This window comes from Cherax quadricarinatus, chromosome 46, assembly GCF_038502225.1.
Source record: "Cherax quadricarinatus isolate ZL_2023a chromosome 46, ASM3850222v1, whole genome shotgun sequence".
Classification (NCBI taxonomy): Eukaryota; Metazoa; Arthropoda; class Malacostraca; order Decapoda; family Parastacidae; genus Cherax; species Cherax quadricarinatus.
In genome coordinates this window covers 7174381-7246469 of record NC_091337.1, presented here as the reverse complement: position 1 = coordinate 7246469, position 72089 = coordinate 7174381, and the positions used below count along the sequence as shown (strand labels likewise).

Below are 72089 nucleotides of genomic sequence, written 5' to 3'. Positions count from 1 at the left end.
CATTATGGAATAGTTGTAAATGGCTGTCTTGAATGGGGAAAAAAAAATAGGCAAGTGGAAAAAGACCAGTTTTGAGAAGCACTTTCTAAGTACATTACTCTTAAGGTATGATTATGGCATGTAAAAACTCATAATATGCACAGTATTTTGGACAGAATTAAGGTAATACAGGAAAATGAAATCTTGCTAAATACTGTATAAAAATATCCTTATGTAAAGGCATAATGCCACTAGGTATGGGTATAAAAGCACATAATGCAGAACAGGCTTTTAAGACTTTCATTCAAGGCTGAGTTTGGTGAAGATCAACCCAGTGTGAAATATCCCAATTAAAGCTTGGGTCTGCATATTGTCTGTATACCCATAAAAATATCCACCACCTACACAGTCATCATAATACACGTATATACAAACTTAGACTGGGTTACACATGTGATGAGCTTAGCGAAAGCAGGATGCTGAGACCTCATCAGTTTTGGAAACCAAACTTGAATGGTAAGTTCTGATGAAATTTTCCCCAAAGGTTATTGAATATGGGAAAAAGTTATAGTAGCACTTAGCATTTGCAGAAATTAGATCATGCCTGCAACAAAAATTCTTTAGTTTAACAAGAATGAGAGATCTGTGTCTAGAGCTGTCATCCACAATTGCCATTAACCAGCCCTGACTGGAATATAAGTAAAAATGTGAACAAAGGAAATATAATTTACAGTTTGAGCGACTTGTTAATTTTTAAACTTGTAGTTAGGTAATTACGTTCTTTTAATATCTTTTTATTATGACATGCTTAAATTTTTTCCTATGTTCAAAACTCAGTTGTATTTTATAATTGCTGTACATGAACTTTTTTTTCTCCCTCTTCCCTCCAGGGTAAAGGCTGCTCTTCCGATTGGAAATAAGGAAAAGACCCAGTAAGAATGTTAGTCACGTGTGATATCCTGTGTGCATCTATGTTTGTGTGCTACATCGAACCACTGGTGCGTTGCAGCATCTGCACCAACTTCGACATCTGCGTATTCTCGTCAGTGTGCGAAGAGTGATCCCAGTGGAGAACCAACCTAGTGTTGTGGCCAACTGTGCACTACTCCCTTCCTTCACAATGTATTTTATGCTGGGAATATACCATACTGTAATTAATCTTGATAGTATGTGGACTTTGTTAAATTGCTAAAAGCTTTATCGTTTATAATCTGATATACAAGTTAATTAAAAAGACTGAAACCCAGCAAGCTGTTCTTGTGAGGTTTAGGGAGATTAGAGACTACTATTTTGTGAATAAAGAGGCACATAATGAATGAAATTGGCACTTCCAGCTGATACTACTAGTGCTATTGAGAAGATGCTCAGTTGATGCTATCGTGCCTCTTGTCACCCTATTTCTGATTCTCACCTTTGCTTGCTTGTCTTGGTCAGAAGATTGTGTAGCATTGAGAGCATACATAATATATTAGGTGTTCTGTATGTGTACTCGAAACATCGTGAATACTGAAATGCTGTCACTCCCCCCCCTCCCCCCCTCCCTATACAACACAATCAAGGGTGAGGAACAGTCCAAGATACACCACTCTACTGTATAGTCATTGCATAACTGTTTTCTGTAGAATAATTTTTCTTGATTTTTAACACTAGACTTGAAGGGCGTATCAATGCAATCACGTTAAGTTGGTTTAGTTCTAACATGCTTGAATATGACTCTCATGGTTAATGTAGAAAATTGCCATATAGTGCAAGAGATATGTTGTCATTTGTCACTCTTCCGAGATCTGTCCTCATAATTTATAATCTTAATGCTTTTTGATTTTTATATAGAAATTGATATCTGTTGTACCCACATGCATATACTTTTATAAATATGCAAATAGTTTTGATTTTTATATATAATCACTTCCATAATTATGTATGGGGAAACCTGCTTCCATTTTTGATGGGTGTTCTCTTGTGTCTGAAGTGGGAAATTTTCCTCCAAACTTTGATAGTGTTGTTGCTTGCCACAGTTGTTTAATTAAAGAGCTTCAGTATACATTTTCAGTGTCATCATAAATATGCAAGTAAGGATTCAGAGGCAATATAAATTTAAGGTTTCATTTATGCATTGAACAGTAGAGGAACATTCATGAATCCCTACTTTGTGAAATATTTAACCGAACACAATTGTGGAGATGCAAACAGGTGAAGATTTTATTTATATTTGGGTAATGGGTAGGAAAACAAATATAAAAAAAAAGGAAAAAATCTCTGAAAAGGTTTTCTAAATACCTGTAAGTGTTCTTTCATATTGCATATTACTGTCACAAACAGTAAACTTGCTGTACTACCAAATAAAACATCAGTGATATAGGACAGTTTTATTTATTCAATTAATACATCTGAATATTCTTAATATAAATATTTTTTCATTAAAAAAATATTTTCAATGTGAGAAGATATTAAGATGAAATGAAATAAAGTTGTCTTTTTAAAGTACAGTAATCATCACAAGCCAAACCTAGTAGGTTTAGTGCTTTGATCATAATACAAGCCAAAAATGTTTTATTAAAGACAGTCTTCCTGATCATAATTGGTTATTGGTATTAGAGAATGTTAACCCTCAAGGGAGGTTTCTTGGTGAGGGAACTTTTGGTCCAAGGCCTCTTCAAGGGGGGGGGGGGGGCTCCTTGTTTTGGTGAAGCTCTTGGTCTGAGGAATCAGACCTGTCAGTCTCCTTCCTCAGACCGAACCTAATTACCCCCCAATCCCCCCCTCCCTATCCCATCTTCCCCTTTTTCCTTTCCTCCTCCTCCTCCTCCCCACCCCTCCCTTTTGCCCTTCTTTTTGGCCTTCGGGATTTCTCCCACATGCACGCTAGTTCCTGGGTAGGGGAAAGGATACCGGGATCCATCTCATTCCGTTGAGGTTCTTGGCGGTGGCGTAGTTTGCCGTGGAATCTGGATCGCCTGGGGATGTCCCAATCCCCCTCCAGTATCCCGGAGTAGCTTTGGGTGTCTTTCGGGTGACGGGTGTATCTCTGGAAGCCACCTTTCGGATTCTGGGGGTGGTGGCCGAAGGAGGTATGCTTTGTGGCGGATATCTGGCCGCCCTCTCTTTTGTCCACCGAGGTAGCTCGGCAGATGTGAGGTTGCTATCCCGGATTGCTGGTTTACTGGCATGAAGGGTAGGGTATGGCACGGGTTCTATGCTGCTTCTGCGCTACTAGCGGTGCTGAGGTCCTCTTAGGCACTGAGGGAGATTTCCGGCCCTTTCATTCCTCCTGGGAACTATTCCTCCCCGCTCCCCCCTTTTTTTATTCTTCTTTTTTTATTTTTATTTTCTTGGAGAACCCACTACCCCCGGGCTCCTTGATACCGCACCCCATTATTCTGACCCTGCCTTCTTTTTAGACCACTCTTCGGACACTCCTGATGCCCCTGTACCTCTTGCTGGTGCTGTTTCCTCACCCGCTTCAGGTACTGGGGCTTCGACTGACTCCTTCGATTTGTCTGACCTCCACTCTCCTTCGACTATGCTTCCGGCCTCTCCCTCTACGGTACGGCAATTTTCGAATCGCCAGCCCATTTCACGCCGGACCAACTCCGGTCCTACTCCTAAATGCCAACGTCAATCTCCTGATGATGCTCCTTCGTTACCTTCCCATTCTACTCGGGAAAAGACCGACACGTCATGCACTCCCTCTCCACGCTCGGTTTTGGACCACACAATGGACTAAATTCTTTACTTTAAGACCGACTTCTGCCTATCTTTCTGACCATAGTATTGGCAAAGCGCTCCTGCATCATGTTGGTAGAGATATTTCATTTCATGCTCTCAAGAGCGGTACGCGCATCGTCACTGTCCAGAATGCTACCCAAGCTCATGATCTTTCTCTCCTTTCGAATATTGATACTACTCCTATCACTATTGAAAAACATCTTTCTCTCAATTCTTGTAGTGGTGCTGTCATTCTGCCCCATACCATAGTCCAACAGAATTTCCAGTCATGTGGCAATGCCATTCTTGAACAGCTGGAACTCCAGGATCTCCCAATCCTCAAAGTAGACACTTATGTCCTTCCTGCCCGTGGGCGGAGACGTTACCCTTGCAATGTGGTTGTTTAACTTTTGACAGCCGTGAACTCCCGTCCTCTGTATATGTCGCGGGACATTGGTTACAAGTTCGAAAGGTGATACCTACACCGCAACACTGTAGAAATTGCTGGCGTTTTGGTCACCCAGCGAAATATTGCAGATCTACAGCCGAATGCCCAGTCTGTGGTGCCGACGACCATTCTAATACATCTTGCAGTCAACCTCCATCTTGCCTTGATTGTAATGAAGCTCACCCTTCGTACTCCCGCCGTTGCCAGGTCTACTTAAATGAACGTGAAATCCATTGCCTCAGAGGCAGAAGGTCTCCCTTATGCTATGGCAGTTACTCATCTCCGCCTCCAAGGGAGACTACCCCGTGTTTCTTATTCTCGTGTTTCAACACATCCCCCCACTTCTGGGGTCCCATCTTCTGCAGCCTCCTCTGTTGTTATCCCTCCCATAGCCACTCCGGCATCTAATCCTTTTGCTGTCCTTGGCTCTGACGTCCCGACTACAACTCGGTCTGTTCTCACATCTTCGCGTCCTTCCTCACAAGCCCCAGTATCGACAAGACCTCGTACGACACCTTATACCAATCGCCCCTCTACTTCTCAGAAGTACAAAAAATTCACATTGCTCAAATCTTCTTTGCCCCCCTTCCTTCCCTTCTTCCACCTCCACACTTTACCTTTCCAGTCTGTGCCTAGTTCTTCCCCTCTCTCTGGCTCTGTTACAAGTGTGGAGATTCACCCTCCTCCTCGTACTATGCCTTCCACCCCCGTCCCCTCCCAAGTTTCTCCCTCTTCTGCCACCTCCCAGGTTTCTGCCTCTTCTGTCCCCCACCCCCCAAACTTCATCTCCAGTCCCTTACACTCTTTCGTCCCCCTCTACTTTGGTACAGTCCATTACTGTCCCAATTTTTACTCACCCTCCCCCTTCTACCTCCAATATGGTCTCCCATACATCTTTGAATTCAGAAACACTTGAAGCCATTTCAGAATATATTGCAGAGACTAAACCTTCAATGGACACTGATTCACTTCCTGTTCCTTCTCTTCCCTCTCCTCCATCTTCACAACCCCATTCTTCGCAACGCTCCGTTCCTTCGCTGCTTGAACGTCTTCCAATGCCACCACACGTTGACTTTTCTAACCCCTCTAGTCCTTAGGTGCCTTTGCCTACGGATTCCTGGTATTTTCTTCATCGCCAATCATGGCCTATTTACAGTGGAATATCCGCGGCCTCAGGGGTAATCGGGGTGAGCTTCAGATGTTGCTTTCCAGGTTTTCCCCTGTTGGTGCTTGCTTACAAGAACCAAAATTACACTCAGCTGTTTTCCAACCTATCTCAGGCTATGATTTATTGTATTCTTCGGATCCTTTCTCAGATGGGACCTTTAATGAAAGTGCCCTTCTTCTACGCAATGATATTCCGTACTGTCAACTATTTGTCCATACCTCGCTGCATTACACTGCAGCCCGTATCCACTTGAATAAGTGGTTTACAATATGTTCTTTATATCTCTCTCCTTCTCGAGCATTTTCTATCCCAGACTTTGCCTTTCTTGTTTCATCCTTACCACCACCACTTTTGTTACTTGGTGATTTTAATGCCCACCATTTCCTCTGGGGGGGGGTCTCATTGTGACTCACGTGGCATCCAGTTGGAGGCTTTTCTCGCCTCTCACCCCCTCCATGTTTTAAATACGGGTACTCCCACCCATTTTGATCCTTGTACTCATACTCTCTCTTGCATCGATCTATCAGTCTGCTCTTCCTCCACTGCACTAGACTTCACCTGGTCTGTTCTACCGGACTTACATGACAGCGATCGTTTTCCAATCATTCTTTCTTCTTCATATTCGCCACCTTTCCGTAGCCCTCGCTGGCAATTTGATCGGGCAAATTGGGATCTTTACTCACACCTCACTGCTTTTAGTGAGGTTCCTTCTTCATCCTCCATTGATGAGCTCCTACACCTCTTCTCGACGTCAGTTTATACCGCAGCTCATTCTATATCCCAAACCTCAGGCAAGCATTCTCAAAAGTGCGTGCCTTGGTGGTCTCCTGCTTGTGCTCATGCAGCATGTTTGAAACGCGCTGCATGGGGCAGGTACCGATACAATAGAACCAATGAGAGACTTCTTGATTTTAAGCAGAAGCGTGCGATCGCTCGCTGTGTCATCCGTGATGCTAAACGCACTTGCTGGCGAGACTGTTTCCACCATCGCCTCTGCTTCTTCTATGAGTGCAGTCTGGAAAAAAGTGAGGAAATTGAGTGGTAAATACTCTCCTGACCCGGCTCCTGTTCTACGGGTCGCCGGTATTGATGTACCAAACCCTCTTGACGTTGCCATTGAAATTGGCACTCATCTGGTCCCTATTTCCCGGGGGCTCCATCAATGCCCCTCGTTTCTTTCCTCAAAGTCTACCAGAGAGTTAGTACCCTAGGACTTTTCTTCTCTCAGAGAAGAACAGTATAATGTGCCTTTTACACTTCAGGAACTGGAGGCAACACACTCAGCTTGCCGATCATCGGCAGCTGGACCTGACGACATTCATATTCGTATGTTGCAACATTTACATCAGTCAGCCCTTGTAGTCCTCTTACACCTCTTCAATCTTATTTGGGCACAAGATGTTCTTCCCCAGCTGTGGAAATCTGCCATTGTTCTCCCTTTCCGCAAGCCGGGTACTACAGGACATGCCTCCCACTATCGTCCCATCGCTCTTACTAGTGCAGTTTGCAAAGTGATGGAACGTCTCGTAAATCGCCGTTTAATGTGGTATTTAGAGACTCGCAACAGTCTCTCCGCTAGTCAATATGGCTTTCGTAAGGGCCGTTCTACCATAGACCCCTTACTACGCTTGGATACGTATGTTCGTAATGCCTTTGCAAATAATCACTCAGTTATTGCCATATTTTTTGACCTTGAGAAGGCATATGACACAACTTGGAGGTATAATATTTTGGCCCAAGCCCACTCCTTAGGCCTCCGAGGCAATCTACCATCCTTCCTTAAGAACTTTTTAACCGACAGACACTTCCGTGTTCGAGTCAATAATGTGCTTTCCCCGGACTTTGTCCAAGCTGAAGGTGTCCCTCAGGGATGTGTTCTGAACACAACACTTTCTCCTTGCTATAAATGATTTGGCCTCTGTTCTTCCACCCAATATTTGGTCATCACTATGTTGATGACTTCACTATTGCTTGTGCAGGCACTGACTGTCATCTCATTGCAGTTTCTCTCCAGCATGCGGTCGACCGTGTTTCCACTTGGGCCACCACGCATGTGTTTAAATTTTCCAGTACCAAAACTCGCCAAATTACTTTCACTAGACGCTCTGTCATCTCCAATCATCCTTTGTATCTCTATGGCTCTCGTATCCCCGAACGTGATAGTCAGGTTTCTAGGCCTTCTCTTTGACCGTAGGTTATCCTGGAAACCTCACATTACCCCTCTGAAGGCAACTTGTCACAGCCGGCTAAACCTTCTTAAAACCCTTGCTCATCTTTCCTGGGGAGCTGATCGTCGAACTCTGCTTCGCCTACATTCAGCCCTCGTTTTATCGAAACTTGATTATGGTGACCAGATTTATTCCGCGGCCTCTCCTGCTACTCTCTCTAGCCTTAACTCTATCCATCACCAAGGATTACGTTTGTGCCTTGGTGCTTTTCGCTCTTTCCCTTTTGAGAGCCTCTATACAGAAGCGAATGTTCCATCCTTGTCTGATCGCCGTGATGCCCATTGCCTTCGCTACTATGTACGCTCTCACGATCTACACAATCCTTCCATTTATAGAATGGTCACCGATATTAGTAGACATTCTTTATTCGTTCGCCGCCCCTGTTTGCTCCATCCCTTTTCTCTTCGCCTACATTCACTCTTGTCTTCCCTTCAGTTACCACCTTTATATGTTCATGTAGCATCTCACTTTTCCCTACCCCCCTGGGAAGTTCCAGCTGTTCGGGTCTGTTCTTTCTCACTCCCTTGCTCGAAAGCTCAACTGCCTACGGTGGCTTCCCGCTCTCTTTTTCTTGATCACTTCCACTCCCATTCTCATGCCACCGCTGTGTACACAAATGGCTCTAAGTCTTCAGGCGGTGTCGGATTCGCAGCAGTGTTTCTGGACAGCGTCGTGCGAGGGCATTTACTATCTTCGGCTAGCATTTTTACTGCTGAATTGTATGCCATTCTTGCAGCACTTATTCGTATCGCATCTATGCCTGTGTCATTTGTGGTAGTCTCAGACTCCCTTAGTGCTCTACAGGCTGTACGAAAATTTGATACATCTCACCCCCTAGTTCTCCATATCCAACTTTGGCTATGCCGTATCTCTACCAAGCATAAAGATATTGTTTTTTGTTGGGTCCCTGGTCATGTCGACGTACAGGGCAATGAACAGGCAGACACTGCTGTGCGGTCAGCAGTACATGACCTACCAATTTCCTATAGAGGTGTTCCATTTCTGGACTATTTTGCTGCAATAGCTACCCACCTTCACACCCGTTGGCAACAACGTTGGTCAACTCTGCTCGGTAACAAACTTCATTCTATTAAACCGAGCATAGGTTACTGGCCGTCTTGTCATCAGTGCCAAGGTTGGGAGACCACTCTCTCCCGCCTTTGGCCACACTCGTCTTACTCATGGGTATCTCGTGGAGAGGCACCCTGTTCCTCTCTGTGAGCAGTGTCAAGTTCCAGTATCGATTAGCCATATTCTGTTAGACTGCCCTCTCTATCAACGAGCACACAGAATTTACCTCCAATGCCGTCTTCGTTCTTCTACTCTCTCTTTACCTTCCCTTCTTGCTAATGGACCCTCCTTTAATCCTGACTCTCTCATTGACTTCTTGACAACGACTGATTTACTCCACAAACTCTGATGATGATACCTTTCGCACTCCCCTCAGCCCTTTCTAGTTCAGTCTCTTGCTGCCCTTTACCCTTTCACCATCCACTGCCCCGCTGTTATCCGTAACCTATTGCCCTTTTGCCACCTGATGCCCTCGCTTTCTTCCTGCCCTGCAGCGCTGTATAGCCCTTGTGGCTTAGCGCTTCTTTTTGATTATAATAATAATTTGGTCCAAGGAATGTGATCTGATCTCCCTGTCCTTAAGACTGAACCTGATTACTTCCTATTCCCTCGAGTGCTGCATTACCCTTAAAAGTATTTCTCTCCTTTCCTATCTTCTCTCCCTTCCTCCCCATGCTACTATGGTTGTTCCCAAACCTCTTAGTAACTTGCATATACAGCCATCCCTAGAAATTCACTATCTTTACCCCACAGATATGGGTATCTTCATTGAAGACCTTCATGCTTTCGGAAATGAGACTTGTCAGTAGGGTAGTAGGTAAATTTGGGGTGCCAGGGGTAAATGATAATGGGGGGGGGGGGCTTTAATTGAACTTTGCATAGAAAAAGGTTTGGTAATAGGCAATTTATGTTTTAAGAAAAAGGATAAACAAGTTCACGAGATATAGGGCATAATGACAGCAGTTTGTTGGTCTATGTATTAATGGATAAAAGGTTGATACATTGACTTCTGGATGTGCATGCTTTTTTTGGAGCAACAGGTATATTGGATCAATATCTAGTTGTTACTGAAAGAATTAAGGGCAAGATAGAGGAGTCACATATGAAACCGAGGTTTTAGGAAGGTAGGGAATGTGTAGACCAAATGTATACATGGAGTATAATAGTGAACAATATTTATATAAGGGTAAGGCAACTTTTCATTGCATTTATGGATTTAGAAAACGCATACGATGGGTGGTTAGAGAAGCAATGAGGTAATAATGCGAGTGTATGGAATAGGTGGTAGGTTACTCAGTCTTTTTTTTTTTTTTTTTTTTTTTCTCTCTCTCTCCGTGTTGAGGCTCAGGTTAGGGTTTGTAGGAGAATTTCTAGTAAAAGTAGGTCTTTAACAGGGATGTGTGATGTCACCATGGTTGTTTTAACATATTTATAGATTGGGGTTGTAAAAAAAAAAAGTGTTTGGGAGAGGTGTGGAATTAAAATGTATAGAATCTAATAAAGTGGTGATGTCACAGTTGCTTTTTAGTGATAACACTGCTTTTGGGCAACAAAGTTTAGGTAATGAAAGATAGGGTATCAGATTGGAAGGAGGAAGTGAACATGTTCAGGTATTTGGGTGTGGACTTGTTGGCAGGTGGGTCTATAAAAGAGGTGAACCATAGAATTGATGATAGAAAAAATCATCCTCTACCTACATTCAGCCCCAGCCTTATCTAGCAAAACTATGGAGGCCAACCACATTTTTTATCTATGGGCTTTTTGATCAACCCCAGCTGAGAGCCTGTACATGGAGGAAAATATCCCCTTGCAAGTCTTTATACTAATAGTCTATTCTGTTAAGTTTCCATGACCTTCAATTCCTTCCATGTACAGGAGGGCCCCGTGTTTTCAGCTCCCTCTTTTTCAGCAGTTTTCAGTTGAGCCATTGTGCATTGTTTTATGCTTTTTCTGCTTTTCCACCATTTTCATGCAACAGTTGCATAAGGGAAGGGCAACTGGCACCATATTTTAAGGTAAGTACTATTGTATATACTGTATTTCTTTTATTTTTGTATTTTTTTTTATGCCTAGCTGTACTGAGCCCTTAACTTGTGATAGTCTAAACACGTTATCATGCATTTTAAATGCATTCAACACTGAAAAAACATTTTTTTTTTTTCCACTCTTTGGCAATTTTAACTTGTTGCCGGCAGTCGGGAACATAACAGTCGCAAAAACAGGGCCTCTCCTGTACAGAACAGTTACAGATGTTAGTAAGACTTCATTTAAGTCACTCCAATTAATTATACCAATTTAATATCTTAGAGCCATCCCATATCTTTTCTCCTCCCTTCTTGGAGGTTCCAACAATTCAAATTTGCTCCTTAACTTTTTTTTTTTTTTTTTATTATAAAGTTTTAAGTCTCATGCTAGATCCCAATCCCCAGATAAGTAGGGTATGTTGCTATTTTTCCAGATAAAATAATCCAAGAATACTTGCTAACAGGCTAGCATTTTCAAAGTTTATGCAATACAGTGCATTGTAGGCCTTCCAGAAATTTGATTTTCCTCGTCCCATTGTCATACATGTACAACTCTGGTTGTGCAACATTTCTAGCAAATGTAAAGATGTCATTTTCTGCTGAGTACCTGGACAAATCAGTTTGGGGCAATGAACAAGCAGATGTGCAGCTCTGTCAGCAGGTCATGACCTCCCAATTTCATTCAGAGGTATTCTTTCTCGGACTATTTTGAGGCAATCTCTTTAGACAACAGTGGTGGTCAGAGTTGGTCCAACAGTAAATTGCTTTCTATCAAACCACATTTGGGTTTCTGGCTGTCCTCTTACCACAGTGTTATCACATTTGAGAGACTGCATTCTCCTGCCTATGTATCAGCTCCACTCATCTCGCTGGTATCTTGTGGAAAAATGTCTGGTACCACTCTGAGGATTGCCGAGTGACGCTGTCAGTTTACCATCTCGTAATATATTGTCCTGTATCTTGACCTTGCTGAAAGTTCCACCTTAGACTTTTTTACTGAAACTAACTTATTGCACTAGCTTTGGTTATATTTTACCTTTAGCACTCTCCACTGCCCCCCCAGTAACTTGCACATTCCTGCTGACCTCTGCATACTCCTTCCTTAGCACATCCCACCCTGCAGCATTGTATGACCCTTTTGAGTTTAGCATTTTATTTCATGCAATACTCACTATTATACACACTACAACCATATCTGCCTCATCATTTGTTTCCAACTTGGAGTGCAATTATAGCCACTCAGAAATTTGACAGTTTATCGTATACAATCGTCACATTTTTAGCAAGCACTTTCCCTCTCCCAGGTCCCTGGACGTGCCTATATTTAAGAGCAATGAATGTGCACACTCGCCTGTCATTCACAAGTGACCAGATTTTTATCTCGACAGCTTTGAAACCACTGGCAAAAATGTTGAGCAGTTAGGATGCAATAAATTTTGTATCAAACCACAATTAGATTCCTACCAGTCTTTGCAAAGTCATCAGGTTTCAGAAACCACTTAGGTTTATGAATTGCAAGATTCTTAAGGCTGTATGGAGAAATGTCCAGCACCTGTGAGAACTGCCAGTTTCTACTATTGATTCACTATATCCTAATTGGCCCCCTATCAGAGAATGCTGAATTCAAGTGGAACATTTGCAGTGCCCTGAATCATTAATTTGATACTGGACTTTCCCTTAAAATGTTGGTCTGTTAACCCAAATGTCAAGTTTTTATTTTTACACCTAATATCTTTGATGCAGCATCTGGACCGAGGCATTCAGATGTTTAATTTAGCCACTACCAGTCATCTTGCTGCAGTGTTCTGCTGTAGATTTGCCGGTACAATCGCCCAGCCCAGGCCTTTGTCAACAGGTGGCCTGGCCTTGGCTCCCTGTCAAGGGAGTATCTCAGACCAATGTCTGCCATGGGAGGAGGTACAAGTACCTCATCTGGGACCAGCTGTCTCCAGGCCTAGCCCCCACAGGGCTTGAGGGAGAAGCTGCCACAAACCCCGCCCACACTAGGCTCGAATTATTATTATTATTATAATCAAGGGGGAAGCGCTAAACCCAGAGGATTATACAGCACCTGGGGGGGGGGGGGATGTGGAAGGCATTCAGGCTTAATTCGGGGAACTGGAGCACAGATCCAATTCCCTAAATCAAGAGCCCCTCACCAACATCAAGGAACCTTCCTTGAGGGGACTAGGCTCGAAGGGTGTGACAGCTGCCACATCTGTAGTGCACAGGCAAGCAAGCACTACAGGATCCTTTTGGAGTCATATCAGCTTTGGGCATTAAGCCCAAGCACTGGGGAAGCTCAAGAATGCCTGTGATGGTGGTGGTGGTTTGTTGTTGCTGCTGCAATTGTCTGTTGCACTTTCATCTCTTGCTGCAGTGGCAAGGCTCAAGTTGCCTGTTCATGAGGAGGATTGTGGGTTCTCCCTTGGGGGGTGGGGAAGGGACACTCATGCCCATAATTATAATCAAGGAGAAAAGTAAATAAACCATTGCCATTAATTTGTATTTTACAAAAATAACTGGCACATTTGTACACTGTATAATAATCACTAAGTTTCCTATTTTTGGGGGGGATTACCCAGTAAAAGATGCTGGGTAATCCAAACTGTTTTATATTTAAATGAGTCTTGCATCCAAAATTTGAATTACATTAATTACAAGTTTCTATTAACCCTACACAATATTGCGTGTTCAGAATAAAATCTCTTCACTTATCACAGAAGGAAGTAAAAACTGAAAATATTCTTATTGCAATCAGGTAAAAGCATTTGTTCACAACATTTTCTTGTAGCGATACTCAATTTTGTGCCTTTGAAAACTCTACCAAAAGGTTAGTAAACTCGGCAAGAGTGCAACTTGTTCGAATGGCTTCAGGATCGAAGTGTGTTCGGCTGGCTTTGTGTTTGGCATTTCTAAGGAAGTCTACTACTTTGTTGATTTTACCCAAATCATGTCCTGTAAGTAAAATAAGGAATAAAATATTCTATTTCAACTAAAGTATATAAGCGTACATAAGGAAGAAGCAGGTGCAGTGAAATTGTTTTTCTTGAAGCTATTTTCCCCGCCCACCAAGACCAAGTTCTCTACAAATATAGACTACCCACCCGAGATTTTGAATCCATTGGATTGACAGTGCTCCTGATGGGCAAGAATTTCCCCAAAAGTTAGATTTCACTGCACTCAACTTTCCTAGAAAGGGCTAAATCTGGAAAGGTAATTTAGCAGACAAAATAATTTAGATTCTGGACACTGCTTTAAGTTTATTAAAATATATTCACTGGTGTGCTCTAAACCTGCTGAGAAAAGGGGGCGAGAGGGAGATTCCGTACAATATCTAGTACTTTTATAAATTTGTGTATTTCAATGAAAGCACAACAGTGCATCAGGTCTTAAACTAACATCTAAGAACATAGTGGTACTTTGTTTCAGGACCTTGGACTTGTACCAAACAGGACGCATACCTAACGAATTTTCCCTTAAGAAATACAGGGAAAACAATTAATCTGTTCCTGTGAAAAAAATCCTATTGTTATTGGCATATATGTTGATGGCATTGTATAAAATAATTTAAACACTGCTTAATACTAAAATGCATACATAAATACAAAAGAATTAGATGAAATAAATGCAAATTTAACCTCACTTTGCTGAAGTCGAGTGCCTACTAGGATAGTGCTGAGAAGGGAGGAGGAGATGTTTGGAAGGAGTCCCCTTCTCTTTTCTGTCTTTCCCTATTTGGACCTGGTTGAAGCTCACCAGGTTTGACTTTTACTAAAAATCTGTCCAAAGAACTTTGCTTCTGTTTTCTCAGGATCTTTTGGAAATGTGACAGTCTGGTCATTCCAGACAATGTTATTACAGCTTGTTTGAGCTTTGTTGAGGTGGTACTTCTCTGCAAGTTTTTTGACATCCATCCATTTGGCAAAGATTTCCTTGATTAATGAAGTAGGGGGTTCCTCTATATCCTCTTCTGAGCCTGAAGAGAGTGCATCAATCTTAGTCTTGTGCTCCTCCTCCTCAAGTTCCTGCAGCTCCTCAGTGGTCAGCTCTTCCCTGTGCCCCTTCACTAACTCCTCCACATAATTACTCACATCCAGACCCATGGACCTGCCCAGACACACACTATCCTCCACTATATTATCACGTATTATTATTATAATCAAAAAGAAGCGCTAAGCCACAAACCCTCCACTATAGACACAGCCTCAAGGTCCCTTTCAGCCACTGCTTTTGGCCACAAATTCCTCCAAGCAGAGTTCATTGCCTCTGATACACTATAGCTGGCACACTGTTATGCCATCCACGTCGAAAGCAATTTATCAACATGCTGTAATGTCCCTGATCTTTGTAATCGATTTTGCAACATTAGCCGATTTAACAACATCTTTGTTTTTCACAATCGTAGATACCATTGTTCTCGGCATGCAGCAGCAAAGTCCCAGATACATATGCCACCTTCGTACTTTTCAACAATCTCTCTTTTTTTCACCTCCATGGTAATCCTAACAATTTTCTTCACTGCTTGGCTCTTCTCGCTAACTTTCTTAGAACTCATGGTTAGTGAATTTACTAAAAATTCACAGGAAAAAACACAAAATCACGTGAAAATTCAGAGTTACAGCATGGGTTGTTCACCGAATGGTAGCAACGGGCATACTGACGCTAGTGGGCAGTCGCGGCTTCATCTCAAGAGAGAGGTAAACAAGGGTAGCACGTGGTGTCGTGACTCACTTTGACCCATACAAATTCTAGCACACAAGTCGTATTCCAAACAAAGGTCGTATACCAAGCAAAAATTTTTGCGTTCAAACAGGACGTTACCAAGTTGGACTTATTCCAAAGCGGACATATACCTAGGTACCACTGTGCATGCTTAAAAGTAAGATCCATGCTATACTAAGATTTAGTGCTTCCCTACAATAAGTCAGATGATATTCAAAGGGAGGGGGGGGTATGTTTGTGGAGACCCATGATTACAGAATACAGTGGTCCCTCAATAATCGTCCATAATGCGTTCCTGGAAGTGGGACTATTATCGAAATAGACGATTTTCGAATCAGTTTTCCCCATAAGAAATAATGTAAATCTAATTAATTCATTCCAGACACCCAGAAGTATCAACAACAATTTTTTTACCTAAAAGATAGATTTACATGCACAAAAGAATGAACATTCAACATGACAGTTACCTTTATCGAAGGCTGTTGTTGATGAATGGAAGACAGGGAAGAGAGGTTATTTGGTAGGGGAATCCCCCTCCATAAGGGCTCTAGGGCACTAATAAAATGTATAAATGAACATTGGTAATAGGGGTAGATGATGAGTGGAACAGTCTGCCTAGTAGGGTGATCGAAGCTAAAACATTGGGTAGTTTAAAATTTAGGTTGGATAAATACACGAGTGAGAGGGGTTGGATTTGAGTCGGACTTGCACCTGAGTTTATTGCTTGGGTAGCATTTGTTCTGTTAGTGGGTTGGATTTGTGAAGGACCAGCCTAGTATGGGCCAGCAGGCCTGTTCCAGTATTCCTACTTTCTTAAGTTCTTATTTAACATCACGCTTACCAGTAGGGTGATCAAGGCTAGGACCTTGGGTAGCTTTAAGAAGAGATTGGACAAATATACGAGTTGGAGCAGCTGAGTTTGATTTGTCATTGGGTACGGGCCAGTAGACCTGTAGTGTTCTTCCATTATGTTCTTATTGGCTATTTGTTTGTGTGAAGGAGGGATGGCAAGTTTATTGTTGGAGAATATGACACTAATATCAACTCTATGGCTTATTTATCTATCACAATTCAACTAATATGACATAAACAATATTAATAACATAGAAACATGGAATATACTTATTTTATTCATTCTAAAGTCATTACGTATGTCACGAGAGGTGCTGTGTTGTGTTGTTGTTGGGTATATAAGGGCCACTGAGTGTAAGCCGTCCATAATGGTGGTGAAACAGCAGCTGAGGCGGCGGTGGTTTTTGTAGCCCTATATAACTCCAACAACATTGGAGGATGTGATGAATGGTTTTGAAAACCGACAAGTTAAAGAATTGAGGCTGTATAGCACTTGTGGCTTAGCGCTTCTTTTTTGATTATAATAATAATAATAATAAAGAATTGAGACACTTATGCAACATATGGGAATCTTTATTGAAGAAACGTTTCGCCACACAGTAGCTTCATCAGTCCAATACAAAGTAGAAATGGGTAAGGAGAGTAGAAGTTTGAGGTAATCAGTCCCTCAAACTTCTACTCTCCTTACCCATTTCTACTTTGTATTGGACTGATGAAGCTACTGTGTGGCAAAACGTTTCTTCAATAAAGATTCCCATATGTTGCATAAGTGTCTCAATTCTTCAACATTGGAGGAGTTGGTAGAATTGCTGAATCACTAAAGAAGGAACCCTCTACCACCATCACTACCAACAAAGAAAGCTTCTAGTGCCAGCCCTTTGGTAAAGAATGTGAGAAACACATAATTTATGAAAAGGTTTGTAGAAAAATACAAAGATGGTGGTGGTAGAGTGGAAGCAGTTGTGATAGTGGTTGATGAACATAAGAAAGGAGGATCACTGCAGCAGGCCTGTTGGCCCATGCTCGGCAGGTCCTTTACAATTCATCCCACTAACGAAACATTTTCCCAACCCAGTTCTCAATGCTACCCAAGAAATAAGCTCTGATAACTCTATCCACTCATTTGGGACTTGCAAATGAGTGGATAGAGTTATCAGAGCTTATTTCTTGGGTAGCATTGAGGACTGGGTTGGGAAAATGTTTCGTTAGTGGGATGAATTGTAAAGGACCTGCCGAGCATGGGCCAACAGGCCTGCTGCAGTGATCCTCCTTATGTTCATCAACCACTATCACAACTGCTTCCACTCTACTACCACCATCTTTGTATTTTTCTACAAACTTTTTCATAAATTATGTGTTTCTCACATTCTTTACCAAAGGGCTGGCACTAGAAGCTTTATTTGGAGCCATGGTAGCTTATTTAGCACTTGCAAGCACTAAAATCAATGGAATATTATGGAATATTATGAAATATTTCGTAGGAGCATGTGAGGGGACCGTCACTCACTGGTAAACAATGGCACACTGGCTGGGAAGGAAAGGCCGAGGCGGCTCAGAGCATGAGTACGCGTCCGGGACGAAGGGCTATTAGGACTATTAGCGAGTTACCGGACCATTTGCAAGCCAATATTTTGACGAAAAAACAGGACTATTTCCGAAATGGAAGACTTTCAGGCCGGACGATTATTGAGGGACCACTGTAATTAGAAACTGGATGAGTGGTGGTGTGATAGTGAACTCTCTTCAAGAATACCTGGATGAGTGTGATCCAAGGAATGGGAGTTACCCTCCACTTTCTCTGATCAAACCTGATTCCTCTGACAGGTTTGGTGATTCTCATTAATATATTTACAGGGGAAGCCCTAAACTTGTGGGGATCACAGTGCTTGAGGATGAAACAATTGTATGATCTAAGGAACTGAATCAAGATCCCATCAAGGGACATTTGAGGGGTTCCATAAATACAATCATAAAATACACTAAATGCAAACACCTGTCAAAAAGAGAGGATCCTTCATGCATATACAGTATCTTAAAAATTAATAAGAATGGATGTACAATATACACAAATTGGATGCAACAGTGGATTGTGAGAAAAACTTACCGCTGTGACTTTTTTTTTTTTTACCCATTATCTCTCCACTACTATATGATCCATGTGGGTTTAACATTTGGTTGTAATAATGTAATTTTGATTGTAATAATAAGTACAATATTGTAATATTAAGTACAATCCTGCTTGAAAGGAGAAATTTGATTGTAATAATAAGTACAATATTGTAATATTATGTACAATCCTGCTTGAAAGGAGAAAAGACCACTATCCAGATGGAGAAAAATCTCCAATGAAAACCAGTGGTTCAAGAACTAAAGTGTAAGGAGACAGACTTGACATGCTCTCTTTGTATATAAGAGGAAATTCCTGGCCATTTTCAAGAGAATTTTCTATGTTCAAGTTGGTTCCTGATAAGCCTGACTGTGATATATATATGTTGCTGGAGGATTCGAGTTTAACACAAAATACTACAGGGGGAGGAGGGGCATAGACAAGGGTAGAAAAGAATACTGTAAGCTATTTACCAGAGATACAAGATACACAACCCAAATGGATATTAAGAAGCAATGACACTGGAAGTGAACCCCATACAGAAGTTCAAAAATAGATATGGCAAGGCTCAATCAAATCAGCCAGTAGGTTAAAAAGCAGGGTCTTGGGGTTAAAGTACCACCTTTGGCTAACATCTGAAAACCCTGGGTTCAATCCTAGCACAAATGGGAATGTTGGGCATGTTTCCTCACCTCTGTGAACAGCAACAAGTGTACCTGGGTATATGGCAACACTTGTGCATCATATCCTGAAGAGGCCCAAGGTACCCCAATGGAAATGAGCTCAAGTGTCTTTTTTGGGTTATCTTTGATTATTAACCCCTCTGGTTAAATAATCAAACCAATAGCTGAAGCTTAATTATCTCCCCTCTCCCCTCAACTCAAATACATAATTACCCAGTACTGGAAAGTCCAACAAGAAGGCATAATGCCTAGCCCTTTTTTTCCAGGTTATTAATGTTGTGCAGTATATTCACAGGGAAGCAATATTATCTGTAAGGTTTATATTGTAATGGAAAATGGGGGACACTCAGGTTTGAGCCAAGAGAAGGGTAGTTCTAATTAATAATACAGCTGGTTTGTTGAAAGAAAGAAGAATCTTAATTTCTACAAGTACATGCACAAGGTACACAGGCCTGAAATGCAGAGCATTTTCAGCAAATTAGATCAATTTTGTCCTAGGATGTGACCCACACCAGTCAACTAACACCCAGGTACCTATTTTACTGATAGATGAACATGGACAGCAGGTGTCTTAAGGAAATACTTCCTAATGTTTCCATCTGTACCAGGGATCGACCCCCCGGGCCTCAGTGTGTGAGCTGTAGGTGTCCCATAGAAATTGAGCTATGGGACATTACAGGACAATACCTTAGACCAAGAGCCCTTCATAAGCATCAGAGCACCTTCCCTTTCATGGGTGTGTTACAGATGTGTACCAGGCAAGAAACTCTGCATTCAGGATTCTTGTTCTTGTGCCCCTAAACATCCTACTGTAATGTTGCAGGTTCACAGCCCAGATAGGAGGATTGTCACCGAACAAAACCTAATTCAATGCCTAAGGGCTCGTCAAGATCCTATAAGTGCTACACCAGGAGGACTGAGGGAATACCCAGAGTTCTGAAGGGGATTTAATATTGCTTATGCAATAGGATGAGATGAGCTATTCTATTCTAAATGTTGGGTGGAAAAAATTACATTTTTGTGGACAATTTTCAAAATTTTCCTACGTATGCTGTGAGGGCTTCAGGAACATACAGTAAACGAATCAATAGGTAGAGGAACCCAAGGATGAGAACCACACAAAGCTGACCAAGAAATACTAGAGATGATGGCAGTCTAGAAATAGGAATATGAACTAACATTAGCAATCATGTGGGAAGAATACGAAAATGAACTTACATAAGGAATCATGTGGGACAATCTAATTTGCTTGGACAACATTTTAAATTCTTTCCTTGAAATAAATTCCAACATGGATAGGCATCTTAACCCAAAATAGTATCTCTGAACAGCTTACACTATCATAGTGTCCACAAATCTATGCAGGCTACCATAAGGCATATATTATACAGTACTTTTTCCAAACATCACCCCTTTAACCCTTTCAGGGTTTTGGCCATACTAGTACGGCTTACGCACCAGTGTCCATGACGTACTAGTACGCCTAAATTCTAGCGCCCTCAAATCTAGTGAGAGAGCTGGTAAGCCTACATATGAAAGAATGGGTCTATGTGGTCAGTGTGCGCAGTATAAAAAAAATCCTGCAGCACACAGTGCGTAATGAGAAAAAAAAACTTTGACCATGTTTTTGGATTAAAACAGCGACTTTGCACTGTATTTTCGTATGGTATTTATTGTTGTATTCTAGTTTTCCTGGTTTCATTTTATAGAATGGAAGGCATATTACAGAAATCGAGATGATTTTGACTGGTTTTACAATGAAAAGTACCTTGAAATTGAGCTCAAAGTGGCAGAAATGTTTGATTTTTACCAAAGTTCAAAAGTAAACAAATCATGCTATGCGTCCAATACATGTCAACTGGTGAGTCTAATATTCTTTCACAAGTGTGCTGATATTATTTATACCATTTCTACACTAATGCAGTAGTCTGCATAACAGTAAATCTTCTATTTTTTTGTGAGAATACAAATTCAAAGTGAAAAGCAAAAGAATGTAAGAGGGGCATGGGGACGTGACTAATGAACAGAGGAAATGTTATTTTAGTGCCAGGAATGTCTGTCTTGTTTATTCTGGACCCTATTTGGAAATTGGCATCTTCTGAAATTTGTGTGAGATTGGCAAAATTGCTAAATTCTGACCACCGTATTGGATAGTTGAAATCGGTAAATGGGTGGTTTCTTGTACTCATTCGATAGAAAAAATGGAGTTCTAGTGAAATAGTTATGACTTTTGTCAACTAGTACACTGGAATTGGCCGAAAATAGGGCTCAGTGGGCAAAATCGCCGATGCGTAAACATCGTCGAGACTGCTAACTTCGCGAGAGCATAATTCCGTAAGTTTTCCATCAAATGTCATACTTTTGGTGTCATTATGATCAGGGAAAGATTCTCTATCTTTTCATATGAAAAATTATTTTTTTTTTTTAAATTTGGGGGACCCCGAGAACAAGTCTCGGAGAGGGCCTGTGGACCCTGAAAGGGTTAAAGGGGGGTGCTTTGGTGGTGAAGGAATCTTGATCCAAGGAATTTGCTCTGATCTATTTCTCAGCCAAATCTGATTACTTCCCATTCCCCAAGCGCTGTGTGACTTGAATGAGTTAAGCACTTGCTCATGATGATACATCTACCAACACATTAATAAGTTCTAGACACACACTAGCACAGATGAAACCAACCTCTGTAAAATATTTGAATTCAGAAAATTAGGGTTGCCAAAATATGAAGTAAACAACATTTTCTTTTACCTGAACCTGTCGTAGAACATCATATAAATTCCAAAAATTATTAAATTTGTAAGTCAATTTCTACAAACCATTGCTTCCAGAAACATTCACAACATGTTACATGAAAGTTTAAATTATCCCTGAAATTTTTGCAATGGCTAAGCAGGAAAAACACTCCCTGCCTGATGTAGTTTCAATAAATGTAAAAAGCTTAATGACTTTAATCTACTGTAAAGACATCAAACGCTAAATTTTACCTTTAGGGGAATGACGATGTAGGTTGAAGTAGAAAGCTGGTGATCTCAATACAAGATGCTCAGTCTTTAAGCGCTTTGTTGGAGTTTCTCCATCTGTTTCATCTTCAACAGAATGGCATGAGTGGCCATGTAACCCTTCTTCCTCTTCCTCCTCATCCTCTACACCAGCTAGGCTATCCTCCAACCCTTCTGTCAAAGTATTTTCCTTGTCTCCTCCTATACCTCCTTCTGAGTCAGGATGATCCTTACATCTTGCTTCACTAACAATAGTCTGAAATGGGGGACTACACAGTCACAGCAGACCTTGTTTTGCATGCTATAATAATTATGATGCAATTCACATCTAAAAGGGATTACTCATTATTCAGCAATAAAACATTTAATATGTAAATAAGTAGAGTAATTTACACATGTAATTTAGTTTGAAGTTGTTGACAAGTAGAGGAAGTAGATACTATATCACACTCGCTGTCTCCCTCCAAGGTAAGGTGATTTAAGAAAAAGAAACATTCACCACCATTCATTCAATATCTGTCTTGCAAACGTGGAGACCTCAGAATTTGAATGACCCTCCGAAATGCAACATTCCCACCCCTCCTCCAGAGCACAAGCACTGTACTTCCCACCTCCAAGACTAAGGTCCAGCTAAGTAATTTTCCTGAATCCCTTCATGTTACACTGGTCACATTACAATTCCAACAGCAAAACAAATCATTAAAACTACTTGTCTCTGATCTAACATATGTACACAAGTTTGCTGGATGTTCATGGCCTTATCACTTCCTACAAACCTTCCTGGGCTGACCCCTACCCCTCCTTTCTTCCACCTTGGATTTATACGCCATGTTGGTCATCCTATCCTGCACCATCCCCTTTAATGCTCTACCCACCTTAACAACCACTCTGCCCTCTGGATTACACCTTTTGCAACCCCCACACCATCTAATTTTTATGGTCTGAATCCTTTTCAATTCTTTTGAATTGTGATGTCTGGGCACTTCTGGCAAGACAGCTACTGAATGAGAGAGAGTGAATGTTTTTCATTTTTCAGGTCACCCAAAATGCTCTGAAATATGACATCACTACCCCCAGCCTCTTCCTTGCTGTAATATTTAAAGTCTATGCCTCACACCCATACAAGATGGTTGGGTCATTATTATTATATTCTGGAACCTTTTTTTTTCTTTGCCTCCTTAGATATATTGATGTATCTTTTTTCGGACACCTCAATTCTCCACCTACCTTTTTTCCCTTCATCTAATCTATGGTGCATCTCGTCTTTCAAGACCCATCTGCCAACACATCCACTAACAAATATCTAAATACTGTACTGTACATTCACTTTCTCTATACTCACTCTCTCCAATCTAATATCCAATTTCTTCATTCCTTAATTTTTTCATTACTCATTATCTTGCTCTTTTCTGCTCCCTTTTTCATTTCCTTTTTTTTTTTTCATACATTACCAAACTCTTCCACCAACCTTTCCAACTTCTCTTCAGAATCTTCCAAAAGAACTGTCATTAACAAAAAGCAATTATGACAACTCCTACTTCATATCAGATACATTATCTTTTAATCCCACACCTCAAACAACTGCCTCTTATTTTTTTTTTTTCAACAAGTCGGCCGTCTCCCACCGAGGCAGGGTGACCCAAAGAGAAAGAAAATCCCCAAAAAGAAAATACTTTCACCTCACTCACACATAATCACTGTTTTTGCAGAGGTGCCCAGAATACAACAGATTAGAAGTATATACGTATAAAAATACACAATATATCTCTCCAAACTGCCAATATCTCAAACCCCTCCTTTAGAGTGCAGGCATTGTACTTCCCATGTCCAGGACTCAAGTCCGGTTATATAAAATAACCGGTTTCCCTGAATCCCTTCACTAAATATTACCCTGCTCACACTCCAACAGATCGTCAGGTCCCAAATACCATTTGTCTCCATTCACTCCTATCTGGTGGCCTGGTGGTTAACGCTCTCGCTTCACACAGTGAGGGCCTGGGTTCGATTCCCAGCCAGAGTAGAAACATTGGACGTGTTTCTTTCCACCTGTTGTCTATGTTCCCCATCAGTAAAATGGGTACCTGGGTGTTAGTCGACTGGTGTGGGTCGCATCCTGGGACACTGACCTAAAGAGGCCTGGTCACAGACCGGGCCGCGGGGGCGTTGACCCCCGAAACTCTCTCCAGGTAAACTCCAGGTAACACGCTTGCTGGAAGTCCAAACCCCTCACCCACAACACCTCCTTTACCCCCTCCCTCCAACCTTTTCGAGGACGACCCCTACCCCGCCTTCCTTTCCCTACAGATTTATACGCTCTCCATGTCATTCTACTTTGATCCATTCTCTCTAAATGACCAAACTACCTCAACAAACCCTCTTCAGCCCTCTGACTAATACTTTTATTAACTCCACACCTTCTCCTAATTTCCACACTCCAAATTTTCTGCATAATATTTACACCACACATTGCTCTTAGACAGGACATCTCCACTGCCTCCAACTGCCTCCTTGCTGCAGCATTTACAACCCAAGCTTCACACCCATATAAGAGTGTTGGTACTATTATACTTTCATACATTCCCTTCTTTGCCTCCATAGATAACATTTTTTTGCCTCCACATATACCTCAATGCACCACTCACCTTTTTTCCTTCATCAATTCTATGATTAACCTCATCCTCAACTTGCTCAACTTGCATCAGTCATAAAATGCAACCCCATTTATAAATACTTTAAATAACCATAGTGACATCCATATTACTGTATAAGACCTACTTCTACAGGTCCACATCCCTTTATCCAAAACTCTGAAATTCGGAAAGCTCTGAAAACCGAAGTTTTTTCGTGGAGTGTGGAGTGTCAGTCACCTCTACATAACTCCAACACAGTCATGTGGTGGCATGACCCAGCAATGACAGCCAGAGTGGCAGGCATCAGTTGTGTCTCAGCGCTTGTAGTGTTCACACGTATATCTGCTGTTCGCTGATATTTTGTTTTTGCTTTTTTTGTGACTTTAATTTCACTGTAAAAATGTCAAAAAGAGCTGCAGATACCCCTATGGGTAACAGTGAGAAAAAGAAAAGGAAGCATCGGACATTATCAATAACGCAGAAAGTAGAGTTACTGTAGAAGCTTGATCATGGTTTGTCAGTGCGGCATCTTACTGAAGAATATGGTGTTGGAACTACCGCTGTTGTTAATGCAGTTGTTAATGCTTGGAAGGATGTTGATAAATCAACATTAACAAATGCTTAGCATAGACTTTGGCCTAAGACGATGTTTGATGTAAATGAACCTACAGATGAAGACTTTGAAGGAGTTCATGTCACTGATGAGATGATGATATCAAACCTCATAACTTACGCCAAAAGTTTATCCGATGTAAGTGTAAATAAGTTACAGGAACCTGACATCAAAGAAATGCTGAACACTGACAATGATGTGCGTGTTGTGCATTCCTTGAATAATGGTGAAATTGCTGAAACGGTGTTAAATACAAATAAGCATGAGAATATCAGTGATGTTGATGATGACATTGTGAACACAGGTGAAAAAGTTCCCATAGACGATATGGTGAAAATGTGCGATCAGTTAATTGCTGGCCTTGGACAACGTGCATTTAGCAGTGAGCAAGAGATTATGGCAATCTACTCAGTTAAAGAGAGATTGCTTAGACAGAAACCTGTGTTCATAAGACAGATGACACTTGAAGAAGTCTTTAAAAATGCCGTTTGTCAATCGTCTTGAGAACTATGCTCCTGGTCTATAATTATCCCATTATTTCATTTATCAATATTATTATTATTATTATTATCACACTGGCCGATTCCCACCAAGGCAGGGTGGCCCGAAAAAGAAAAAACTTTCACCATCATTCACTCCATCACTGTCTTGCCAGAAGGGTGCTTTACACTACAGTTTTTAAACTGCAACATTAACACCCCTCCTTCAGAGTGCAGGCACTGTACTTCCCATCTCCAGGACTCAAGTCCGGCCTGCCGGTTTCCCTGAACCCCTTCATAAATGTTACTTTGCTCACACTCCAACAGCACGTCAAGTATTAAAAACCATTTGTCTCCATTCACTCCTATCAAACACGCTCACGCATGTCTGCTGGAAGTCCAAGCCCCTCGCACACAAAACCTCCTTTACCCCCTCCCTCCAACCTTTCCTAGGCCGACCCCTACCCCGCCTTCCTTCCACTACAGACTGATACACTCTTAAAGTCATTCTGTTTCGCTCCATTCTCTCTACATGTCCGAACCACCTCAACAACCCTTCCTCAGCCCTCTGGACAACAGTTTTGGTAATCCCGCACCTCCTCCTAACTTCCAAACTACGAATTCTCTGCATTATATTCACACCACACATTGCCCTCAGACATGACATCTCCACTGCCTCCAGCCTTCTCCTCGCTGCAACATTCATCACCCATGCTTCACACCCATATAAGAGCGTTGGTAAAACTATACTCTCATACATTCCCCTCTTTCCCTCCAAGGACAAAGTTCTTTGTCTCCACAGACTCCTAAGTGCACCACTCACCCTTTTCCCCTCATCAATTCTATGATTCACCTCATCTTTCATAGACCCATCCGCTGACACGTCCACTCCCAAATATCTGAATACATTCACCTCCTCCATACTCTCTCCTTCCAATCTGATATCCAATCTTTCATCACCTAATCTTTTTATCCTCATAACCTTACTCTTTCCTGTATTCACTTTTAATTTTCTTCTTTTGCATACCCTACCAAATTCATCCACCAATCTCTGCAACTTCTCTTCAGAATCTCCCAAGAGCACAGTGTCATCAGCAAAGAGCAACTGTGACAACTCCCACTTTATGTGTGATTCTTTATCTTTTAGCTCCACGCCTCTTGCCAAGACCCTCGCATTTACTTCTCTTACAACCCCATCTATAAATATATTAAACATATATTTATATTACATATATTTATAACATATATTTATAAATATATTACTCTATAAAAAACTGTAGTAGTATTTGTAGTCTTTATTTATCCCACTTAGTGTGAGTATTCATATGTTTTTTGCTGAAGTGTTAATGTTTGATTATGGGGTGCTGCCCTAGACCCCACCTTCATTCTGAAATTAGAAAAATTATGAAATTCGAAACACTACTGGCCCTAAGGGTTTTGGATAAAGGGATGTGGACCTGTACCAGAAAATAGTTCCCTTCGTTCCTACATACCCTACCTCAAGTTTCATTCTCCATAACTCTCTACTACTTTCATTAGCCTAATACCATATACACCTACCATCCGACTTACGACCTGCTCGACTTACGACCACTCGACTTACGACCGTGTTTTTTATGCCAAATTTCTGGGAAATAAACAACTATTTGTGCTGTACACAGTGTTTATCCTAAACCTTACAGTATAAAATACAGTACTAACAGCATAAAAAGTAAAGTAAAACATGAAATACCAAAATAAAACGATAAAATAAAGTCATTACAAAAATGTTTTGTTGATATTCAGTAGTAAAGTTCGGCTTACGACCATTTCGACTTACGACCATTTCGACTTACAACCGGTTTCTCGGAACCGAACTCGGTCGTAAGTCGGATGGTAGGTGTATTTAGAGAAATATAGATAGCGTATTGTCTCTCTTTCCAAGTGATTCTATAACTGGGATACACTCACACTGCAACAGATCTTAGCTATCTGCTGCAATATCTTACTTAAATTATTCTTTGAGTGTTTTACAGCTTTTCCATCTTTTACTTTATTTACTCTGATGGACTATTTTGTTTTTATTGAATGTTCACATTTTCACCAAAAGAAAACAAGAGGCCAGTGTTTCATTTTGTAACAAATATCTCGGAAAATGTTTCATGTGGTTTTCTAAGTTGCTATATATAAAGATACATTACAGCATTTTGAAATGTATTGAAAAAAATTATTTGTATACATCCTCTAGATCCCATACAAAATACTGAGAGGAATAGGTAAGTTGGACAGAGACAGGAAGTTCCAGAGATGGGACACAGAAACAAGGGGTCACAACTGGAAGCTGAAGACTTAGATTAGTCAAAGAGATGTTAGTCATAGAGTTGTCAGGAAGTGGAATAGTCTGGCAAGTGTTGTAGTGGAGGCAGGAACCATACATAGTTTTAAGATGAGGTATGATAAAACTCATGGAGCAAGGAGAGAGAGAGAGAGAGGACTTAGTAACGATCAGTGAAGAGGCGGGACCAGGAGCTATGTCTCAACCCCTGCAACCACAAATAGGTGAGTACAAATAGGATAGGTGAGCACACACACACACACAGACACACACACACTTGCATTAAAACACTGTATTTTTTAAAGTTCATAGCCTTTTGGGCTATGGCGGCATTAAGTAGCGGCAATTTCGTCTAGTAGCGCTTTTTGCTGTAGAAAAAAAATGCCTTAACCAATGGCGAAAAACTTAACCAACGACGTTTGTCCAGAACCTGTCAATGTGCGCCCAGCCACTCCAAGAGTCAGTGTGCCATTGTTTACAAGCTGTTGCGGTTGGTTTCCACATGTGCCTCCCATACATTTTGAATTATTCCACTGTTTCTAGTGCTAGTAACCACTAAATAAGCCACCATGGACCCCACAAAAGCTTCTAGAGCCAGCCCTTTGGTAAAGGATGTGAGAAACACGAGAGAATTCAAGAAAAAGTTTGTAGAAAAATACGAAAGTGGTGGTGGTTCTGATGGTGGTAGAGGGTGGTAGTGATGGTGGTAGAGGGTGGTAGTGGTTGTGATGGTGGTAGAGGGTGGTACCTGTTGTTATGGTGGTAGAGGGTGGTACCTGTTGTTATGGTGGTAGAGGGTGGTACTGGTTGTGATGGTAGTAGAGGGTGGTAGTGATGGTGGCAGAGGGTGGTAGTGGTTGTGATGGTGGTAGAGGGTGGTAGTGATGGTGGTAGAGGGTGGTAGTGATGGTGGTAGAGGGTGGTAGTGATGGTGGTAGAGGGTGGTAGTGATGGTGGTAAAGGGTGGTAGTGGTTGTGATGGTGGTAGAGGGTGGTAGTGATGGTGGTAGAGGGTGGTAGTGATGGTGGTAGAGGGTGGTAGTGATGGTGGTAGAGGGTGGTAGTGATGGTGGTAGAGGGTGGTAGTGATGGTGGTAGAGGGTGGTAGTGATGGTGGTAGAGGGTGGTAGTGATTGTGGTAGAGGGTGGTAGTGATGGTGGTAGAGGGAGATAGTGGTTGTGATGGTGGTAAAGGGTGGTAGTGATTGTGGTAGAGGGTGGTACTGGTTGTGATGGTGGTAGAGGGTGGTACCTGTTGTTATGGTGGTAGAGGGTGGTACTGGTTGTGATGGTGGTAGAGGGTGGTCCAGTGATTCTCAAGCTGGTCCTAGTGGCATTAAAAAACCCAGAAGGGAGGTAACCCCACCAAAGGACTTGGTACCTGAAGTCTTTATGGAAGGGGATTCTCCTTCCAAGCAACAGACAATCCTGAATGTTCCCTGCTGCTGGCACATCACTCATCAACAACTCCACAATAAAGGTAAGTGGCATTTAATTATTGTTTATTTTGCATGTCCCATTCCTTTCCAAATAAGGAAATGTATATTTCATGTAAAAAAAAAAAATTCAGACTTTGGGATGTCAATAATGGATTAATTCTATTACCATTATTTCTTATGGGGAAAATTAACTCGACCAACGGCAAGCCCTCTGGAACAGATTAATGCCATTGGTTGAGGGTCCACTGGAGGTTCTACAGTATATGCAGAGTTGCAGACACTGATGCACCAGTCTTATCACATGCTTAATTTCTTACTTTCTTGGCTCTCTATTATTATTAGCATTATTATTATTACAATCATAACTAAGTGCTAAACCAACAAGTGCTGCATCTTGGCTCTCTAGACAAATTTTTTTTTAATACTTTAAGTTGCAAAACATACATATTCATACCGTAAGAAGACTGGTCACTTTGTGTGGCAGCTGTAGACTGGAAGCTTTAGACAACATTGCTTGACAGAAGGATGGATCAAAGATTTCATCACACCACACTGGACCCAGCTCAACAGCTAATTTCCCTGCACTCTTGCTGCGGCAGTCACATGACAATAACGAATAAGGCAGCTCTGAGGAAAAGGTATAGAAAAATTTATTACAAATTAAAGTCTACTAAACATGGCTTGGCTGCATTAGAGCAATCGAGGGAAGTACTTTCCTATCCCTATGTACATATGCCTCAAATGTACAAACATTTTTCTGAAACTTTGAAGAACAAAAATGCCCTCTTTCCACTTCCAGCTTGGCACTTCTGACAGAATATAAAGCAATGTTGCATGTACTGCCTGCTTGCTGATTCAAGTGAACCCTTGTGTTGTCTGTGCCAGTTTATATACACATGTGCTTAATTGCTGTATTGAAAATCAGAATAATGCAGGTTGTATGCCATGGTGTGTGTTTTCTGGGAGAGTAGCTTGCCAATGATTAGTCACTTGCTTGCAGTCTCAGATGTCTTTTTTAACACTACAAAACTAATAAAAATAGTTACTTTGCTAAAACAATGAAAATTAATTTGAAATGGTTGATATTGAAGCATAGTAAATTCTTTTATGATAGGATTTCACACTGCACAACTTTCTTGCAATATATTCTGAAAGTGCAAACACAAAATTTAGTAATGTGAGATAACATTGACATTTATTATGCAAATCTTTAAAAAATCAACTAATGCATGAAATACTGGTACAATACACGATACACATCTGTAGCATTAAGTCACATACAAAATTTTACCTTCCAGTGTCTTTTTCAATAAATTCAACAAAGCTTATTAATTCAAGACAATGTATTCTTTCCACAGACAGTGTGAAGTACATATAATCATGTATGACAAACCCACAATCAAAACCCACAACAACATACCTCTAGCATCACTTCACCTCATTCTCCTACTCTTTGTCCTTGTTGCTACAGAAGTGTGTAGATATGGTTGATGTGACACTTATGAGTCGCAATGGCTGCCTGTGGACTGTAACTGTCACATCCACTACATCAAAACCACTACATAACTTTCTCTTTTAATAGCTTTTTCCACTTTATTATCAGTCATTAATATATTCAATAATTATATAAATGAGGCTAGTGTAGGTAAATGACTGTTTAAGGCACAAGAATGTGTAATTATATATTACACTAGCCTTCTTGCACAACTTTCCACACCTCTGCTCTCCTCCAACCACAATTTTCTTAGAAATCATCAGTTTCATGCATAATTTTCTTCTTGGCACCTCCAGCATCACTATAAGTCTTTTAAGGGTGCCATGATTAATATCAAAACGAGACTGGGTGATGATATAATGGAAAATAGACTACAAATAAGGGCCACACTGGCCAGTACACTTGACACTCTTCACTGGATTACAACTCCACTACCCATTGTTTTCCTTTAGTAATTTGCATAATGTATTATCAATCACCAACAATTTCAATAATTATGTACAGTTAACCCTTGAACAACATGGGTTTAAACTGTATGAGTCCACTTATACTTAGATTTTTTCCAATAAATAGATTAGAATTTTTGTTTTTCTTTTTGGGCCACCCTGCCTTGGTGGGATATGGCTGGTTTGTTGAAAGAAGAAATATATTGGAAAATGTTTTAAAGATTTATGACCTAAAGAATTAAGAAAAAGTTAGGTATGTCACGAATGCATAAAATATATGTATATATTAGTCTATATTATCATTTATTACCATAAAATATACACAAATCTATTATAAAAAGTTAAAATTTATCAAAACTTGTGCACAGAATTACAGGTCGTACATGTACATGTTCCATTCACAGTCAGGAGTAATGTAAATAAACAAAGATGCAATAATGTAATACAGATAATAAACTGACAAGGGAAAAGAGGTATGTGTGGCATTTATGGATTTGGAAAAGGCATATGATAGTATGGATAGGGGGGCAATGTGGCAGATGTTGCAAATGTATGAAATAGGAGGTGGGTTGTTGAAAGCGGCAAAAAGTTTTTATGAGGATAGTGAGGCTCAGGTTAAAATATGTAGGCGAGAGGGAGATTATTTCCCAGTAAAAGTAGGCCTTAGACAGGGATGTGTGATGTCACCATGGTTGTTCAATATACGTATTTATAGATGGAGTTGTAAGAGAAGTGATACAGTAGAATAAAGAGAAACACTCCCATTCTCATGTAACACCATTTTTAGAAGAAATGACGCCCTGAGTGAAGGCAAACGTAGGTACAGGTACACATACGTATAATTATCAGTTATAATAATAATGTAGGTATGTAGTCTGCCTGGGCTACATACCTACATCTACCTACGTAGTTACACAATATTTAATGTGGCCCAGAGCCATATTATTACCATCAACATACCATGTTTACTGAGTTTAATCGTTTCTAACAACCACCTTTAGGTGCCATCATAAACAAAGGGAGAAGTAATGAATAATTCATGCTGAGAATTGTAAACAAAAGCGTTATGATTTAAGGGGAGTGACGCAATGTTTTCCCCCCGCCCGGTTACCACACCTCCATAGTATATAAACATAAAATGTTTATATGCTATGTAACATATTTCTTATATAATTTTGAAGAAAATATAGATGGATTAATGAAAATGTCTATATTAACTTAAAATAAGACATTTAATGTGCCCAAGAGTGATTATTATTAGTACGTATTACGTAATGTCTTCCCTCGGCCTGGCAACCACACCTCCATAGCATATAAACAGCATGTTTATATGCTATGTAATGTGTTTCTTATAAAATTTTGAAGAAAATATCATAGATGGGTTATTAAAAATGTCTATATTGATGTAAAATTAGACATTTAATGTGCCCAAGAGTGATTATTATTACATAATAGAGAGATGTGCTCATGGAGAATGTAAACAAACTGGGTGGCGCGCGCCGTATTTGAAAGACCGCTTGCCGTATAGAAAGTTTTGGTCATAACTCAAGATCGCCATATTAACGGAACACCATAAGGCAAAACACCAAAAAGCGGGGCACTACTCTATATAATAACAATATAATATTCTCATGATGGTAGGATTGCTGGTGTCTTTATTTTTTCTGTCTCATACACATGCAAGATTTCAGATACGTCTTGCTACTTCTACTTACACTTAGGCCACACTACACATATGTGTACAAGCATATATATACACACCCCTCTGGGTTTTCTTCTATTTTCTTACTAGTTCTTGTTTATTTTCTCGTATCTCCATGGGGAAGTGGAATAGAATTCTTCCTCCGTAAGCTATGTGTGTTGTAAGAGGCAACTAAAATGCCAGGAGCAAGGGGCTAGTAACCCCTTCTCCTGTATAAATTACTAAATTTAAAGAGAGAAACTTTCGTTTTTCTTTTTGGGCCACCCTGCCTCAGTGGGAAACGGCCGATTTGTTGAAAAAAAAAAATAATATTCTCAATGGGGAAGTGGAACAGACTTCCTCCGTAAGCCATGCGTGATGTAAGAGGCTATTATGATGCTAGGAGCAAGGGCCTAGTAACCCCTTCTCCTGTATACATTACTAAATTTAAAGAGAAATTTTTGTTTTTCTTTTTAGGTCACCCTACCTCAGTGGGATATGGTTGGTTTGTTGAAAATATATAATAATTACATAATATAATATTATTATTATTATTATTACAGATTGTACATGTTTCATTCACAGTCAAGAAAAATGTAAACATACGTAAAGATGCAACATTAAATCATAAATAAATATGAATTTTCTTTTTTAATTATCTTTTCATTTTTGATGTCTTGTGTTAGTAATATGTATAATGTCTACAGTGTTTTGTATCATATAAAATACTGCTGATGTAGGTATTGATAGACAGACAATTCATCTTGCAAACAAATGATGTAAACTTACGGTACTGATAAATATAGTACAGTACTGTAAATGTATTTTCTCCTTATGATTTTCTTAATAACATTCTCATTTCTCTAGCTTACTTTATTAAATTTCAGTCCCATACCCATCACATAGCCAAGAAAATTTCCAAATCAGTAGGAATCCTTTGCAAGATATGATATTATGTACCACAAACGACACTCCTTACCCTGTACCACTCTCTAATGTATATCCTTACCTCACCTATGGTATTTGTGCCTGGGGCTCAACCACAGCCAACCACCTTAGACCCTTAACCCGTAAACGGTCCAAGCAGATCTACGTTCACATGTGTAGTGCTACAAAAGTAGATCTACTTTTTTTTACATATTTTCAAAAAAAAAAAAAAAAAAAAAAAAGTAGTTCAAAGTTTTTTACACATTTTCAAATGTAATAAAACAAAAAGAAGATCTACTGTTTTTTACATACTTTCAAATGTTGAAAAAACGTATATATATGTTTGGACCGTTTACGGGTTAATAATCCAACAAAAAGCTGCTGTGCGGGTGATAACCGGCTCGTGTGCTAGACAGCACACCCCACCATTTTTCAGAAGACTCAACTTGCTAAATATACAAGACATACACTCTTATTATTGTGCCTACTACATATAGAGAACATTAACTCCACTGTAAACCCTCCCCTAAAACTACTCCTTGACAGTTACAACAGAATGCACAGGCACAATACAAGACATAAGGCACTCTTCAACATCCCTCAAGTCAGATTCTCACTATGCAAGAAAGCTTTGCACATAAAAGGCTTGAAGATCTGGAACTCGCTACTGGAACAGGTCAAGGATCCCCTGACAGCTTATAAATTTAGGACTTTGCTAAAAAATCATCTTATCTCACAATATTAACCAAATCAACCAAACATCTGCTAGCTAGTTTTATTATGTGACCTCTAGGCTCTTAATTCTGCTAATCCATAAAATCATCTTATTTCTCAATATTAACCAAATCTGCCAAAACATCTGCTAATTAGTTTTATCATGTGATATCCTGGCTTTTAATTCTGCCATTCCATAAAATATTACCACCTGCACCATTACTTGTAAGGTAGATTTTGTACTAAGTTTAAATAAGATTGCATTAAGTTCAAATAAGATTGTAAAACAGCTAACTACTATTCCTTGTCTAGTTTTAAGTATAGTTACTATGTACTATTACCTTATCTAGTTTTAACCCTTAAATGGTCCAAACGTATATATACGTTTTTTCAACATCTGAAAGTATGTAAAAAAGTGTAGATCTTTTTTTTTGTTGTTTTACATGTGAAAACGTGTAAAAAAACTTTTGTAGCACTACGAATTTGAATGTCGATCTGTTTGGACCATTTAAGGGTTAATTAGTTACCATGTATCAGGATTAGTTTGCCGAAATGCCTCGGCATGATAGTGGCTATCTTTGTACTTAGCAAATCAAAATTGTAATTACACATTGTAACCTTTACAAAGAAATAAACTTTACTTTACTTTACACTGTAAGAATACAGGTGGGCCCCATTTATACAGCAGGTTAGGCTCTGGGCTATTACTGTAAAGTGAAACAGCCTTTTTTTCACTTTCAAATGCACATATAGGCCTGATAACATGTTTACACTATCATATACTAGGTGAGAAATAGAGCTAGGTCTAAAAAGTGCATATACAGTACTCGCATTAATTACTATAAAATATTTTCATCCTTAGCTTATAGTAAGTGGTGAATATATTTATTACAGGAAGTCAGGATAAATGAAAAATGGATATAACTGAAAAATGCTGCATTAGTGAAATGCTGTAAAACACTTCACTTTACAACATTTCACTGTACAGTATATAATACATATACAAAATATGTGTTAATAATATCTTTATTTACTACAAGTACTTGTACAAGGTATACAGGCCTAGCTGACATCAATGACATACTACTATACAGAAAGCCCCTTGCTATGCTGAGCATTTCGGAAAAGTTAGGTCAATTTTGTCCTAGGATGCGACTCACACCAGTTGACTAACACCCAGGCACCCATTTTAAACTGATGGGTGAACAGGGACAGGGACAGCAGGTGTCTTATAGAAACACATTTCTAATGTTTTCCAGCTGTACCGGAGGAGATTCAATGTCCGGACCTCAGAGTGTGAGCTGAGTGTGCTAGCGATCAAGCTACAGGACTGTTTATGGTACTGGTAAGGATTCTGATCAACAGTCGGCCATTAGTAATTAAGTTTCCAAGGAGTCAAAAGTTATATGCGAATTTCCAACTGCGCAGGGATATTGGTGTCCCTAAACCCCGTATTGTTCAAGGGTCAACTATACGTAAATGAACTGAAGAGTAAGCATGCCTCTGGCAAGACAGTGATGGAGTGAGTGATGAGAAAAGTGTTTCTTCTTTTTGGGTCGCCCTGCCTTAGTGGGAAACAGCTGATGTACTAATATAAATATAAACATAAATGCAGCTAGAGTAGGTGAATGTTTACAACACAAGAATGTACAATTATAGTGTAATTATGTGTTACACATGCCATATGGGCAGCCTCAATAACAACCACCACCTCTACTCCAATCATAATTTCAACCCTAATTTTCTTAGAAATCATTAATTTAACCCACAATTTTCTTCTTGGTATTTACAACATCACTTTTATTCCTTTAGGGTGAGATCATTAAGAGACAAGACTGGGTAATGAAATAATGGAAACCAGACCAATGGTCACAGTGACTATCGTATGGAATGTGTCTTGATAGAGTAATTAGTAGGCTTACATTAAGCAGTGATGCTAGGCCTCCCAACACCAAAAGAATGGCCTCTCCCAAGAGGCAAAGGGATGCCCCATAATGGCAATGCATGTCACTGATTCTGCACTGGTGGCTACAATTTTAATAGTGTGCTGTTAGTGGTAATGTAGTAGTAAATTTAAGTCGTAGGTTATTGAAAATGCAAAACGCGAGCTGTGGCTTGGTGACTTATAGACTATTATAGACTTACAGACTAAATCATCTATAATGCCTGTGTCAAAATAACTGGAAGATGACATCCAGAGAGCTGGTAAGGAAAGAAGGGTGCATATTCTTTCTTTGTTTCAACAAACTGGCCGTATCCCACCGAGGCAGGGTGGCCCAAAAAGAAAAACGAAAGTTTCTCTTTTTATATTTAGTAATTTATACAGAAGGGGTTACTAGGCCCTTGCTCCAGGCATTTTAGTCGCCTCTTACAACACGCATTGCTTACGGAGGAAGAATTCTGTTCCACTTCCCCATGGAGATAAGAGAAAATAAACAAGAACAAGAACTAGAAAGAAAACAGAAGAAAACCCAGAGGGGTGTGTATATATATGCTTGTACATGTATGTGTAGTGTGACTTAAGTGTAAGTAGAAGTAGCAAGACATACCTGTAATCTTGCATATTTATGAGACAGACAAAAGACACCAGCAATCCTACCATCATGTAAAATAATTACAGGCTTTCGTTTTACACTCACCTGGCAGGATGGTAGTACCTCCCTGGGTGGTTGCTGTCTACCAACCTACTACCTATAAGGGGTGCATATACTGGACCTAAATCTTTGCTGGACAGATGACACCACAAAAATGGCAGAGGGAGTGCAGTATATTAGGCCTTGATTCCTGCACATTTTATTATGGCAGGGGAGTAATGCAACACATTAAGCCATGATATATGCATATTTTATTGAAATGAGGATATATAGAGTAGATTAGCTCAACATAACCAGAAGCTCTAGTGCCAGTGGGCCAATGCTAGTGTTCTGATCTGCAGTCACTCATACCAATATTACCCTGTGCTTATGCTGTTCCCATACATTAATTTGAATACAACAAATACTTCATAAATCTGTTATACATCTGTTAAGGATTCTGGGAACATCACCTCCATGACTAGGTCTCAGACCAAGTCTCCTAAATTAAGAAGGAAATATTGCAGAAAAAAAATACGTAATTACAGTACGTATTAGGAAACACGCAGGAAAGGTAAGTGCATAATGAATGCAAGCTAAAGGTTTGCCTCCAATCTTACCTATTCACAAGATGGAAAGGAAAAGATTAGCAATCTGCCAGAGTGAAAATGTTTAACAGGCATTTGTTTCACACTAGTATGACAGGACAGTAGCACAGCACTTCTCTGGATGGATGCAGTCAACCAATCTACTACCCACAGATGGAAGAGGATATATAACATTTTCAGCCTAATCTATGTACTACAATATCATTGGTGCAGTGCCACCCAGTCTTTTGATCAGCAACTACTCTTGTGAGCATACGTTGTAATTACCCAGTTCTCATGACTTTTTTGTAAATTATATGATTGTGCTATAAGACTGTATATGGATGTAAATATTTATTTCAAATTCAAATTTTTATTTCTTTGCAAAGTTTACAATGAGTGATTTGTAATATCATTTTTAAGACAAAGTGAATGTTAAGTACTTTAAAAAACTATGTACATTATGTACTGCAATGTATGTTTAGTCTTTTAAAGTACCAACATTGTGAAGGTTTCTGAAAGCTTCTGACCCTGACATGTTCAAATCAGCGATGTTCCACTGTAATATCCTAAGCACTGTATATAGGCAGTAAATGCTTAATAACTTACCAAGAGGATAGACAGTCTGAGGATAGAATGCTCTATCTTCACACATACAACAGTGAATGATGCGTCTGATCTTACGGACACACTTATTTGCAGTTGAAGGACCACGTATTACACGAACAATGACAGTGATGAAGCTCTTCAAGGCAACACAACATAAAACTTCAACACCTTTGTTACATTTAGCAGCAGCTCTGGGAATGAAGATACAAATTTCAGAATATTAACTATCTCATGAAAGCAAACAGGGGTCTCTGAAGCTTAAAACTAATTAAAGTATTAGTACTATTACCATGAAGAGGTCAGACTGTGAAACAGGTTGAAATAATAATAATACTGTAGTGTACTACAAATACCTTAACGAGGATGGAGAGATTTGAATATAAACACTATGCACATTTCCAATAAGCAAATTTTGACAAAATTATCCAATTATAGCATTGTATAACACCCCTTCCCCCATTCTTCAAAACATACACAGTAAACCTTCCATATAACAGACATCTATATAATGAACTTTGAAAATATGGAACAAAATCTGCTGAATCAATAGAATAGGAAACAATAGACAAAGCCAGCTGGATAGAGAATTATTCATTATTGTTACAATCATGGCAAAACAATCACCACACCTGCTATTACTAGCCACTCGCTCTGCCTTATTAGTCCATTATATGGAGAGAGGAAATACAGTGTCAAGTGTGTAAAAAGTATAAAAACTCTGCAGCACTACATCTTAGAAAGCAGCAGATTACAAGAGTACACAGAATTAATATTAGACAAGTTGTAAATAAGACTGAGAGCCTTTTACAACAATATCCAAGGTCTGCAGCAATTAAGTAATGGCAGGTAGACAATGATGTAAGCCACCAAGAGATAATTTCAAACACACTCTTGGCAGGAAAAATTTTCATTATACGTGTAACATTTCATCCACAGTAGGGGTTTATCGAGTACACAGTAATAAATAAAAACCGTATTAAGCCAGTGTTGCTTTCAATGAATCACCATCTTTGCCCTGTCTTTTTTATGATACATACCTCAGCCATGCTTTTCTCCTAGTCCATGAGGTAGGAATGCAGGCTGCAGTGGACACCCCCACACCATACCACACCACACACACACACACACACACATGCACACACACACATGCACACACACACACATGCACACACACACACACACACACACACAGGTTTGCAACAAGACTAGTCCCAGAGCTAAGAGGTATGTCCTACGAGGAGAGGTTAAGGGAAATCAACCTGACGACACTGGAGGACAGGAGAGATAGGGGGGACATGATAACGACATACAAAATACTGAGAGGAATTGACAAGGTGGACAAAGACAGGATGTTCCAGAGATTGGACACAGTAACAAGGGGACACAGTTGGAAGCTGAAGACACAGATGAATCACAGGGATGTTAGGAAGTATTTCTTCAGCCACAGAGTAGTCAGTAAGTGGAATAGTTTGGGAAGCGATGTAGTGGAGGCAGGATCCATACATAGCTTTAAGCAGAGGTATGATAAAGCTCACGGCTCAGGGAGAGTGACCTAGTAGCGATCAGTGAAGAGGCGGGGCCAGGAGCTCGGACTCGATCCCCGCAACCTCAACTAGGTGAGTACAACTAGGTGAGTACAACTAGGTGAGTACACACACACACACACACACACACACACACACACACATGCACACACACACATGCACACACACACATGCACACACACACATGCACACACACACATGCACACACACACATGCGCACACACACACACACACACACACACACACACACACACACACACACACACACACACACACACACACACACACACACACACACACACATACTGATTTTCAAACAATGCACAAAACAAATTTACACTCCATTACTTATGGGATTTGTAGTGAGACCCACAAGTTAGCCTAGTACTCATCAAAAATGTTGAGTATTATCAGAAAATCACCTCAATGAAACTCAGGTGATCTATTCCGTCATGACAATTTTGCAATAAAAACAAGAAGTTAACTAGCCTGGATGTAGCCTCCCTTTTTTGTGGGGGTCCCAATGACTAGGTTATATCCTTTCTCTGCAACTCCATCACTACAGACCTGGATATTCACATTCCTACACAAAACTTCATCAATCTCACTGAACTTGTCAGGCTCAACCTACATATTCTCCTTGGAAAGGATCTCTACAGAAATAAGTTGGCATGGTTATGGGATCATTTCTCAATTCTGTCTTGGCTAACATTTATCTGGAACACCAGAAGAATAACCACTTCACATGCCTAAAATATGTAGATGATATCTTGGTCAAAGTCCCAAGATGCTTCAGCCTCACTGAACTCAAAGATCAACAGGGATGAGTCTTCCATAAAATTCACCTTGAAGGTAGAGAAGGAAAATTCACTAATTTTTCTTGATGTCTTAATTATTGGGGGATGGTGACATCATGTAGTGCAAGGACTCTAACAAGGATAAATTGGGTAATGAAAAAAAGTCAAAATGCAATCACCAGGACATGTTTACTGGAAACATCTCAAAACTAAAAGAGGCATAATTATACCTGGAGAGGATTTCGGGAAACAATTCCCCCACAACCAGGCTTCCTGGCGGATCAGGGTCTAATCAACCAGGCTGTTACTGCTGGCTGCATGCAAACTGATGTTGGCATGTGGCTTGTTCATCAAAAATTCAAGTCAGGATTTACAGTGACAACTTTCTACATGAAAACAAAAACACACTGAAGATGATTTTTCTGTCTTGAAGTTGTCACTCAATCTCATCCAATCCTGTCAACTAAACTCTTCACACACACTTCATTGCTAATTAGAAATGACATCAATAAGCAACCAATTTTTCCCCAAAGAACTTACTGCAGTCATAAGTGCCCCTCTTCTCTGCAGAGCCAACATGGATATAGCAGCTCTCACAACAAAACCATTAGAGATGATTCTTAGACATCAAGTCTCAACAAAAACAGGCAAAAAAAAGCATTTATAGTATTCCACATGGGGGCTGTAACAAATTTAATTTTGGCGAGACAGCACAAAATTTGCGGACATGCCTTCAGAAACACAAATATGAATAAAGAATGGACAACAACAACAATGCCTGTATGTCCATCGTAACCTACATTACCACCTCATGGACTGCAGAAAAACACAAATATGAAAATGACAAGTAAAATGAAGATGCATTGAGGAAGTTGCTGTCTACCTCACATACAACAGAACAAAGCAGATGAATGTAGTACAATAGCAAAAACCCCTAAACACATTTTCCATTAACACACAAAACATATAACTCCTCAACCTGAAAATCAATCTTGGTATCATCTGACTTTCATCTCCAATGACCTCATCACCACCTGATTTGACCTCAAAATGTTGCATACTTTATATGGCAACATTCTTGCTTATTCCTGTGCAGATGAAACATTGCATATTAACCCTTTCAGGGTCGAGACCCTTGATCCTTAACTCCCACTCAGGGTCAAAAAATATTTGAAAAATAAAAAAAAAATATTTTTTTTCTCATGAAATGATGGAGAATCTTTTTCCGATCATAGTGACACCAAAAGTATGAAATTTGATGGAAAACTTACGGAATTATGCTCTCGCAAAGTTAGCGGTATCAACAATATTTACACATCGGCAATTTCGCCCACTCTGAGCCCTATTTTCGGCCAATTCCAATGTATCAGTCTACTAAAATCATAGCTATTTTGCTAGAATTCCATTTGTTCTATCGATTGAGTACAAGAAACCACCCAATTACCAATTTTAACTACCCAATAAAGTGATCAGAAATTGGCAATTTGGCCAATTTCACACAAATTTCAAAAGATGCCAATTTCAAAATAGGGTCCAGAATAAACAGGACAGACATTCCTAGCACTAAAATAACACTTTATTTGTTCATCAGTCACATCTCCAGGCCCCTCTTACATTACTTTTGCTTTCCATTTTGAATTTTTCTCAAAAAAAATAGATTTACTGTTATGTATACTACTGCATCATTGTAAAAATGGTAAAAATAATATCAACGCACTTGTGCAAGAATATTAGACTCACCAGTTAACGTGCATTAGATGTGTGGCGTGATTTGTTTACTCTTGAACATCGGCAAAAATCAAACATTTTTCCTACTTTGTGCTCAATTTTAAGGTACTTGTCATCGTGAAACCAATCAAAATTATCTCTGTTTCAGTAATGTATCTTCCATTCTATCAAATGAGACCGAGAAAACGAGAATACAACCATAAACACCATATGAAAATAGACTGCAAAGTCACTGTTTTTCTCATTATGCACTGTGTGCTGCAGAATTTTTTGTATACTGCACACACTGACCACGAAGACCCAACTTTCACATCTAGGCCTACCAGCCTTTTTCCCGCTTGATTTGAAGGCGCTAGAATTTATGTGTACTAGTACGACACCAACCCTGGTGCATAAAATGTACTAGTACAGCACCAGCCCTGAAAGGGTTAAAGGTTTTCCTGCTAAAATGATCTTTAAAATTACAGTGTAATGGTAATCTGCAAAATCAATAATTCCTATAGATACGCAGACTCTTCAATTGTAAAGGCAGTAACACTTGTACACTAAAACAATCAATGATGGAAGTGATATTGCCAATGGCATTTCAACTATTAACGCTAATGTATTCCTTTTGTCCCATCGAGGCAAAATCTAAAATAACCTTTAATCATTATTTCTAATTTGAAAAACCAGGAATGAAAATCATTTTCAAGTTGGTTATTGCTTTTATTTTCTCATGTAATTACCATTAGTTTTAAACTATAATGAACAGGTCTGTACTAACAGTATCAACCACAAATGTATAATGCAATTATTTTAAAATGATGGAAGTTAACAATAACAATAACAATTTTATTTTAGCATGATGCATGTTTGTACAAAGGAGTGTAACAATTTAGTGAACATGCCAAAAGACAAGAAAACCACAAGGTCATTTTGAACTTACCTAACAACACTAGCCAGTACCAGTCTTGCTGCAAGCTCTTTAGCATATGAAGTTTTAACAACATAACCACCATAATTCCTCAGTGTTACATCTGCAGCTTTTCCATAAAGAGCAGCATCATCAGTAGATGTAATTGCCAAAATGCCATACTTTGGAACATTTCGAAATGCTGCATCAAGGTAATGAACTGAAGATCCATAACAGTCTAAAAATCTGCAAAAAAAAAAAACCATTACAACCATTATCATTAACAAACTATATTTTAATGTACAGTACATGCTGTATTTCTACATCAATTAGCAATTTACATAATGTGAGAGAGAAATATTATTCCACTTCGCTAAAGCAGTTCATCAGTAGCCTAATCACTGCATACAATCTGATAGTTCATTAAATGAAACCCAAACCTTCATTAATTCTCACATAATTTTAAAAATGTACTTTCACTGCATGATTCACAATCACTCTTTTAGTATCTTTGATAACATTCCTCTGCTACCTCATCTGCTCGTATTTCACAGACAACGGTGAGATAAAGATCATTATCATTTGTGATTATAATTACTGTAAAAGAGAAACAGACTAAATGACACATGATACATATAATTTTTGTGTTTAACTATGTACCACATCACCAAGACGTGATGCAAATACTTTCCTGTTATGATATAAAATCAAGTTGCTTTTTAAGTACAACCTCTCCTCACTAAACCCTTTCAGGGCTTCCAACATACTAGTACGGCTTACACACCAGGGTTATTGACGTACTAGTACACATAAATTCTAGCGCCTTCAAATCAAGCGGGAAAAGGCTGGTAGGCCTAGATGTGAGAGAATGGGCTTGCGTGGTCAGTGTCCGTGGCAGGAAAAAAAATCAGGGACCCAGTGGTGCATTGTGGGAACGCCATTTTAGTATACCTTGTTCACCATGCCTTGCGGTAAGAAACTCCTCACTCCTCGGCGAACTGGGACACTTTTGTTCCCCAGTGACAGTTCTAATACAGATGGAAGTGCCAGTGAAGATGAGTTTCAAGGTTTTGATGAGGTTGTGACCGAAACTAATGACCATAATACCGGTAATAGTGAGTAAAATCCAGATGACCCTCAACCTTCCACTTCTGGTGCTGGGCTGTCTTGTTCACGTTCAGTTGTACCAGAACGAAAGAGGAAACTCGTATTTTCCCATATCCAGGACTCAGATGTGAGCAATGGTGATGATAGTGACAGTGAATATGAACTACAAGCTCTTGAAAACAGTTCCAGTAGCAATAGTGAAGTAGAATATTCTCCAGTGAAGCGTCAGTATATACGACGGTATATGCGCTCTGGTAGTGTGCCATATGCTATTCCAAGGGGAAGGAGTACATCGCGGAGTACATCCCGTGGCTGTACAACAGGAACAGATAGTGAAAATGAAGATGATAGTGTTGCAATTGGGATGGAAAATGTGCATGCATCTGGTGGTGGTAGTGGTGGTGCCAGCCGTGAGGTACCAGCAGTGGGCCATGCTGCCACCCATGCCGTTGCCTCAGTTAAACTACAACAAAGGCCGCCATCCCCCACCCACCCACCACACCAGCCTCCACAACCACAACCACCTTTCAATATCCAGTACCCACCAGCAGACCACACCTGGGATTGGTAGAAAGCTGACAATTTTGTTCCCAATCCCCATCACTTTGATGAAAGTCAAAGTGGAATATGGCCATCTTGTACACTTGGGAACAATGCCACTGAACTAGAATGTTTCGAGTCATTCTTTGACGAACCCCTGATGGAAATTATTGTCAGGGAAAGCAACAGATACTTCGAGTACACCAAGGCAAACACAATACTTTCACCAAAATCATGCCTACACCAGTGGAAGGAGACAACTGTGAATGAGATGTATCTTTTCTTTGCCACAATAATGCTTATGCCACATGTGTATAAGCACAGTGTCAAATCATACTGGTCAACAGACCGCCTGATTGCAACCCCAGGTTTCAGTGATATAATGCAAGTGAATCGATTTGTGCTACTATTACGTATGCTTCACTTCTCAAAAAAAACCAGGCCTGACAGAAACGACAAGTTATATAAGATTAGGAATGTGTTTGTGTATCTGAAACAGAAATTCAATATGTATTTTTATCCCTTCAGGAAGCTTGTTATTGATGAGTCTTTGATTCTGTTCAAAGGAAGACTGTTATTCAAGCAGTACATACCAAGCAAGGGGAAACGCTTTGGTATAAAGTTATTTGTGCTTTGTGACTGCTACAGTGGTCTTGTATTGGATATTATTGTGTACACTGTAAGTTATACATTGCAAAAATACCAGGAAGTTATTGGGCATCTCTGGTGATGTGGTTAGAACAATGATGGAACCATATCTTGGTAAGGGGCATATATTATATACTACTGATAACTGGTACACAAGCCCCTCACTCAGTGATTTTTTTGCAAGTGAACATGACAGATGTGTGTGGCACAGTGCATGGAAATCGTAAGCATACGCTGGCACTCGTAGAGGTGAGGTGCAGGCATTTGCTGCCAATGACATCACGGCATTTCAGTGGCATGACAAACGAGATGTCACACTGTTGTTATCAGTTCACCCTAAAGAAATGACAAACACTGGCAGGCAGAATACAGAGATCAATGAACCCATTCTAAAACCTGCAGCTATGATGGACTACACCCTCAATATGCACTCAGTGGACAAATGTAACATGAACATCAAAATGGTATACAATACCGACAGGTTAGGTAACATGTAGATTGGATTTGCTGGTTGTGTTTGCAAGAGTTGTAAGTGGTACACAAAACTCTTTTTCCATATTCTGGACATTTCCATGCTCAATGCTTATAATATGTATAGGATGAGGACCAGAAAAAAAACCCATATGGCAAATTTTGTTTGTCTGTCATCAGACAAATAATATTCAAGTACCAAGGAACAACACCTGCAATAGAAAACTGCCCACCAAATCAACAACAACTACCTTCTCATCTGAGGCATGGTGATCACTTCCTAATAAAACTGCCTGTTACTTCTTTCAAGAAAAAGGCTCAGAAGAGGTGCTACGTCTGTGCACATACAAAAAAACGCCCACCACAACGCAGAGACACTCATTTTATGTATGAGGAGTGTAAAACACCACTGTGCATGACACCATGTTTCAAAGACTTCCACAGGCTGCAGAACTTCTAGAAACATGTCCTGTGACTGTATATGTGTATATAAAATATATAAAAATAGTAATAAACATTTTATACTGTTCGCTTGTGTAAATAAGTTTTGTAAACAATATAATGACAACAGTGTTTGTGCAGTTATTGTGTAGTATAGAAAGAGTAAAAATTTACAAAATAGTGCTCATATTGGTCTTACAGGGCATAAAAGTTACTTGAAAAGAAAAAATATTAAAAAACAATAGAAAAATGTAGGAAAAAAAAACAAAATAAACGATTATCGGGTGACCGGCAGTCGGCAATGCTGCCGTATGCGGTTCGCTTTCTGTCAACTTCACGCCTCCATATCTTGGTAAGTATTGATGGCAAAAAAAATTTTTTTTAGCCTATAAAGTTCAGAAAAAAATCTCTCTTTTCATAAGAAAAAACAATTTTTTTTTCCGAATATTTTTCGACCCTGAAAACAAGTCTGGGAGAGGGCCTGTTGACCCTGAAAGGGTTAACGACAGAGTTCTGTTCCTAAGACCATGTTGGTAAATGAATTTGTTGCTAAGATAAGATAAGATAAGATTTTGTTCGGATTTTTAACCCCGGAGGGTTAGCCACCCAGGATAACCCAAGAAAGTCAGTGCGTCATCGAGGACTGTCTAACTTATTTCCATTGGGGTCCTTAATCTTGTCCCCCAGGATGCGACCCACACCAGTCGACTAACACCCAGGTACCTATTTGCTGCTAGGTGAACAGGACAACAGGTGTAAGGAAACGTGTCGGAATTTCCACCCGCCGGGAATCGAACCCGGGCCCTCCGTGTGTGAAGCGGGAGCTTTAGCCACCAGACCACCGGGCCACTAAGTGAGGAGCATACTGTAATGATAGTGGGTTTGTGTCAAGCATCTTTGATATTGTTTTAATGTCACCTTTAAACCATTTATAATATTTCTGTTATATTTTTTAGTGTTTATACAGTAGTGTACTGTATATTGTAATAAATATAATAGAGGAAATCAGCTCTAATATACTGTACATTATTTAGGTATGCGTACTGGTCAGAGAGCCCGTTGTAAGCCCAATTTGTCAGTAAATGAGTATGTCAATATGTGAGGAGAGGCTGTATAGGATTCAGCTCTAAAAAGTTCGAAACCAAATTATATTTAATTTATAAATAATTATTAACTTGTCCATACTTTAGTTCCACATAAGCTTTCACTTAAAATACCATAGTTGCAAATGGCAAAAATGTCCAGTTATTGATATGCATTAGGTACTTCTTAAGTGCATCCATTAAACTATTGAGCTGAAAATGCTGCAGCCTAATAATTTTCTTAGAGACACTATCTTAAAAATTTAATTGTTTTTCTGGGGTTAGTCTCATGCATACTGTACAGTAGTTTGGGAACAAACTACTAGATTACTGTATATACTCATTAAGTATAAAATGCATACATAAATTTTTTAAAGCTTAATAATCAATCTGTATATCTTATCATTAAGTACAAATGTATGAAACAGCAGACAGAGAAACTGTATACCTTCAGTAGCTTCTTTGTAACTTACAAGAAAGTTTTATCATTTTCATACATCATAAAAGGAAGCAGTTTTATAACAGATCACTTATAAGAGCTTCTATATTATCTTTGTTTAATTTCCTGCATTTCTTCATAATGCCATATATAGTGTATTTATTTACTTACATGAAATCAAATGGTCTTTGATGCAACAGTACACTGACGTCCTCTGTAGTAATTTCAATATGAAGGTCATTAGTAGCAGCATTCTCTTGAATCCTCTGAGTGGCAGCAGGCAGCTGATCATTTATTATGACAGAGACCTGTAAAACACACTTTTACTTCAGGCATTACAGAAAAAGAAACGAATTCTTAACTACAGTGCTTAAATTTCCAGAAGAAGAGACAACTGTAGATGTAATTATGATGTGAAGAAAAACTTTACACACCTTCGGTAACTGTCGAGCCCAGGCCAACCCTGACACACCTGTGGCACCAAGAGCATCTAGACATCGTACTTTTCCATTGACACACTTGCCAGACTCACTGTATACAGCTAGTGCACAGAGAACAAGTGATCTGTTAGTAAAAAACAAATTAGATTAGATTATAAACATACCAATAAGTTGTGCAAGAAAGGTATAAAATACCGACAATATGAAAGTTAAGGATTGCTGGTTTCTTTTTCTGTCTCATAAACACGCTAAGATAACAGGGATATCTTGCTACTCCTACTAACACTTTGGTCACACTTCACAGACACGCACATGCATATATATATATACATACATCTAGGTTTTTCTCCTTTTTCTAAATAGCTCTTGTTCTTTTTTATTTCTTCTATTGTCCATGGGGAAGTGGAAAAGAATCTTTCCTCCGTAAGCCATGCGTGTCGTATGAGGCGACTAAAATGCCGGGAGCAATGGGCTAGTAACCCCTTCTCCTGTATACAATTACTAAAAAAGAGAAGAAGAAAAACTTTATAAAACTGGGTTGCTTAAATGTGCGTGGATGTAGTGCGGATGACAAGAAACAGATGATTGCTGATGTTATGAATGAAAAGAAGTTGGATGTCCTGGCCCTAAGCGAAACAAAGCTGAAGGGGGTAGGAGAGTTTCAGTGGGGGGAAATAAATGGGATTAAATCTGGAGTATCTGAGAGAGTTAGAGCAAAGGAAGGGGTAGCAGTAATGTTAAATGATCAGTTATGGAAGGAGAAAAGAGAATATGAATGTGTAAATTCAAGAATTATGTGGATTAAAGTAAAGGTTGGATGCGAGAAGTGGGTCATAATAAGCGTGTATGCACCTGGAGAAGAGAGGAATGCAGAGGAGAGAGAGAGATTTTGGGAGATGTTAAGTGAATGTATAGGAGCCTTTGAACCAAGTGAGAGAGTAATTGTGGTAGGGGACTTGAATGCTAAAGTAGGAGAAACTTTTAGAGAGGGTGTGGTAGGTAAGTTTGGGGTGCCAGGTGTAAATGATAATGGGAGCCCTTTGATTGAACTTTGTATAGAAAGGGGTTTAGTTATAGGTAATACATATTTTAAGAAAAAGAGGATAAATAAGTATACACGATATGATGTAGGGCGAAATGACAGTAGTTTGTTGGATTATGTATTGGTAGATAAAAGACTGTTGAGTAGACTTCAGGATGTACATGTTTATAGAGGGGCCACAGATATATCAGATCACTTTCTAGTTGTAGCTACACTGAGAGTAAAAGGTAGATGGGATACAAGGAGAATAGAAGCATCAGGGAAGAGAGAGGTGAAGGTTTATAAACTAAAAGAGGAGGCAGTTAGGGTAAGATATAAACAGCTATTGGAGGATAGATGGGCTAATGAGAGCATAGGCAATGGGGTCGAAGAGGTATGGGGTAGGTTTAAAAATGTAGTGTTAGAGTGTTCAGCAGAAGTTTGTGGTTACAGGAAAGTGGGTGCAGGAGGGAAGAGGAGCGATTGGTGGAATGATGATGTAAAGAGAGTAGTAAGGGAGAAAAAGTTAGCATATGAGAAGTTTTTACAAAGTAGAAGTGATGCAAGGAGGGAAGAGTATATGGAGAAAAAGAGAGAGGTTAAGAGAGTGGTGAAGCAATGTAAAAAGAGAGCAAATGAGAGAGTGGGTGAGATGTTATCAACAAATTTTGTTGAAAATAAGAAAAAGTTTTGGAGTGAGATTAACAAGTTAAGAAAGCCTAGAGAACAAATGGATTTGTCAGTTAAAAATAGGAGAGGAGAGTTATTAAATGGAGAGTTAGAGGTATTGGGAAGATGGAAGGAATATTTTGAGGAATTGTTAAATGTTGATGAAGATAGGGAAGCTGTGATTTCGTGTATAGGGCAAGGAGGAATAACATCTTGTAGGAGTGAGGAAGAGCCAGTTGTGAGTGTGGGGGAAGTTCGTGAGGCAGTAGGTAAAATGAAAGGGGGTAAGGCAGCCGGGATTGATGGGATAAAGATAGAAATGTTAAAAGCAGGTGGGGATATAGTTTTGGAGTGGTTGGTGCAATTGTTTAATAAATGTATGGAAGAGGGTAAGGTACCTAGGGATTGGCAGAGAGCATGCATAGTTCCTTTGTATAAAGGCAAAGGGGATAAAAGAGAGTGCAAAAATTATAGGGGGATAAGTCTGTTGAGTGTACCTGGTAAAGTGTATGGTAGAGTTATAATTGAAAGAATTAAGAGTAAGACGGAGAATAGGATAGCAGATGAACAAGGAGGCTTTAGGAAAGGTAGGGGGTGTGTGGACCAGGTGTTTACAGTGAAACATATAAGTGAACAGTATTTAGATAAGGCTAAAGAGGTCTTTGTGGCATTTATGGATTTGGAAAAGGCGTATGACAGGGTGGATAGGGGGGCAATGTGGCAGATGTTGCAAGTGTATGGTGTAGGAGGTAGGTTACTGAAAGCAGTGAAGAGTTTTTACGAGGATAGTGAGGCTCAAGTTAGAGTATGTAGGAAAGAGGGAAATTTTTTCCCAGTAAAAGTAGGCCTTAGACAAGGATGTGTGATGTCACCGTGGTTGTTTAATATATTTATAGATGGGGTTGTAAGAGAAGTAAATGCGAGGGTCTTGGCAAGAGGCGTGGAGTTAAAAGATAAAGAATCACACACAAAGTGGGAGTTGTCACAGCTGCTCTTTGCTGATGACACTGTGCTCTTGGGAGATTCTGAAGAGAAGTTGCAGAGATTGGTGGATGAATTTGGTAGGGTGTGCAAAAGAAGAAAATTAAAGGTGAATACAGGAAAGAGTAAGGTTATGAGGATAACAAAAAGATTAGGTGATGAAAGATTGAATATCAGATTGGAGGGAGAGAGTATGGAGGAGGTGAACGTATTCAGATATTTGGGAGTGGACGTGTCAGCGGATGGGTCTATGAAAGATGAGGTGAATCATAGAATTGATGAGGGAAAAAGAGTGAGTGGTGCACTTAGGAGTCTGTGGAGACAAAGAACTTTGTCCTTGGAGGCAAAGAGGGGAATGTATGAGAGTATAGTTTTACCAACGCTCTTATATGGGTGTGAAGCGTGGGTGATGAATGTTGCAGCGAGGAGAAGGCTGGAGGCAGTGGAGATGTCATGTCTGAGGGCAATGTGTGGTGTGAATATAATGCAGAGAATTCGTAGTTTGGAAGTTAGGAGGAGGTGCGGGATTACCAAAACTGTTGTCCAGAGGGCTGAGGAAGGGTTGTTGAGGTGGTTCGGACATGTAGAGAGAATGGAGCGAAACAGAATGACTTCAAGAGTGTATCAGTCTGTAGTGGAAGGAAGGCGGGGTAGGGGTCGGCCTAGGAAGGGTTGGAGGGAGGGGGTAAAGGAGGTTTTGTGTGCGAGGGGCTTGGACTTCCAGCAGGCATGCTTGAGCGTGTTTGATAGGAGTGAATGGAGACAAATGGTTTTTAATACTTGACGTGCTGTTGGAGTGTGAGCAAAGTAACATTTATGAAGGGATTCAGGGAAACCGGCAGGCCGGACTTGAGTCCTGGAGATGGGAAGTACAGTGCCTGCACTCTGAAGGAGGGGTGTTAATGTTGCAGTTTAAAAACTGTAGTGTAAAGCACCCTTCTGGCAAGACAGTGATGGAGTGAATGATGGTGAAAGTTTTTCTTTTTCGGGCCACCCTGCCTTGGTGGGAATCGGCCGGTGTGATAATAAAAAAAAATAATAAAAAAATGAAAGTTAAGACACATGTGCAACATCTGGATATCTTTATTGTAGTAGACGTTTCGCCATCCAGTGGCTTTATCAATACAGATTCTAGGACATAATAGGAAGACAGTAGAACTATATACAAAAGATGAGGTAATCAGTCCCTCGGCCTTGGAGTTAGTGTTCACAGCATCGTGGTGGAGGAGAATCTGGAGCAAAGACAAGAAGACTGGCGGTTTATATAGGCATCAGTGGATAGGGACGGGCAGCAGATGAGGGCAAAGTCACTGGTAGGCGGGATTCCCCAGTGGACATCTACAAGACCTTCACGGCTGCTGCAACTAACCCATCTCTTTGGGAAGGACCTACTTCCACTGGGGAATCCCGCCTACCAGTGACTTTGCCCTCGTCTGCTGCCCGTCCCTATCCACTGACGCCTATATAAACCGCCAGTCTTCTTGTCTTTGCTCCAGATTCTCCTCCACCACGATGCTGTGAACACTAACTCCAAGGCCGAGGGACTGATTACCTCATCTTTTGTATATAGTTCTACTGTCTTCCTATTATGTCCTAGAATCTGTATTGATAAAGCCACTGGATGGCGAAACGTCTACTACAATAAAGATATCCAGATGTTGCACATGTGTCTTAACTTTCATACCAATAAGTTGTACATTACTAAAATAACGGGTTACAGTAGTGTAGAGTAGTGCTTCTCAAAGTGGTGGTCAGTGGCCACTGCCAGTCTACAAGTCACCAACCACTTGTCTGCAGTGTTTCTGATCAGCAGCAAGCTGCCAGAAAAGATGTACACAAATAATCTGTGCAAGTTATTTGTGTATTGTTCCAGTCAGGAGATTGTGCCTCTTTATTCTTTAAAGAAATACAGTGGAACCACGGATTTTGTCCTTAATCTGTTCCAGAAGGTCAGTGTAAATCTGAAACGGATGAAAACCAAAGCAATATTTCCCATAAGAAATGTAAATACAAAAAATATTAACAAAAATAATGTAAATACAAAAAATATTAACAAAAATAATGTAAATACAAAAAATATTAACAAAAAGTACATTTTTTTAAAGAATAACTATAGTTTTACATACAGAAAACAATGAAAAAGAAATATAAATGACTAATGAAATAGATAAATGAACATTTAACATCACACTTATGGTATGGATGGCGAGGAGGGGAGAGGGGGGAGGAGCAGAGATTATTGTTTGGAAGGGGAATCCCCCTCTATAGGCCTTCAGGCATCAAAGCCCTATCCAGGGTTACTTCCCTTCTTTGTCTTTTACTGGCACTGGAGCCCAGTTGCACTAAAAATCTGTCCAGAGAGCTGTTTCTGGCATCTCTTTAAGATTTGCCTAAAATGAGACAAGGTATTGTCACTGAACACATTGCAGATAAGGCTTGTATCAGCATGGTGGTGGCTTATTTTGCAGTCGCCCTCAATAAACAAGCACAAAAAACAATGAATTATTACGAAATGTTTCGGATGAATGCTCACTCAACCAGTGACAGAGCCAGACTGAGACACATACGCATGAGTGGCAGCATCCCAGGTGAGTGGACGCATCTGATATGGATGATTTCCGGAATGAGATACGAAATCTGGAGCAAAATTTAGCCGAAAAAAGTGGTCAAAATCCAAATCGTATGATATCTGGTGCGGACGAAATCCAGTGTTCCACTGTATACATGTATGTTTTCTGAAGCATAACACTGATATGCCATAGCTCCAGAGTTTGTACACTCCAAGTGAATTCAGTAAGATCACAGGGAAACTCTGATCGCCTTTACAGCATAAACAACTCGATACATACTCCAGGCACATGTATGGCCAACATATCTCAGAAAGCAGCATTTCCTAGATACGTATACATGCAGATGCTTCCACCAATTATGCAGATGACCTGTGTTATGTATGCACCTGCCTGTTATCAGATTTGAGAATGTAAGTAATAATTAACCTCTTGACTGTTGCAACCCCAAATCCTGAGCTGTCTCCTGGTGTTACAAAATTTCAAAAAAAAAAAAAAAAATTTTTATTTTTTTCATATGAAATGACAGAGAATCTTTTCCCGATTGTAAGAACGAAATTTGATGGAAAACTGACGGAATTACGCTCTTGCGAAGTTAGCAACATCGGCGATATTTACGAATCAGCGATTTCGCCCACTTTGAGGCCTATTTTCGGATAATTCCATTGTTCCAGTCGACGAAACTCATAGCTATTTCTTTAGAACTCCATTTTTTCTATCGATTGAGTACAAGAAACTGCCCATTTACCAATTTCAACTACCCAATAATGTGGTCAGAAATTTGCAATTTGGCCAATTTCACGAAAATTAAAAAATATGACATTTTCAAAATAGGGTCCAGAATAAACAATGCAGACATTCCTGGCTCTAAAATAACATTTTCTTTGTTCATCAGTCACATCTCCAGGCCCCTCTGATATTACTCTTGCTTTCTATTTTGAATTTTTATTCAAACAAAAAAAATAGAAGATTTACTGTTATGCAGACTGCTGCAATATTGTAATAATTGTATAAATAATGTCAACCCATTCATGACTGCACATTAGAATGGCTACTTGGACATTTATTGGAAAATGACATCATTTGTTTACTTCTGAACATCGGCAAAAATCAAACATTTCCCCTACTTTGAGCTCCATTTCAGGTTCTTTTCATAGTAAAACCAATCAAAATCACCTCTATTTCTATAACATGTTTTCCGTTCTATCAAATGAGACCAAGAAAACGAGAATAAAACCATAAATACTATACGAAAATAAACTGCAAAGTCGGTATTTTAATTAAAAAAAAAACGGTCGGAGTTTTTTTTTTCTCATTATGCACTGCGTGCTGCAGGATTTTTTTTTATATGGTGCACACTGCCCACACAGACCCATTCTTTCATATGTAGGCCTACCAGCTTTCTCTCGTTAGATTTGATGGCGCTAGAATTTAGGCGTACTAGTACGTCAATAACCTTGGTCCGTAAGCTGTACTAGTACGTCAGAAACCCTGAAAGGGTTAAATGATACCATGTTGCATAATGTAATGTGAGCCAAAATTCAATCAATGCAATTTTTTTTTCCCAAACTCTTTCAACTGTGTGCAAAAATGACAGGACAACATCTCTAATGAAGCCCATGGACCAACTGCTAGCACTATAGGTGACAATGCAATTTCCTTAACTGACTTTTGGAAAATTATAACATCAAAGATTCAATCAAAAATATTCACCATGCTTGTCAACAAATAACTGCAAGTAACATGCATGTAGTACTCAAGCACATTCGGCCACATTGTGCAAAAGATTTTGAAGGTTTTCTCTCTCAAAAGCAGTCTGTTATTGAAGAAATAGCAAACACTGGCTTTGATGAACTAGAAAACGATGATGTCCCAGAGGAAGAGGAAGAGGGAGTGAAGGAGGTGCCTTCTTCAGTGATTAAGGATATGTGTGCAAAGTGGAATGAGTTACAAAGTTTTGTTGAAAAGTATCACCCTGACGAAGCTGAAACAAGCCATATCTGCAACATGTTCAGTGACAAAACCTTGTCCCACCTCAGGGAAATCTTAAAGAGATGCCAGAAACAGAGCACTCTTGACAGTTATTTTGTGCAACAGGGGTCCAGTGACTCTCAAGCTGGTCCAAGTGGCATTAAAAGACAAAGAAGGGAAGTAACCCCAGATAAGGACTTCTTACCTAGTCTTTATGGAAGGGGATTTCCCTTCCAAACAATAAGTCCTCCCTCTCTCCTCCTCCCTATCTTCCAGATGCCAGCAAGACTCTTCAATAAAGGTATGTAAATGTGATTTTAAATGTTTATTTAAATGTTTATTTATGTATTGCATTACTCATTTAAGTAGTATTTATATTTGTTGTATGTTAAACTATATTCTTTAAAAAATGTATTTTTTGTGAATATTTTTGTGGGTCTGGAAGGGATTAATTGTATTTACATTATTTTCTTATGGGAAATATTGCTTCAACTTTCTGCCGTTTCGAGTTTAGGCCTAGCTCCTGGAACGGATTACGGCCGAAACTTGGGGTTCCACTCTACCATATTTTACACAGAACTATAACTTTGAATAGTGTGAATTCAGATAATGCTACCACTTCACGGGATTCATTATTCACACTAATCAAGACCTAGCTGTACCTGCATTGAAGGATGATTTGACTGTCGCTGTGGAGGATAAATTGTTACTGATGAAGGACCGAAGCTAATTTTCTAAACTGTAACACCACTTGCTTCCTTTTTCAGATCAAAGTGAATGCAAAATATCCTGACCTTGATAGATATGCTCTGAAAATTCTTCTTCCATTTTCCCTTGACATACCTTTACTTGACTGCTTTCCCTACCATGTCTATCACTAAGATAAAGTACAGGAACAGTATGGGCATTTAATCTCTCTCACTCTTGTCACTGTCCTCAGTTGAGCCACAGCTTGGTAAGCTGGTAAATAAGCAGGTTTGTCTTTCACATTAATAAAGGTTAGGTGTTTTTAAATGCTTATGGGATAAATATCAGAAAAAAATTGTCTGCATATTTTTCTTAACTTATATATAATTTTCCCATTCATCTCCTTTTAATATTACTAAGTTGGTCGTACAATAAAAAACAAACTGCTGGCCCATTGCATCAGACACTTCGAAAAGCACTGGTGAAGAGTACACCAGTACTCTTGGAAATATTTTTTTGCCAAAGAAAGCCATCTTACTTCATGGTAGAGTAGGGAAAGAGGTGGCACTTTCATATCCCTGTGCAACTGAAAGCTGTGCCAGTAGAGTTTACTCCAGACAGGAATTTCCACGCAGGACTGATTTCTGATGCGAGACCACACAACAGGGGGATTCCAAACATACCACAAGTTTTGCTGCTCACAGCTGGTACTTTTGTGGTTGCCTTGAAAATATTCACAACAAAATACTGTATCATATACATATATATATATTTTATATGGAATACAGTAGCACCGTTAGCTATTTTCACAATAAGGAGAAAATTGCACTACCTAATGTAACATACTATACATTCACTCCCTAAAATATAGCTTAAATGCCTTGATAACAGCACATTTGTATCTGCTATGCTGAATTTAATGTAATGATGCAAACATTTGCAAATTATTAAGAGACATTCAAAAGAAAATTTCCTTACAGGAAGTTGTCAAAAGTGGGATGTCAAAAGGATGTGTACTTGTCCCAGTTATAGCATTAATTTAAAAGTGCCTTATCAGAAGAAATAAATAACTATGGTACATCTTTAGGTTTGCTTACATGATTTACTACTTGCAAAAAATTAAAAAAATTTTATGACTAATCACACTTAACATTGGACACTTTAAGGAAAAAATTACATTTAAATCACATAAGAATCTGATCTGGATATTCACCTAATCAGGTAATGACCAGATACATCTTGCTAGGTGAGCAGCTGCAACACATAAAGAAACATGCCCAAAGTTTCCATTCGTCCCAGGATTGAACCCAGGTCCTTCAAGTGTATGCCAAACACACTATCATTTAAGCCCTGAACCTCAGTGCCATGAGCCCTAGCATCTTAGTGTTGGACTCAACGTGTCTATTAATGTGTTAATACGTTTTGGTGAACTTTTCTTGTCAAGTTATCAAGTTACAATAAGATTGTGGGACTTAGATCTGTCAGTGTTGTTCATTTTGTTAAAAACAAGTTGGCAGTACAGGTACTAGAAAGAAATCTGGCCCTAATGGTATAGGGTAATGTTGCATGGGGCAGAGGACATAAGAGACCCAATGGAAATATGCAACACTGCTTAGCGATTTCAAGTCATGCTAGATTAACATCCCTAAGTTTATTCATGTATAGGTACATATAAGTACAGTTGCGTAAATTATCATACACAGCAGGATATGTGTAGATAACCTAGGATAACCCAAGAAAGTCAAAGTGAATTATTTCCATTAGGGTCTTGGATAAATATGCAGTCTTTAGTAAGTTTATTTCGAAAGCTTACCTATTTACTACCATGTCTGAATTGAACATAACTTCATTCCTTTTGGGTGCCTGGATAGTGCCTTTAATGTTTATTTTAACACCGTGTTCCTCAATTTCTTCAGTCATCTTGTATCAGCTGAGAAATTTACACTAAAAACTGCGTTGTTGTTGTTGTTGAGGTTGTTAAGGTTACCAAAGCTCACACTGTATTGAGCCTTGCTTCCCGGAAAAAATATTGTCCAAAACTAGATTGGAATTACAAAGGAAACAAAGTTTCCTCCGGAAGAAGAAACGGGAATAATAACTTCCAAATTATGTCAGGTGAATCGCCTCGCCTAAACTTCGGAAGAGCTAGACATTCACACAACCTCCTTTATCTGAGTCAACAACAACAGGCTTTCCATGGTTCCAGCAAGAGCTAGTATATAAGTAATATGACGCCCCGACCAATTTCCCAGCAGTGGGCATTGTGTGACGAGGGTAAACGTGCCAGGGAGAGGAAATAAAGAACATTCGTCAGGGATACTGAAGGCAAAGATAAAGTGAGATGTACACAACACTCCAATAATGCCGGCGCAGATGTCCAACTAGTTGACCTAGTTTTGGTCTGGGAGGAGCAAGAGGAAGCGAGCATAAAGTATTTTTTTACTTAACCAATATTTATTTCCCTATTTATAATAATAATAATAATAATATTTATTTCTACATGTACAAGGTATACAGATGACATCAATGACATAATAATATATAGAAAACCCTTTGCTATACAGAGCATTTCGAGCAAATTAAGTCAATTTTATCCACAGGATGCGACCCACACCAGTCGATTAAGACCCAGGTACCTATTTTATTGATAAGTGAACATTGGACAGCAGGTCTCTTAAGGAAACACGTCCTTATATTTACACATAAAACAACAAAATATATACATTACAAGACTGTCGTGTAATTCATCAGATGTTATAAAAGTTTTCCATCTTACCTGTGAATACCTTGTATATTTAATTCGGATTATTAACCAGTTCATTGGATCAAGAGCCCCTCACCAGCATCAAGGAACGTCCCTTGAGGGGTTGCTTAAAACAAATACATATAAGAACATAAGAACGAAGGAACACTGCAGAAGGCCTACTGGCCCATGCGAGGCAGGTCCAAGTCTCCTACCGGCTTAAGCCAATGCACCCAACCTAGTCAGGTCAGGTCACATTGACTTAAGGGAGGAACACGGCAACCGACCTGGTAGCACAAGCTATCAGGTCCAACTCACACCCACCCACATCCACTCATGTATTTATCCAACCTATTTTTAAAGCTACACAACGTTACATGTATAGAAAAAAACGAATCTTGAGGGAAATAAATTATATTTCTCTTAAGGATTATTCTTCGTTAATTCTTAAGTTATTTTTAAAATAATAATAATAATAATAATAATAATAATAATAATAATAATAATAATAATAATATTATTATTATTATTATTATTATTATTATTATTATTATTATTATTATTATTAACCATCTACTAGACTCATGACAGAAATGAGATTAATCATCTTTTCTTATCTTATCTCAGCCGAGAAAACATAGACATTTAATGAACATCATTCCTGGCGTGAAGGCGCAGTCTACAGGATACATATACATAATGGTCACTGGGTCTCGGCTCAAATATTTAACCGGATACCTGAGATTCGAAGTTCCTCTACTTGGACTTGTTAGAACCAGACTTGGTCGCCAATACAAAGAGATGTGGCGAGGTTTCATCACAGGTTTGGTACTAACGAAAAACATAAAATTATGTATTTTGTTTTCACTAGATCACTAGAATAAGGTTGATGACAGTTGAAGATTTTGAGGTTTTCAGTCATTCAGTCTTCATTGAAGTGGGGAAATCATCTTCAGGTGTTCAGTCCCTCTGCCTAGATAGAAGGTGTCCAGTTCCACAGGTTAGGTTAGGTAAAATTTGTTAGGAAACAGGACAAGTGTTTTCTGGCGCGGATTTTAGTCATATGATGCCCCGAGGCCTTCCGCTGGCTATTGGGTCCACCCCTTAACAAATATGGTTATTACTATAACAATTCATAGCTCTCGCCTCACAATGCGTGTCCGTAGTTCAATCCCTGGCATATTCCTGGCATATTTCCCTAAGAAAGAAGAGCAGGAGTAAACTGGAGAGAGAAAGACGCTCCCTCTACAGAAGACGACGAAGAGTCACTGAGCTCCTCAGGAGTGCTAGAATATCTAATACACGAAAGGAGGCGCTGACCAGGGAAGTGGAAACTATCGAACTAAAGTTAAATGACTCTTACAGGAACCAGGAGAGGCAGGAGGAGCTTAAAGCTATTAGTGAAATTGAAAGAAATTCAAAATATTTCTTTTCATATGCCAAAAACAAGGCAAATACCACATCTAGTATCGGGCCCTTACTCAGACAGGATGGGACTTACACAGATGACAACAAGGAAATGAGTGAAATATTGAAATCCCAGTACGACTCTGTGTTTAGTGAACCACTAATCGGTCTGAGTATCGACGACCCAAATGATTTCTTCATGAATGAGCCTCAAAACTCCATAAATGTATGCCAGATTTCCGACATTACCGTAACTCCGATAGATTTCGAAAAAGTCATTGACAACATGCCTATGCACTTAGCCCCGGGCCCAGACTCGTGGAACTCTGTTTTCATTAAGAACTGCAAGAAACCCCTCTCGCATGCCCTAAGTACACTATGGAGGAGGAGCTTGGACATGGGTGAAATTCCACAGTCGCTTAAAACAACGGATATAGCTCCACTCCATAAAGGTGGCAGCAAAGCATTAGCTAAGAACTATAGGCCAATAGCTCTGACGTCCCACATCATAAAAATCTTTGAAAGAGTGCTAAGAAGCAGGATTGCAAATCACCTGGATTCCCAAAATCTGCACAATCCAGGGCAACATGGGTTCAGGGCAGGTCGCTCCTGCCTCTCTCAACTACTGGATCACTATGACATGGCCTTGGATGCACTGGAAGAAAATCAGAATGCAGATGTAATATACACAGACTTTGTAAAAGCATTTGACAAATGCGATCATGGCGTAATAGCCCATAAAATACGTGCTAAAGGAATAACTGGGAAAGTGGGGAGATGGATTTTCAACTTCCTAACAAATCGAACACAAAGAGTAGTGGTCAACAGAGTTAAATCGGAGGCTGCCATAGTGAAGAGCTCTGTTCCACAAGGCACAGTACTCGCCCCCATCTTATTCCTTATCCTCATATCAGACATAGACAGAGATATACACCACAGCACCGTATCATCCTTTGCGGATGATACTAGGATCTGCATGAGGCTGTCATCTGCCGAGGACGCGGTTAACCTCCAAGAAGATATAAACAAAGTTTTCCAGTGGGCAACGGTAAACAATATGATGTTCAATGAGGACAAATTCCAACTACTCTGTTATGGAAAACTGGAGGAGATAATAACTAGAACAGAGTATACTACCGACTCCGGCCATATAATAGAGCGGAAAAATAATGTAAGGGACCTGGGAGTAGTAATGTCTGAGGATCTCACTTTCAAGGATCACAACAGTGCCACGATCGCACGTGCAAAGAAAATGATAGGATGGATAATGAGAACTTTCAAAACGAGAGATGCCAAACCAATGATGATCCTTTTCAAATCACTTGTTCTCTCTAGGCTGGAATACTGCTGTACATTAACATCTCCATTCAAAGCAGGTGAAATCGCAGATCTAGAGAGTGTACAGAGATCCTTTACTGCACGTATAAGTTCTGTCAGGCACCTTAACTACTGGGAACGCTTGGAAGCACTTGACTTGTACTCGTTGGAACGCAGGAGGGAGAGATATATCATAATCTACACTTGGAAAATCTTGGAAAGTAAAAGGACACAAGTGCAACTAATGTGACATTTATTGTGGCAACGTTTCGCTCTCCAGGAGCTTTATCAAGCCATTACAAACGAATTAATTGCTCTACCATATTGTATTACTTTTGTCACTACCACTACTACTACTACTACTACCACTAGTGAACATCGAAATGGTACCTCACTAGTATTCACCTCACTCTGAGCCTTTATATACCCTCTGTGTCCATCTATTGTTTGTAATGGCTTGATAAAGCTCCTGGAGAGCGAAACGTTGCCACAATAAATGTCACATTAGTTGCACTTGTGTCCTTTTACTTTACATATTGTCGGTAATTCTACCAACTTTATTACAAAATCTTGGAAGGAATGGTCCCAAATCTGCACACAGAAATCACTCCCTACGAAAGTAAAAAACTGGGCAGGCGATGCAAAATGCCCCCAATAAAAAGTAGGGGCGCCATTGGTACACTAAGGGAAAACACCATAAGTGTCCGGGGCCCAAAACTGTTCAACAGCCTCCCATCAAGCATTACCTGGAGTTTACCTGGAGAGAGTTCCGGGGGTCAACGCCCCCGCGGCCCGGTCTGAGACCAGGCCTCCTGGTGAATCAGAGCCTGATCAACCAGGCTGTTGCTGCTGGCTGCACGCAAACCAACATACGAGCCACAGCCCGGCTGATCCGGAACTGACTTTAGGGGAATTGCCAATAAGCCCCTGGCTGCCTTCAAGAGAGAGCTGGACAGATACCTAAAGTCAGTGCCGGATCAGCCGGGCTGTGGCTCGTACGTTGGACTGCGTGCGGCCAGCAGTAACAGCCTAGTTGATCAGGCCCTGATCCATCGGGAGGCCTGGTCATGGACCGGACTGCGGGGGCGTTGATCCCCGGAATAACCTCCAGGTATGGGTGGAAACATTGGGCATGTTTCCTGTTCACCTAGCAGTAAGTAGGTACTTTGCTAGTCGACTGGTGTGTGTCGCATCCTGGGGGACAAGATTGAAGGACCCTAATGGAAATAAGACAGACAGACCTCGAGGACGTTCTTGGGATATCCTGGGTGGCTAATCCTCGGAGTTAAAAATCCGAACGAATCTTATCTTATTCCTCAGCGTTGGTTATTAATTTACTTACAAACATTGGAAAGAAAGAGCTGCAGAAGAGCTACGTTTTTGTTCCTGGATCAAACCTGATACCTCCCATTCTCTAGGGCAGTAATTCTCAACCAGGGGTAAATTTACCCCTTGGGGGTAAAAAATTACATGGCAAATATTTGATGCACCTGATAATTGAATAATTATTGCTTTAAAAAAAGAATGTTTTATTTTTGGTTATACGAATGTATATTGCTATTTTTGTGCAAAACCTGAATCATTTATTTTTTCTGACCTTGTTTTTCTGTTCCTTTATGATGGCGATAAATTTTTTGTAAGGAAGTGAGGGGGTAAATGGAGAAATACATCAAGCCGGGAGGGTTAATGATGGAGGAAAAGTTGAGAAACCCTGCTCGAGGGTCTTGGCGCTGTACAAGCCCCCAAGAGCTAGTTCTTCCCCATCAATATATTCAAGGGAGTGGAAGACTTTCGAGAGGTATAATCATGACTCGAGTATTGTGCGCTGCGATACACACCCATGATGCAACGACCATAACGTACACTGTACAGTACATGATGATACAACACTACCACAACTTACAATGTACAGTACATAATGATACAACACTACCACAACTTACAATGTACAGTACATGATGATACAACACTACCACAACTTACAATGTACAGTACATGATGATACAACACTACCACAACTTACAATGTACAGTACATAATGATACAACACTACCACAACTTACAATGTACAGTACATGATGATACAACACTACCACAACTTACAATGTACAGTACATGATGATACAACACTACCACAACTTACAATGTACAGTACATGATGATACAACACTAACACAACTTACAATGTACAGTACATGATGATACAACACTACGACAACTTACAATGTACAGTACATGATGATACAACACTACCACAACTTACAATGTACAGTACATAATGATACAACACTACCACAACTTACAATGTACAGTACATAATGATACAACACTACGACAACTTACAATGTACAGTACATGATGATACAACACTACCACAACTTACAATGTACAGTACATAATGATACAACACTACCACAACTTACAATGTACAGTACATAATGATACAACACTACCACAACTTACAATGTACAGTACATGATGATACAACACTACCACAACTTACAATGTACAGTACATGATGATTCAACACTACGACAACTTACAGTGTACAGTATATGATGATACAACACTACAACAACTTACAATGTACAGTTCAACGATGAGAAATTTCAATTACTCAGATATGGTAAATACGAGGAAATTAAATCTTCATCAGAGTACAAAACAAATTCTGGCCACAAAATAGAGCGAAGCACCAACATCAAAGACCTGGGAGTGATCATGTCGGAGGATCTCACCTTCAAGGACCATAACATTGTATCAATCGCATCTGCTAGAAAAATGACAGGATGGATAATGAGAACCTTCAAAACTAGGGATGCCAAGCCCATGATGACACTCTTCAGGTCACTTGTTCTATCTAGGCTGGAATATTGCTGCACACTAACAGCACCTTTCAAGGCAGGTGAAATTGCTGACCTAGAAAATGTACAGAGAACCTTCACGGCACGCTTAATGGAGATAAAACACCTCAATTACTGGGAGCGCTGAGGTTCCTAAACCTGTATTCCCTGGAACGCAGGCGGGAGAGATACATGATTATATACACCTGGAAAATCCTAGAGGGACTAGTACCGAACTTAAACACGAAAATCACTCACTACGAAAGCAAAAGACTTGGCAGACGATGCAACATCCCCCCAATGAAAAGCAGGGGTGTCACTAGCACGTTAAGAGACCATGCAATAAGTGTCAGGGGCCCGAGACTGTTCAACTGCCTCCCAGCATACATAAGGGAGATTACCATTAGACCCCTGGCAGTCTTCAAGCTGGCACTGGACAAGCACCTAAAATCGGTTCCTGTCCAGCCGGGCTGTGGCTCGTACGTTGGTTTGCGTGCAGCCAGCAGTAACAGCCTGGTTGATCAGGCTCTGATCCACCAGGAGGCCTGGTCACAGACCGGGCCACGGGGGCGTTGACCCCCGGAACTCTCTCCAGGTAAACTCCAGGTACATGATGATACAACACTACCACAACTTACAGTGTACAGTACATGATGATACAACACTACCACAACTTACAATGTACAGTACATGATGATACAACACTACCACAACTTACAGTGTACAGTACATGATGATACAACACTAACACAACTTACAATGTACAGTACATGATGATACAACACTACCACAACTTACAATGTACAGTACATGATGATACAACACTATTACAATGTACAGTACATGATGATACAACACTACCACAACTTACAGTGTACAGTACATGATGATACAACACTAACACAACTTACAATGTACAGTACATGATGATACAACACTACCACAACTTACAATGTACAGTACATGATGATACAACACTACCACAACTTACAATGTACAGTACATGATGATACAACACTACCACAACTTACAATGTACAGTACATGATGATACAACACTACCACAACTTACAGTGTACAGTACATGATGATACAACACTAACACAACTTACAATGTACAGTACATGATACGATACTACGATACGATACTACGTGCCGCAAAATGCCCTTCTCACACTATACCACTCACTTATTTATCCATACCTCACCTATGCTATTTGTGCTTGGGGATCAACTGCAGCAACACACCTAAAGCCAATAATAACCCAACAAAAAGCTGCAGTAAGAATAATCACTAAATCCCATCCCTGGCAACACACCCCCCACTCTTCATAGATTTAAATTTACTCCCTGTTCAGTACATCCACACTTACTACTGTGCAATCTACATCTACAGGACCTTAAACTCCAATATCAACCTTGACCTAAAACGCTTTCTTGATAGTTGTGGCAGAACCCACAGGCACAACACCAGACACAAACATCTCTACGACATTCCCCGTGTCCGACTAAACCTTTACAAAAATTCAATGTATGTCAAAGGCCCTAAAATCTGGAACACCCTACCTGAGAACTCTAGAACTGCAGACACATTCATCACCTTCAAAACTACCATTAGAAAACATCTTATCTCCCTGATACACCCCATCAACTAACTACACGAATACCACCTGGTGGTTCACACTTACACTCACTCACCCATTTGACCATAAACAGAAATATTAATCTCAATCTTAAAATAATGAATCCTATGATACTCCAATACTAAAACTATGTACTGTGCCAAAACAAAAGCATTCACGTTGCTAAACTCACAAACTAGTATTTAGTCACTTAGTCATAATACCAACTTACCTCATAATTTGTAATATTTTAAAATAAAGAATTAAACTAAGTGTAGCCATGCTAGGCGTTCTAGTGGTACACTCTGTAATCATTATTTAACTACATGTAAACCACACAATAACCAAATTCTGTAAATTCAACATTGTAATCTTTATAGAGAATAAACTTTGAATTTGAATTTGAATACAACACTACCACAACTTACAATGTACAGTACATGATGATACAACACTACCACAACTTACAATGTACAGTACATGATGATACAACACTACCACAACTTATAATGTACAGTACATGATGATACAACACTACCACAACTTACAATGTACAGTACATAATGATACAACACTACCACAACTTACAATGTACAGTACACGATGATACAACACTACCACAACTTATAATGTACAGTACATGATGATACAACACTACCACAACTTACAATGTACAGTACATGATGATACAACACTACCACAACTTACAATGTACAGTACATGATGATACAACACTACCACAACTTACAATGTACAGTACATAATGATACAACACTACCACAACTTACAATGTACAGTACATGATGATACAACACTACTACAACTTACAATGTACAGTACATGATGATACAACACTACCACAACTTACAATGTACAGTACATGATGATACAACACTACCACAACTTACAATGTACAGTACATGATGATACATTTTTGTGGAAATTGGTGTCACGCCCCTTGTGCAGATATCCAAGAACTAGCTACAAGCAGTATTAAAACAGAGAAGTGTTTCTGGGTATGCCCAAATGAGGAAAATCTGTGGACTAAAATCACAAGGGTATTAAAAGAGGATAACATCAAAGCTGCTTTCATAGAAAACCTGGAAGCTTTCTACAACAGATGGGAACATAAAAAGTGTGGGCTGAATGGTACTGCCCTTGATACTGGCCATGTAGTCACAAACTGTAAGGCTGGAGGTGATGTCCTGGTAGTCAGTAAATGTGGGGCTGATAGGGCTGTCCTGGGAGACAGTAATGGTGAAGCTGGAGGTGCTGTCCTGGGAGACAGAAATGGTGAAGCTGGAGATACTGTCCTGGGAGACAGTAATGGTGAAGCTGGAGATTTTGTCCAGGTAGTCGGGAATTATACGCAGGAAGGAATACATATAAATGACCTCATAGAGGACAGGAGCCATAGTAGGGAAACAAGTGTAGTCAAAGATAAGATAAAACCAATATTGCAAACTAGAAATACCGCAGGAAATAGCAAACAAGAGGACTCCAATAGCAATAGTGAGGATAAATTACCAAAAACAACTGGTGGGAGCTCCATTGTTGGTGCTAGGGAGGATAGGAGTAAGACAGGGAAACATGCACCACCAGGGAATACAGTCACAGAAACCCAAGGCAAACGGAAACCAAGCCTGTGCACATACTATGCACTTGGTATCTGCTGGCATGGGAAATCTGGAAAAACAGATGGGACGTGCAACTATGACCACCCTAGAAAATGCCATGCCCATATGACAACAGGAAAATGCAAACTCCCTTCCTGTAAGCTTTTTCACCCTGAAATGTGTACCTCTTCAGTACAGGAAAGACTGTGCTATAACTTAAATTGCCAGGCATACCATCTAAAGGGGACAAAAAGATACAAAACATCCAGGCCATGGGAAAACCTGGGTAGCCACAGCCACTCAAGAGGGAGAGGTTTTTTAGTGCCAGGAAGGAAAAAAAACTGGCAGGAAATGGCAGAAATCGTACACCAAATCCAGTCATTCCTGGAGTGGAACCACAGTCGATGGCCTCCACTCCAAACCAACAGATACAGATACTAATGCCGGAAAAAAAATCCCCCCCCAGTACCAACAATACCACCAGTCCGATAACATTCTTCTTTGCAAATATACAGGGTCTAAAGCCAGCAACAAACAACAAAATACCTTTCATCCGTGGACTGCTTGCAGAGGCAAAGGCAATGTTCGCGGCTTTCACTGAGACCCACATAAAGGATCACTTGGACAACGAAATATGGATCCCAGGTTACAACCTATACAGATGTGACAGAGTGAACAGGCAAAAGGGGGGGGTTGGCCTGTACATTGCAGAGTCACTTGTTTGCACAGAACTGCTTAATGCCTCAAATGACGTAGTGGAAGTTTTAGCAGTAAAGGTCGAGAACCAAAACCTAGTCATTGTGGTAGTCTACAAGCCTCCGGATGCAACATCCCAGCAATTCCAGGAACAGCTGTTAAAAATTGACCACTGTCTGGAAAATCTTCCAGCTCCTGCACCCAACATCTTGCTCCTGGGGGATTTCAACTTAAGGCACCTAAAATGGAGGAATATAGCAAATAATATTGTTGCAGTAATAACACCAGGAGGCAGCTCTGATGAAAACTCACACTCACACGAGCTTTTAAATCTCTGCACAAAATTCAATTTAAACCAGCAAATAATAGAGCCTACTAGACTGGAGAATACACTAGACCTCATCTTCACTAACAATGATGATCTGATAAGAAATGTCACCATATCAAAAACAATATACTCAGATCACAACATAATTGAGGTTCAGACATGTATGCGTGGAGCCCCAGACCGACAAAATGAGACTAGTCACGAGGGAGCATTCACCAAATTCAACTTCAATAACAAAAACATAAAGTGGGACCAAGTAAACCAAGTCCTAACCGATATAAGCTGGGAAGATATACTAAGCAACACAGACCCAAACTTATGCCTAGAACAGATTAACTCGGTGGCACTCGATGTATGCACAAGGCTTATTCCTCTAAGAAAAAGGAGGAGTAGATGTAAAATAGAAAGAGACAGGCGCTCCCTTTACAGGCGACGGAAAAGAATAACAGAGCGGCTAAAAGAGGTCAATATATCTGAAATGCGCAGGGAGACACTGGTCAGAGAAATAGCAAGCATCGAACTTAAGCTAAAAGAATCCTTTAGGAGTCAGGAATCGCGGGAAGAACTAAAAGCCATAAATGAAATCGAAAGAAACCCAAAGTATTTCTTCTCCTATGCCAAATCAAAATCGAGAACAACGTCCAGTATTGGGCCCCTACTTAAACAAGATGGGTCCTACACAGATGACAACAAGGAAATGAGTGAGCTACTCAAGTCCCAATATGACTCAGTTTTTAGCAAGCCGCTAACCAGACTGAGAGTCGAAGATCAAAATGAATTTTTTATGAGAGAGCCACAAAATTTGATTAACACAAGCCTATCCGATGTTATCCTGACGCCAAATGACTTCGAACAGGCGATAAATGACATGCCCATGCACTCTGCCCCAGGGCCAGACTCATGGAACTCTGTGTTCATCAAGAACTGCAAGAAGCCCCTATCACGAGCCTTTTCCATCCTATGGAGAGGGAGCATGGACACGGGGGTCGTCCCTCAGTTACTAAAAACAACAGACATAGCCCCACTCCACAAAGGGGGCAGTAAAGCAACAGCAAAGAACTACAGACCAATAGCACTAACATCCCATATCATAAAAATCTTTGAAAGGGTCCTAAGAAGCAAGATCACCACCCATCTAGAAACCCATCAGTTACACAACCCAGGGCAACATGGGTTTAGAACAGGTCGCTCCTGTCTGTCTCAACTACTGGATCACTACGACAAGGTCCTAAATGCACTAGAAGACAAAAAGAATGCAGATGTAATATATACAGACTTTGCAAAAGCCTTCGACAAGTGTGACCATGGCGTAATAGCGCACAAAATGCGCGCTAAAGGAATAACAGGAAAAGTCGGTCGATGGATCTATAATTTCCTCACTAACAGAACACAGAGAGTAGTCGTCAACAGAGTAAAGTCCGAGGCAGCTACGGTGAAAAGCTCTGTTCCACAAGGCACAGTACTAGCTCCCATCTTGTTCCTCATCCTCATATCCGACATAGACAAGGATGTCAGCCACAGCACCGTGTCTTCCTTTGCAGATGACACCCGAATCTGCATGACAGTGTCTTCCATTGCAGACACTGCAAGGCTCCAGGCAGACATCAACCAAATCTTTCAGTGGGCTGCAGAAAACAATATGAAGTTCAACGATGAGAAATTTCAATTACTCAGATATGGTAAACATGTGGAAATTAAATCTTCATCAGAGTACAAAACAAATTCTGGCCACAAAATAGAGCGAAACACCAACGTCAAAGACCTGGGAGTGATTATGTCGGAGGATCTCACCTTCAAGGACCATAACATTGTATCAATCGCATCTGCTAGAAAAATGACAGGATGGATAATGAGAACCTTCAAAACTAGGGAGGCCAAGCCCATGATGACACTCTTCAGGTCACTTGTTCTATCTAGGCTGGAATATTGCTGCACTCTAACAGCACCTTTCAAGGCAGGTGAAATTGCCGACCTAGAAAATGTACAGAGAACTTTCACGGCGCGCATAACGGAGATAAAACACCTCAATTACTGGGAGCACTTGAGGTTTCTAAACCTGTATTCCCTGGAACGCAGGAGGGAGAGATACATGATTATATACACCTGGAAAATCCTAGAGGGACTAGTACCGAACTTGCACACGAAAATCACTCACTACGAAAGCAAAAGACTTGGCAGACGATGCACCATCCCCCCAATGAAAAGCAGGGGTGTCACTAGCACGTTAAGAGACCATACAATAAGTGTCAGGGGCCCGAGACTGTTCAACTGCCTCCCAGCACACATAAGGGGGATTACCAACAGACCCCTGGCAGTCTTCAAGCTGGCACTGGACAAGCACCTAAAGTCAGTTCCTGATCAGCCGGGCTGTGGCTCGTACGTTGGTTTGCGTGCAGCCAGCAGCAACAGCCTGGTTGATCAGGCGCTGATCCACCAGGAGGCCTGGTCACAGACCGGGCCGCGGGGGCGTTGACCCCCGAAACTCTCTCCAGGTAAACTCCAGGTAATACAACAAGATTACAACTTATATTATTATTGTGGAAAATACTGTATATATTTTCTAGAAATACAGTAGTTATATGTAAATAGATGGCCATACTGTATTTAATAACATTTATGTCATAGAAAATGGGAAACTGAACCTGGGGAGAAGGGACAGTCGCCATTGTTAATTTGAATTGGATACAATGTTAGTGTAATGTAAAGAATTTTTCGTGCTCTAGAGGTTAAAATTGGGCTGACACCTCTCAAATAGGAGGCGAAATTGTTGGATGTGCATTCCTGCATAACTTGAGATATCAGGCGACTGGACAAGACAGCTCCAGGAACCTCAGATAAGTCTGTTATGTTATAACTCTGGCCTGTTATTATTTTCATGTATAGACAGAGGTTTTCTGAGTATCAATGATACACCTTGATTTCCAGTCAAATTGGTGAGTGTTATGATTAAGATATATTCTCCTTCTGTTATATAAATGTGTATTTATATATAATCAT

The 72089-nt window shown here is 40.0% G+C and overlaps 2 protein-coding genes across 3 annotated transcripts in view; one reads left to right on the top strand and one right to left on the bottom strand.

The window, feature by feature from the left end:
- The window catches only part of LOC128696668 (reticulon-2), a 190936-nt gene extending 188601 nt beyond the window's left edge, over positions 1-2335 (top strand). For both annotated transcript variants that reach the window (XM_070094476.1, XM_053788000.2), the window contains one exon: positions 870-2335. In XM_070094476.1, the coding sequence (XP_069950577.1) occupies positions 870-915 (46 nt within the window). In that variant the 3' untranslated portion in view covers positions 916-2335. The remainder of the gene's footprint in view (positions 1-869) is intronic.
- Positions 2336-13115: 10780 nt separating this feature from the next.
- LOC128696670 (TRMT1-like protein) lies at positions 13116-58819 on the bottom strand. The gene is made up of 8 exons (XM_053788004.2): positions 58335-58819; positions 48620-48749; positions 48357-48493; positions 43491-43703; positions 38494-38684; positions 29916-30088; positions 21972-22242; positions 13116-13581 (listed from the first exon to the last, which is right to left on the bottom strand). The coding sequence occupies exons 1-8, from the start codon at positions 58439-58441 to the stop codon at positions 13424-13426; spliced, it is 1380 nt and encodes a 459-aa protein (XP_053643979.1). The 5' UTR covers positions 58442-58819; the 3' UTR covers positions 13116-13423.
- Between the last annotated feature and the right edge of the window lie 13270 nt (positions 58820-72089).

What these genes read in the sequence shown, in the direction of transcription:
- LOC128696670 (XM_053788004.2), bottom strand. Translation starts at nt 58,441, where the DNA reads ATGACTGAAGAAATTGAGGAACACGGTGTTAAAATAAACATTAAAGGC. An exon ending in TCAGACTGTCTATCCTCTTG is followed by an intron (nt 30,089 to 38,493) that starts GTAAGTTATTAA and finishes CCTTTTCCTCAG; the next exon opens with AGCTGCCTTATTCGTTATTG. An exon ending in AAGTGACCAGTCTTCTTACG is followed by an intron (nt 22,243 to 29,915) that starts GTATGAATATGT and finishes CCCCCATTTCAG; the next exon opens with ACTATTGTTAGTGAAGCAAG.